The sequence below is a fragment of the Lygodium microphyllum genome, chromosome 5 (assembly GCF_053477565.2).
Source record: "Lygodium microphyllum isolate KBCC chromosome 5, Lygodium_microphyllum_v1.1.10, whole genome shotgun sequence".
Taxonomy (NCBI): Eukaryota; Viridiplantae; Streptophyta; class Polypodiopsida; order Schizaeales; family Lygodiaceae; genus Lygodium; species Lygodium microphyllum.
In genome coordinates, this window is record NC_141139.1 from 1,952,501 (window position 1) to 2,004,230 (window position 51,730).

Here is a 51,730-nt window from a genome sequence, read left to right on the forward strand (position 1 = left end):
ATAAAATAACAATCCAAAGGATGAGCATCTCAAGATTTATGCACTTTCTTAGAAGGAGATTTTAAGGCCATCCAAATCAAAGATATGTCAAAACTATGCACCTTATTTGAACAAGCTTCTAAGCCTATTGAGATACTTTTGAGTATTAGATTTGCCATTTGGGTACCACATAATTTCAAGGAATATTTCCATGCCAAAGGGACCCAAGAAATCCCACCTATCCACTTAGCCTACTTGGGAAAATCCCAAGTGCCTCTAAACATAAAACGTCCCAAATTGAGCCAAATCAACTCTTTATTTTTTACCATCTTAAACATTTGTTGATTCATTTACACCTAAGCATCCAATGTGCACCCAAAAATTTGTATTCAACAACTAAGTGACTCCATTACATATACTTGCCAATATTACCATTATGAGCCACACACAAAGTAAGTTACTTTAGAACTTGTCATAATCTTAAAAGACCTTAAGTCGAGCACTGACATTTTGAGGTGTAAAAAGCAACAAAAGGTCAATATTATTTTTAAATGATTAACACATCTTAATATTTACTGCACCAAGCCTTTAGAGCCAAAGCATAAGATCAACACATCAATTTTTCTGAAGCATGCACATCAAAGTATGACAAAGCACATGTTGATTGCAATCAAATAATTTTTTACCATCTAGTTCAAGACCTAGGTAATCAATCTCAAGTGCCTAAAGTAGATCTTTTCATTAGTTGCCATCTTTCCATGTTGTTTTTAATATCCATCTCTTGGATATGAGCCTCAACCTAAGTTATATGAGAACATTCAAATCTCTAATACTAGTCATGCCTTTCCATCCATGCTCAACAATGTTTGTCTCAACACATGAGATGGGGTAGATCCCTTCCATTGGGCACCTCATTATAGCTTAATATGTCGCCAAATCTACAATCTCCTTTGCAACTATCACATCATTTTTAGCAACATTTTACCCAAATGAATGCTTTTGTAAGTCTAACTTGCATTGAGTCCAAATCAACTTGCTTCCAACACTCATGCAAGGGATCAATCCTAGATTCATCCCAAGAAAATCCCATCACACACACACACACACACACACACACACTCTCTCTCTCTCTCTCTCTCTCTCTCTCTCTCTCTCTCTCTCTCTACATCTGCACTCATAGTTTCCTCCAAAAAACCATGTCAATTAGGACTTGTACCTCTCTCTCTCTCTCTCTCTCTCTCTCTCTCTCTCTCTCTCTCTCTCTCTCTCTTGATTGGACACTTAAATCAGCCTTAAAAACGCATTACAAAACCTACAATTGCTAGCATTGCAAATTCTATGTGATACCAAAGCAACCCTCCAAAATTTAGCTACAAAGGCTATACATATACAAATACATACATATATACATACATGTAAATGCTTTCTACCCCAATTGTTTAGAGTTTTCAACTAAATGACAATTACGTAAAATTAAGAACCTACCATGTACTTCCAAAAAGCATATTTGTTGCAATTCTCTATCATGCTATCTACAATTTAGCTACTCGAGTGCGTTTGGCTAGAGAGATTATGTGCATGTAGGAAGCACATTTGACACAAAAGATGTAGCTCTAATTGAATTCCAATGTGGAGTTGAGAACCTAAATTATCATTCCAAAAAAATCAATGTTTTGACCTACCACGTACTTCCAGAAAGCATCTTTGTTGCAATTCTCTACCATGCTATCTACAAAAGATGTAGCTCTAAATTGAATTCCAATGTGGAGTTGAGAACCTAAATTATCATTCCAAAAAAATCAATGTTTTGATTCTCTCCCATTTTGCCCATAATGTAGCTGCTTGTTTTGGAAGATTCAAAGGCAACCATTTGCTTGGAATACAGAGCTTTTGTGATAATGAGAAGCACATTCAACATCAAAGGTGTAGCTCTAAACATCCACTTATCAAACTCACTTGTCACGAGAGGGCCAAGATCCACAAATCACTAGAAAAGAAAATGCCATGTAACCAACAAGATTAGTGCTCATGTCTTACTTTGATATTGAAGCCCAACCCCATCACCATATCAACACTGTACTGCCAAGCCAATCATATTTGCCACTAGCATAAGCTCTACACCTTGCAAAAGGATTAAGGTGCAACAAACAATATATGGGCAACAACTAGAAAACATGTAATTAGAGAAGAATTTATTTGCAAACAATTGATACAAAGTCAACGAAGCTTAGATGACAATCTAACTCAACAAATTCTAAGTAAAGAGCTCTATCCACCCCTACTTCCATGAAAAAGCTTACATAGCAATCTCAACAAACTCTAAACAAAGAGTTTGTTTGAGGGACTCTGGCTAATGCTGCATGATGCAAAACAATTTAATGTGAGACTTCAGCTAGGTAAATGGATGAATCATAGTTCGAAGATGGCCTCCTTGTTATAGCCCATGATCGTGGAAGGTCAACACAACCAACATACCATATTATAAACATTCACCCGTCAACTAAAAAACATTCCAATGAACATTTTGTTCGCAATAGGAACAACAGCCCACACCCACGCCTTGAATTGCAAACTACTACATAAAACCTTAGGCTACACCCACATAGGTCACCTTTATTATGTGGTCACATAAACCTCACCTAACAAATGCTAAGATCCATCCATATGTTCAACAAGACAAAGCATGCAATACACATTTGAAGCCCATAAAATCCTTTCTTTCTACATGACGCTCTAAAGCCCTAGAGAATTTGTCTAATTATGATCCTTGCTTGATTAGACGCTCTAAAAGCCTAATTATGTTGAGTGGATAAAAGACCTACATCTTTTTTGCAAAGTTGTCACTCAATTGAGGTGAGAGATGTTTTGTTTTGGGAGGGAGTCACTTTACTGGCCAGTTAACCCGGTCACCCACTCAGCAATATGAAATTCTTATTGATTTTTCAACAATATAACCTACGGACCGACCAGTCCCAGGGTATTATTTTTAAAAAATATTAAGACACGAATGAGGAGTTAGGGCTGAGGAGTGTATTTCCACGCTCGGAGATGAAAGGATTGAGCGAGTGTCGATCATAATGCAAGTGTCAATCGGCACAATTCCACATTATGTTTATCAAGTACACATTAACCAATGAAAAAACTTGCACATGGCAAGCCTGTACTCAAAGTCCAATTATAAGATACCACAAGATAGCCTCATTGTCTATAAAGGAGTCACATCTCCAACCTCCTGCAGCATTTTTTCTCCTCTGAGGATCACTATGTACTCTTATCTTAATGGGGACAACCTAGCATGACACTATACCCGCCACCACTTTCCTGGCCACTTCAACACACTATCTCATTGGTTGATGAAGACCTCTCCAGAGACTATTAGAAATACAGGTGAAGCTGCACAGAAATACGGGTGAAGCCGCACTCCATCTTGATGACGACAACCTAGCCCTAGCTTCCCACTATTGACACCCTCTTTTGCTAGCCACTTCAGCATGCCATCTCATTGCTTGATAAACACCCAGGGTGCTTATCTTCTTTAGCCCTCTCCAGAGACTATTAGAAACACAGGTAAAACCTCTCCATGAGATTGACTACATATGTGCCTTTACACTCACTATGTAGACATTTAGGTTGTAATGCATAAGGCTATATTCTTATCCTGGTGTATGTATGCATGTGCATGCATTCAGTATAAGACCTCTGCTTTTTTTTTTTTTTGCGGGGGGTGGGGCGGGGCAAGAGAGAGAGCACGGGACCCCTCTGCACAAATGACAAATGTCATGTGCACTCACCTTAAATCAAGATAGCACAAATAGGCATAAAATTAAAATCGAGCTGGAGGAGACCTTTCAACAACCACCACACTTTCAGAAATACTGTAAGGGCTGGGTCTCACAGAACCAGAATCAACAGCCTGTCGTGGATTGGAATCTGCCTCTGGAACATAATTATGGGAACCATTCATATCACCATACATGGCATTTTCCATTCGTAAAGTACGCAATATCTCTTGAAGCCGTAATAAATTGCTCTGACCAGCTGGTTGTGCTCTTACATATCGTACACTTGATGTGGCACTGCTTGCACCTATCGCAGAAACTTGAGCAGCATCGCCCCCACCAAAATATATTCTTGCTACTCCATTCGATCGGCGGCTACCACCCAAAGCAGACAGGTCAAGGTTAGGGAAAACTGAACAACGGCATCGAGGACATTTGATATTCAGCCGCAGCCATTCATCAATGCAGGCAACATGGAAGTTATGAGCACATGGAAGCCCCCGGACCTGTTAAGTAAGAAAGAAAATGGGTTATGTTCAACATGTTATAACCTGCGGAGAACTTAAGCCATCAAAGAACTATAAAATTCATTACTTCAGAAGTCTGTAAGGCAAAAACTTTAAAGCAATCACCTCATTGCCAGCATGAAATTCTTCCAGGCATATTGGACAGTCACTACAGTCAGCTGGTACTGCCTTCAAACGGAATTTTGGGAGTTGTTGAATCAGCCCCTCAACTGCTTCCCTCTATACCCCATATCCCATCCCACACACACCCCCACCCCCAGAAAAAAAAGGCAAACAGAACAAGAGAAAAAATATTAATTGAGCAAGCCCATTCAAAAGATCACCACAACAAAAACAGAAAGCCTATTTGACAGCTGTGCTATACTGACTTCAACTATGCTAATGAATATATGGCCCAACCAGGCACAGCTTAAACAGATAAGAGTACAAGAGGGAAAGAATGCACTCCATCATAGTCATATCATAACATCTGAGCTGACATTTGGGAGGTTTTGCAAATCTTTGGTATATTGAATCAAACAGAGTCAATAGCAGATCATCAAAAGGAGAGGATGCCATCACAGCTACACAGACCCATTTACTTACTACCATAATAACATAGGAGTTAGTTCTGGACTGTATATTTCACAGGGAATTATTAAAACTTCAAATCATGATTTTGTATTACTTTGAGGACAGCTACTAAATAAGATTCCAAGGACGCAATTCAATGTCTATCTCAAGAAAAACGCCTGAAGTGGTTAGGCATTCTCCAAGTTCTCTCCAACGAGCTCTACTGCATAGAATCTACAGGCTGATTAACAGGTGAGTTGAAACATAATTCCACCAGCAAGAGAGATTTCGCATTACTTTGAGGACTTCATTATAAGCACAGTTTCCCATTATTCGATTAAGACTTTCAAGAATGTCCAAATTCAATGTCCATTGCAAGAAAAACGGCTGAAGTGTAGTGAGATTGGGCATTTCTCCAAGTTCTATCTAAGGACCTGTACTGCATGGAGTCAATATAGCCATGCAGAGCCTCTGTTTCTTTCTTTTAAGTTTTTCACAGGCTGGTTGACGTGCTAGGTGACTCATACTCCCACCATTGAGAGCCTACTTCATTAATGGATGCCTTCAACACTATCGATACAAAGTGTGGGCAATCATTCTTCGGTTGGCAGCCGCAGCTTTCAGCTTAAAAAGGAGCTGATCCCTTCAACTGCTGTAGCCAAGTTTTGAAGTTGGAACACTTCTGAATGCATTATGTTCACATAAAACATGGCTGATTGTACATTGTTTTGATAGTCGCAACTTTCAGCCACCAAGGAGAAGCCCATCTCACCCAAGCTGTCAATAATTGTAGGTAAGATTTGAAGACAATTTTTCATTCACACTACCGACTTGACCAGATAAGCAACAAGGTGATCGGCACACATGCATGTGTGCACAAGAAATACCTATTGCCCTTCCTCTTCCTCAGACTCCTTGACATGACACCTAACACAACACCCAGTGTTCATCTCACATGAGCTCGAGGCTATATCCAAGGCGCATAGATAAATATCCTCATATGCATACGCTTGCCGGGTTCTTCACGCTCCGGCATGAAGATGTAACATGGGCTTACCATCTATTTCAGTTTGAGCAGGAACAATTCTCCATTTTCCAGCTGAATTTGGCATCTCTGATTGTACCAACAACATGATGCAAACAAACAATCACCAGCCCAGTTCATTGGGCTTGTGTGTGAACTATGGGAGGTCAAAGGTTCAAAACCCACTATTGGGTGACTTTGTGGTACTACACCTTCAGGTGACAGATGGGTATTACCCACCAATAAATATTGCTTACTTCCTATAATGAAAATCATTGGAAGAACCTGGAGGAAAATCCTAATTTTGAAATAGAAGATCCGATTCTTGTTCTAGTTGAGATTTATGAGCATATTTGATCCCTCTACATTAGATTACTAGTCATGAAAACAAAGGATTGGAGTCACAAAAATCATGACCGTTGGTTTAATATTACTACAGGACTCCCTTATCCTGCTGAGCCATACTCAATAAAAATGAAGTCCTCTGATATGTACATTAGATACCCTTACACAATTGATATAGGCATACCAACCAAAAAAAGGGGATCTTAGCATTTTAACAGACAGACGTATATCAATCCTAATTATGAACACAGTAAACTGCCAGTATTTTAACAGACTGAGGTATATCGACCCTAATTATGAACACAGTAATTTGCCAGTATTTCTCCAGGGACAAGCAAACCAATCAATAATAACAGTATAAAGACTGTTGGTTTTGAATGTTCTTGGCTGAATGAATTTCTGCAAAGAGGCATGCATGGAAGAGCAGGTACAACAGGGCACTTGTACTCGTTGGTTTTAAGCTTCTCAAACCATCTTACCCATCATCTTAACTTCTTCACGACCTTCAAACGAATGTGGAACAAGCCGCAACACTGCTTTGTAGCAGAACCAATAAATCTAGTGTTTCTAAGGTAAATTGTCTGGCTTTAAATGGCCTGCAATCCACCCACTCGAACATCTGCACATTGCTTCTCTCATTCAACCTTAAGCTGATCTAAAGCATATGGTAAGAAAGAAACCTGTCATCAGTACTAGAAGCATGTCTGAATACAAGACATTTTGGCAGTTTTATTAGTTTCCTGTGTGATGGCACAGGTCATGCTCATTTCTTATAGAAAGATGTAAGCCTCGAGGACAAGTGAAGGCAACAATGTGGCATTTCGTTGAGTCTTCCTTTCCACATAAAACGTCTCTCTATGCCCCTTGCAGGCATTGCAAGAACATTTGACACACAAGCCCAAGCGTACACAAAATCGGTGATACTTCAAGAGATAAAGTTCATTTCATAAGTGACCAGTGGGATAATTAAATCAAAAGGTCCTATTGTCATGCCTTCCACAATGATTAGCTACCATGCACATCAGGCTGACCAGCCTGGGGTTTTAAAAAGGGCTCAACAAGAACCATTGACAAACTTTTCAACAAACACCATTGACAAACTTTTCAACAAGCACATTACTGCTCACTGGAAAAATCAAAGCATGACCTGAGCTGGGAATACTGTATACTCTAAGCACAAAAACTTAAGGACCAATCAAACAAGGAAAAGGTATCATACCCCAACTGGTACAAATGACAGACCTGGGATGGTGTCAAGAACAGACCAGGATGATAACTAGCTGTCTCATGCCCAACACCTCGCATTTCCAAACCAGCTGGAGCACCTTCATACGTCCAGTCTGGCACTTGAATGAGATCTACAAGGACCTGTTTATCAAGGCAACTCATTAGTTTTGTATCAAAAGGCCTCAAAACGTGTCCCTTTTCCCAAATGCACATAGGGCATTCCTCCAATATTACATATATCTTACAACCATCTAAAACCACATTAAAAAGGTTGCAAAATGTAGCAGTCTTATAAAGTGCATCTCTGAGACTATCAATCACAGTCTGAAAATTCAACTTGAAGTAGAACATGATTAATCAAGAAAACATACATTAACATTTTTCTACTTGGTCAACTTGCATATAAACACGATAAACAGTGCACAGACCTACAAGGATCTGTTTATCAAGCCAACTCCTGAGTTTTCTTTTTCCCTGAATGCACATCAGGTGTTTATACAACACTTTGCTAAATAGTACAGAAATCTTCAAGATCTGTTTAGCAACCTCACTCCCAAGTTATTTCCATTTTCCTAAATGCACATCAGGTGTTCAACCAACACTTTTATTACAAAATGTCTTAAAACATGATGCAAAACATGTGAACCATAGGATGCAAAATGCATGAAACACAACCACCTTGATCGAGATACATTTTGAAAGAATCAAATCAACTTGCAGAAAATATTTACAAAAAAGGACACCATTTTTCTACTGGATTGAACTGCAGCATGTGCAAGTTAACAGGGGTACACAGAGATATAAGGATCTGTATAGCAAGACAACTTACAATTTCTTTATGTTTTCCTAAATGCACATCAGCAGTCACTCATCCAACACCTAATCGCGTATGCCTTGAGACACTCTTAACACAAAATTTACGAATATTTTAACATTTTTCTACTGGATAGAATTGCAGCATGTGCATGTTACAGGGGTACACAGAGATCTATAAGGACCTGTATAGGAAGATAACTTACAATTTCTTTATGTTTTCCTAAATGCACATCAGCAGTCACTCATCCAACACCTTATCACATATGCCTTGAGACACTCTAAAACATAAAATTTATGAAAATTTATGAAAAGAGGACAGAACATTTTTCTACTGGATTGAAGTGCAGCATGTGCAAGTTCAGGGGTACACAGAGATTTATAAGGACCTGTATAGCAAGCCAACTCACAATTTCTTTATGTTTTCCTAAATGCACATCAGCAGTCACTCATCCAACCCTTAATCTTATATGTCTTGAGACCCTCTAAAACATAACATTTATGAAAGTTTTATGAAAAAAGTCATCTCAACACAACGTCCACTTCTACGAGTATCAAATCCAAGTCAAAATAATATTCAGCTTTGAAGTAAGAAATAAATTAATTGTAAAAATTTATACATGTTTCGACTGTATGAACTTACATCCTGTCTAATAAACTGTACAACAGGCATTATCTGAGTTGCCATACCTCCCACTCTGAAATAGACGTGCCTTGAGGAGCTCGCTGAAGATGAGCCCGGCGACGAACCAGCCACTGAGAAAACAACATTTCCAAAACGGTCTTATACACCTACTACTGTGACGGACTATATCTTAATAATTTTCAAAAAGTTCCTGAAACAATTACCAATAACAGTATCACAACTAACTCTGTAAGAAAACACACACATTGAAAATTGGAGTGCAGCACAACCAGCTTTATTAAAAATCTCCCCATAAAAGTTTCTCGCTCCCTCCCTCTCTCTATAACTTGTAAGCAAAAAAATAATCAAAAGAAACCAGAATCTAGCTACAAGCAATAAATTCAGCAAGTTTTCAAAACATACATGCCTGTCTCTGCCTCCCTTCCTTCCCATCTCCCTCCCTCAAGATAAGCAATCATGGAGGTTATGAACCAGTCATTGACAAAATATGAATGCCAGGAGGCTTCCATCAGATGATGTCAGCACCATTGGAAAAAAAACACAGAGGTCCATTAAGGGATGTCTGATGTATACAGATTTTATCTATCACTTAGCGGTATGCCTACACAGCAACAGTTAGATGCACTAAAATCTCAGTGAGACCAAGGCCATGCTCTTTAATTAATAATATAGAGTTGCTCTTATTTAAACGAGGACACAAAGGTTATCTGCCCTGTCTCATAGGAAAAACTCTTAATCTTTGCTATGAACATAACTTAGGGAACGCTTATATTATAACCCCATGTCCAAGGGTTTGGCCAGTTTAACTTTTCGGTGCTTCCCACAAGTTGGATGAGCTAAAGACAAGGAGGATAAGTATGAAAATCACTTGTCCCCAAGGTCAATCTGTGCATATTTCTTTCAAAGATTATTCAATATTCCATAATCCAAAATAAAATAGCTGAGTCATGGATAAAGTTAATGATCATCAGCCTCCCATGACTTGAAATTACTTCAATGCACTCTATACACTAGTTCCCTGAAGGATGAAGCTGTCAAGGAGTGGTACTGGTTAAAGCAGAGAGATAATAAGTATGCCATTCCTAGAGTTGGGGATGTGTCTTTGATTTCTGAGTATACAACATGGAGCAGACCATGGACAAGACTATTAAAAAGCCAAAGAACAGAAGAAATACAAGTGTGAACAGAGAGCCAAGAACTAGACTCTAGAGACTTTCAACAGTAAAGCACCTCTAAACAGGATGAATTCACAGCAGAGAACTAAAAGTGATGCACCTCTCAGATAAGTTTACTTCTTAACTCAGAGGAAGAAACGGTTCTACATACTGTTGAGAAAAAGGAAGCACTGGGTGCCAATACAACATGTGCAGTTTAATAACAATTGAATAGGTTCAACTCCTCCTTGGTTGTGGGTGGCGTGGACAGCATTGATAGAGAGACTTTAATGAGTGAAATAAATAAAACCAAGTCCCCAGAAAAATCAGTGACAAGTCAACTGACTACGTCTTTCAGCCAATAAACGACTTCACAATCCTAGCCACATCATTTCCATCGCAATGCAAGTTTCAGGAGGTTTATACCCTGAAATTTGAAATGCAGGAACTCACTTTGCACCCACCCCCTGAAACAATTGATACAATAAGGCTCTACAGAAAGCTTCTCAAGTACTTAACTTTCGCCGATAGTAACTATCACTCAGGTTATGAGAAAGGATGTCTAGCTTATACGAGCAATCGTTACACCACATAACCAGTCAAAACATTACCAAAAAGCCAATAGTGAGAACAGCGCATACCCAACCAACTTTTGGCAAGAATAAAACTATTAAAGTTCAATCTTTTACCTTTCCTGTGGCCAAGCAAGCAATGCACACTAGTCCACAATAGCTGAATAGAAGCCACACTAGGAAGCCATATTTCTGTCCCTCAGGTACCTGTTCCAAAGAGAATCTAGTTTAGCCTGCTTACAAGGGAGCTGAACATAAGACTAAAACAAACAAGATGTTTGCCAGCAACAGACAGACATGACAGCATCTCCTTACACATAAGCTAAAGTCGGCTTGAAAACTTACTCTTGACAATGATAATATATACAGCTAAGCAGTTCCCTAAGCATCTCTTTAAATATAAGCTGAGAGCCAGCTTGAATATCAGTCAAACTTACTCTTGCAGATAACAATCTATGCAGCCAAACAGTTCTCTAATCTTTCACCATTACCAACTTGAAGTGCATGAAGCTTGCATACAATCAGATAAATTTCTTGAGTTCTGGAACTCAAACTACTTGTACAACAGTGAATCACTTTTACAGGGCTCAGAAACATGAATATATAAAGTTCCACATATCTCTGAGTGTTTGCATGCTTGATGATTAGACCATCTTTTCCCAGGGACCAAAAGAGTCAAACTTACACAACTTCTTGCACTGGTGAACCATAAACTACCAATAACAGTCCAACCCCACAAGAATGGATAGAGAAGTGCTGCCAAGGAACATAGAACAAGAACCCTTCCATGAAACCTCAATGTCCTTTGTAGATCATCAGTGCCCCTGAAATAAACACATTTACATAGCACTGTTGTAAGGCTACAAATAAGAAGCATTGCTATACATTTCAAAGCACTGCTAGACATTTCAAGCATAATACAAGTGACCTGTATCCCTATGAAAAAAGGGTCAAGTTTTTAAGAAACACATTTCATACTAGAAAAGTTAATTAACATTTTGTAGGTTTCAAACTTGTATGGAACAGGTTTCTGTCGAAAGATGACATACCAGCGAGACAGCAAGGTTTGCAGGGAGGCACACAGAGTAAACTCTAATGAATGGAATGACAAAGTTCTGAATCATGGAGTGAATGTGATACAAGGGAACAAGGGTGCAATAGCAGAAGGAAGATGATGAAGACAGCCATGAACCACAAACCGCAATGTCCTTCGGAAGGGGTGTGAGGGTAGTGGAGAGGCTAGAGAGAAGAGGTGACGGACTGAATGAATCAGCCATGAAGAATGAGAGACAGAGGCAGCCTATAAATAGGCATAGTTAGTCTAGGATGGCACCCCTTTTTGGGGCTACAAACCCTAAACGCAAAACACAAAAACGCAAACTGTGGGTGAAGGGTTTCTCTTCAGTTTCTATGCAGCACAGTTAAATGGCAGATGGGTGGTCATGAAAATGCATAGTCCATTCCATGTTTTGGTAAGGCAAAATTGCCTATAAGAGAAATACATGGCTGCAAGAACTTCTTGACATAGTCACTTGGAATGGGGGAAGCAAAGGTTTCAACTGTTGGAACAGGCATTCCCCACTCTTGCCTCCTCTCTATTTGCTTTGCCAATCACTCCCACTCCTCTTCTACCAATCATTGCCTTCTCTTTTAAAGAGCCCCAAAACATGAAATTACCAAACTTTGCATCAGATTTCCAAACTTTCCTAGAGTGTTTGTGTCCAATGAGCCAAAATCCTAATTTTGGGAGGATCCATATCTATAAATAGAAAGGCTGGTCACCACCCAGCTTGCAAATTGTTGGCACCGTGTATACTGCTGTCTACACCCCTCTCCCAAGTGGATACCTCAGTTCATGCCACCGTCCATCAGCCAAGCATCTACATCAGCCTCCTCCACTGTTGCATTTGCTGTTCACAACCAGTTTTTCAGCCTGTCCAATGTAGCCCACTGCCAATAGCCCCAAGTGACAGGTGGGATGGACCCTTGGTGTTGAGCTAAAACACGCTTTTCAGCTTATTAGCATTTTTAAACAGCCCCAAAACACACTTAATTAATGAAAAAACCCTAAGATAGGGAGCGGTCCGAGAGAGTTTCAATGGTCCCCCAAAAACCCTAATTCTTTGGGGCACCCTTCAACATCCATAAATAGACACGCTGCCCCCATTCAGCCTTATTCCCGTCTATGCAAGCTTCACACCCTTGAGTGCAGATTTCAGCCCTCAGTCTACCTCTACATGGCTGTCCAACCTTCGAGACTACTACCACCACTCCACCAGCACTTGCAATGCCCTGCCGCCTTCCTCTAGACTATCGCCCACTGTTTGGCGCCTTCCTCCAGGCTGTGTTTGGCATCTTCCAGCCATCGCCAACATCTTCATCACCTTCTGCAACTATCACCTCCGTCTCCAGCAACCTCTGGTGTCAACGTTTTGCACATTCCTCTCTCTTAAAAATTCGACCGGTGGTCACAGACTTTGGATCCGTCTCATCACACAGCTCTGCCCTTGAGTATATGTACACTCTTACATTCATTTGCAATATTCATTCACTTCAGAGTTGTGTTCTTCTTTTCCTTCTTATGTTTGTGTTTGAGTTTTGAGTTTTGCTTTCTATGTCTATGCCTGTCTCTTTGTGTTTCCGTCATGGTCGTGCTACCACATTCACCCGGTTGGTGAGGCTGGCTACCTCTCCAATCATGGAGGACATACGGCATTTGGAGCGTCTGGCGATCCATCTTCATCATTTCAGCCAAGTCCAGTGTCAGGTTCGTACAATCCTTTTGAGTTGAATGAATCAAAACCCTCACCTATTTCTTCTTTTGAGGTGCAGGATCCAGATGGCTTTGCGTATGTGAACTTTAATAGAGAGGGCTCACGAAGCAGACGAAATTCAAGTACATCTACAGCTTCTGTTTCATTTGAGCATGTAACACATACTTCTCACTTCGCTCCCATCCCACCCTCTTCTACCTTCACCCTTGATCATCTCTCTTCATCCTTTCAAACTCTCAGATTACACTCCACATCCGCTTCACACACACACACTAGGGGTTGGATCTTCCATCTCCACTCCTAGCACCTTCTCCTTCTCTACCCCATTCTCTACCTCTTTGCACCATGGTACTTCGTTAGGGGGAATGCCACCCTTTAACACAGCGCCTCTCACCTTTTTGCAAATGAGCACACCCATAGCACGTGGGACGGCTGTGATAGGCATCCCCCTCACTACCTCCATATTCATCTCTCACATGACCACTCAAACGCAAGGGATTCCATCCTCGGCTTATGGTGCATCATCCCACTTACCTTGGGTTACACCTACACAAGGATTTCCATCTTCTGCTCTATGTGTTCCCATCCCACCTCCACCATGGGCTACTCATACGGCAACCATGCCCATGCCTAGTCAGCCCATCTCTACCTATGGATCCACCTTGCACACTACCCGTATGCTTGGTGGGCACTTTGGGACCCATTCCCAAGTGCACTCCACCCCCCCCCCCCATCTTACCCCTATTAAACTTTTTCACACTACCCATCTCCGAGCACTACCACCCCTATTGCAACGGCCAAGAATGCCTTCACGGATAAGACTCGTTTTAACGGGTCAAATTTCACCACTCGGTCGGATTTCATGCAACAAGTGCTTGAGTCTCAGGGTCTTTGGAACCTCGTCATTGATCTAGAGCCTATGCCAACCTTAGGAGACAGTCTCTTTCACTAATCCTAAGGGACAAGTTGATTGATCTATAGGTCCCAATCTTGTTGCATTTCATGCATCCATCTCACCTTCCTCTCCACCTCATCAGGCGTTCCCTTGGCAGAGCCCTACTACTGGACGTACACGATAGTAGACACCTTCTTAGACTAGTATGTCTCTAGATCCTTTAGAATACCCCAGGTCAGTCTAGCATCCATTTTTTGCACTCTTAGAGTCGGGCCCATAGGATTCATTGTCTTAGCTTTTCCATTCTTAAGTCTTCCACTGCATTTACTCACACACATACACATTCATTGCATTGTCTTTTCAGTTAGATTTTCTCTCTGTTATGTTTTGCTTTGGAGCATCACACCAGTGACCTCTGTGTTTGGAGATTCTCATCTCTCTTGCAAGGTTTTGTCTTTCAATGTAGGGCTAACTTGCAGATTGCTTTGGTCCTACCTGGGCTAGAGACGTGGGGATGCGCATTGTTCCTTTCATGGTTTCATCATCCTAGGAGTGCTTGCTCTTCTTCCAGCATGGAGGTTTCCCCTCCCGAGGCAGATCGTGCAGCATCTCTCTCGATGCTATCATGGCAGTGACTTCTACCTTGCTCTTCCAATGGGGTGCTTCATCCACTTCATCTTCATCATCTTCTTCCATTTTTTATGATTCTCGGCACCACATGTAGACCAACATCAGGCTCCTCTTCCTTCGGCATCTACATCCAGGTTGAGAGGGGGTTCCTATCCTTCTTGTTATTCTACAAGCTTCAGCACTTTGTCTTTGACATCCACTTATCCCCCCTGTTGTACTTTTCCCCTTTGCATTGCATGATTTCATCATCTTTGTACTAGGACGCTTGGACAAGTGAACAATTTCCCAACGAGGAACATTGTCCAAGTAGTACCTGTTGCATAAGCATTATTCAACATGTAGCATACTTTGCATCTCATTGTGCCAAGCACCACTTAAGCAGATCCTGAGTTCTTTCCACCGATGGCTGTTGACACCACGCCACCATACTCGTTCATCATATTTTCCCTCGTCATTGACACCCTTGAGTGGATGGGTAAGCTTGTATTGTTTTGTGATGTGTTGGATGTACCCTCCGTACTCTCATCTTCTAGGTCACTGTTACTCAATCGGCCGTATCCCGTAAAATTTAACTCTTACTTTTTTATTTAATTTTTTTAAAACAAGTTCAATGTGGTTCCATCCACCTTTGTACGGCTTGGTAGGCCACTGGGCAGCAGACATGCACCCCTTGTCTGATGCCCTATCCTCTTTGGGGTGACTACTTGGACTCCCTTGGTAAGATAACCATCGCCTTTGTAGTCTTGGTAGGCCACTGGGTAGCCGACGTGCACCCTTTGTCTAATGCCCTAGCTGCTTTGGGATGGGACGTTTTGGAGTAAGTACAAATCAATGTGGTTGGCCTAACCTTTCGGCTCAATTTTGAGCCTGAGAGGGGATGTTGAGCTAAAACACGCCTTTCACTTTATTAGCATTCTTAAACAGTCCCAAAACACACTTGATTAATAAAAAACCCTAAGACGGGGAGCAATCCGAGAGAGTTTCAATGGTTCCCCAAAAACCCTAATTCTTTGGGAAACCCTTCAACATCTATACATAGACATACTGCCCCCATTTAGCCTTATTCCCATCTGTGCAGGTTTCACACCCTTGAGTGCAAATTTCAGCCATCAATCTACCTCTATATGGCTGTCCAGCCTTCGAGACTGCTACCACCTCTCCATCAACCCTTGCAATGCCTTGGCGCCTTCCTCGAGGCTGTCGCCCACTGTTTGGCGCCTTCCTCCAAGCTGCATTTGCAATCTTCCAACCATCGCCAACATCTTCATCACCTTCTACAACTATTGCCTCTATCTCCAAGAGCCTCTGGTGTCAGCATTGCTTCACAATTCGACTAGTGGTCACAAACTTCGGATCCATCTCCAGTGGACGTCACTCTCCGACACACTGCTCTTCCCTTGAATATCTATACACTCTTACATTCATTTGTAATATTCATTCACTTCAGATTGTGGTGTTCTTTCTCTTCTTATGTTTGTGTTTGAGTTTTGAGTTTTGCATTTAGGGTTTGAGTTTTGAGTCTTGCATTTAGGGTCTGAGTTTTGCTTTCTATGTCAATGTCTATCTCTTTGTGTTTCTGTCGTGGTCATACACTCTGTGTTTCCTCAGTGCAAACCCTAGCAATTTTCTTTACACTTGGGACATTGGGATGTCGTCTCCATAATGAATCCGTGATGGGACGCATAATTTACAAAGTGACATCACTTTAGAATGTGTCACAAAGTGACAGAATGATGTCAGAGTGCAGCGGTGCGAGAGCGTAGGACTGAGAGAGAGAGAACGCAGAGAGAGAAGGGAGAGAAAGAGACAGTGGACAATGAAGATCTGCTGTATAAAGAATGCTGAATACAAAGATATACACGGACGCAGTGCACTGGACTGCGTGTCTCCACCTCGACGATGCGACCTGCTGTCCACCTCGAAGTCTGCTGCAGTCTGCACTGTCTGCTGTCTGAAATCTGTGAACAGAGACAGAAATCTGCACGGCACCGGTCTGTAATCTGCGACAGAGAAGAATGGCCAGACTGCTGGAGACGTCGACTATAAATAGTCGAAAACAGCCACGAACTGGGGCGCCAGAAATAGGGCGCAGCCTGGAATAAATCAGCTGCAGGCAGTCGGACTGCCATGTGGCAGTCCAACTGCACAGTCCGACTGTGCAGCAGCCTGCTGGTCCGACTGTGCAGCAGCCTGCCCTCCAATAGGCTATGATCTCTAACACCCCCTCTCAGAGCCTGGACAGGGCAGAAGCCTGAGGGATCTGGAACGTTGCCGAAGGAGAGCCTGAGGAAGCGCCTTCGTAAACAAATCCGCAAGATTGTCCTCTGTCTTGCAATACTCCACAGTGATGGTCTCATCCAAAAGCTTTTCTCGGATGAAGTGGTACTGGATCTCAATGTGCTTCGTCCGGGCATGAAAAACAGGGTTCCTCGCCAAGGCAATGCAACTCTCATTGTCACATCGCAGCAATGTAGGACGAGTCTGGGGGCACCCAAGCTCCTCCAACAATCTCCGAAGCCACACAACCTCGCATGTGGTGGAAGACACGGCCCGATACTCCGCCTCAGTAGACAAAAGGGCTACCGTGGGCTGCTTCTTGCTACTCCATGAAATAACACCTGCACCCAAACTAAAGCAGTAACCTGTTGTAGACCGCCTGTGGTCCACGTCACCGGCCCAATCCGAGTCGCTCCAACCTGCAAGTACAAGATCTGACCCATTTGTCCCTGCGGGGTAATGAATCCCCAAATCAGACGTCCCCCTCAGATACCGAAGTATCCTCTGAGCAGCCTGCCAATGCACCGTCTTAGGTTCACTCATGAACCCTGCCAAGAGCCCAACAACAAAACATAGATCAACCCTCGTGTTGAGAAGCCAAATCAAGGACCCTATCAACTGTCGATAGCGGGACGCATCCGCCAAAGGAGAAGCTGAATGGGAAGTGGCCTTCCAGTTCGGATCCATAGGAGTAGAGAGGGCCCGACAATCTTCCATCTCAAAAGACACCAAGAGCTCCTGTACATATCTCTGTTGGGAGAGAAAGATCCCCCTCTGAGACTGATAAATCTCATGGCCTAAAAAGAAATGGAGTAGCCCCAAATCCGTCATCTCGAACGTTCAATGTAAAGCTGACTTTGTCTCCTGGACCTGCTGTGCATCATCACCTGTGACAATCAAATCATCAACATATAATACAAACAGCACACAACCATCCTCGGAAGTGTGAACATACAGCTGCGGATCGGCCTTGGACCGCCGATATCCCAACTGAGTCTGGACGAACAAATCAATCTTCTCGTTCCAAGCTCGCGGGGCCTGCTTGAGACCATACAGGGCCTTCTTCAACCTGTAGACTTTCCCATCTGAAGAACCAAAGCCAAGAGGCTGCTCAACGTAGATCTCCTCCTTCAAATCACCATTCAGGAAGGCCGACTTCACATCCAACTGATAAACAGGCCATCTCCTATGGCCAGCCAAAGCAAGAACAGCTCTAATGGTTGCCATACGAGCTGTGGGGGCAAAGGTGTCATGAGAGTCAATCCCTGGGCGCTGGGCAAAACCCTTAGCAACAAGGCGAGCCTTGTGCTTATCCAAAGTACCATCACTGAGATATTTGGTCTTGAAGACCCACTTGACTCCAATCACCTTCTTCTTCGGGGGGCGTGGCACAAGTGACCAAGCGCCATTCCTCTCAATAGCCTCCAACTCAGCTTCCATAGCTTTCTTCCATGGGGCGGACTGTAAAGCCTCCTTCACGGAGATGGGCTCTCGATCCTGCATAACACGGGACATCAAACAATAATTGGAGCAAACAAGCTCCGAAGAATGCGCCTGGTGCCTCCGTGACCGCCGCGGACCATCCTGCGATCCCCACTCCTCAGGAATCCCCTCGATCCCTGAATCACGGAGTGTGTCACGGGCCCAGCGAGGAGGAGGCCGAACCTCCCCTCGTCGTTCTCCATCAGTAGAAGACTCTGGAATGTCCGCCGGTGGTAACTCCTCAGAAGGGTCCGGTGGAGCAGTAGACTCTGTGTCAGAAACAGAATCATAATCAAAAGGCACGGGCTCCAGTGGAACTGTAGAAGGAGCCCAACTCTCCCCTGGATCTCCAAGAACCGGGTGCTCCTCACCCGTTGAAGAAGCCGGAACCTCCACAAACCGCACATCACGGCTAGTATATACATCCCGCTTGACGGGATCATACAGTCGGTAACCTTGGGACTGGGAGCTGTAGCCAACAAATACATGTTTTCAAGAAGCCGCTTCAAATTTGTCACGGTGAGCCTTGGGAATGTGAACATAGGCATCACACCCAAAGACCCGAAAGTAAGAAACATCTGGCTTTGTTCCAAAATAAGCCTCAAATGGAGTCATCCCTTCCACTGCCGAAGTAGGGGATCGATTAAGGATGTGGACTGCAGTAGCCACAACCTCGGCCCACAGAACCCGAGGGGTCTGTCGGTGCTCCATCATGGTGCGCGCCATCTCGATCACACTGCGGTTCTTCCGTTCTAGAATACCATTTTCTTGAGGAGTATTGGTATTGGCAAACTCCTGGTGAATGCCTCTATCTGCACAAAACCGAGCAAATTCATTAGACACAAATTCACCTCCCTTGTCGGATCACAAGGTCTTCAACTTCCGGCCTGATCGGTTCTCCTCAAAGAGAAGCCAATCCTTGAAGTGCGAGAAAGCTTCTGACTTTAGTGCCAAAAAATAGGCCCATGTCATCCTGCTATAATCATCCACGATCAGCATGAAGTACGAGCTCCCACGCAGGGACTCATTCCGCATAGGGCCACATAGATCCGTAGATACTAACTCCATCGGTGAAGTAGACCACCGCGAAGCGGTGTGGGGAATGGCATCTCTATGCTGCTTCCCCCGTATGCAGGAGACACATGGCTGCTGGCTCACCACTATATCCGGCAACCCTCGAACAAGTTGTCCACGTGACGCCCTCCGAAGATAGTCATAGTTCAGGTGACCAAACCGAGCATGCCATAACTCAGACTGTGACTGTGAGTTAAGAAGAAGAGTAGAGAGGACAGTGGAAGACTTCAGTTTGTAAATGCCGTTCTCCTCATATCCAGATGATAGAACCTTCCTCGATTCACGATCAAGGACTCGCACTGTAGAACTATCAAACTCCACCAAAAGACCAAGGGAGCAAATCTTATGGACTGAAAGGAGATGGTACCCTAAACCTGGTACATGCAAAACCTCTGAGGTATGGGTGCCACCTCGTCCATCCGGAATAAGCTGCATCTTACCCCGACCTGCAATAGAAACTGAAGAGCTGTCTCCAATGAGAACCTGCCCACGCGAAGGTCGCAGCTGGGCAACACCATCTGATGAAGGAGTCATGTGCCGTGAGGCACCACTATCAACAATCCACTCTCGAGCTTGGGGAGCCGTCATCGCAGCATCAGAAGCATTCGGTGAAGCATCCTCAATGACAACTAAATGTAGAAATGCAGCTGATGAGGATGCAGCCACCGCTCCAGAATCCTTGGTTTCCTTTTTCTTGGTGTCCTTCGAGTCTTTGTCAGGGCAATCCTTCTTCCAATGGCCAGTCTTTCCACAAATATGACATGTGGAGTCTTTGTCCTTGTCCTTCTTGGACTTGTTATCCCCCTTCTTCTTCTTTTGGTCCTTCCCCTTCTTCTGAGAGGCTTGACCTATCAACGCCTCCGACTTGGAAGCATTCTGTCCCTTTAACTGTTCCTCTTGGTCCAAGACCATAGGAACCAACTCTTCCCAGCGAAGAGTAGACTCTCGCCCCGAAGCAATAAGGGCAGAGTAAAATGTACCGAATCGTGGCGGCAACTGGGACAATAGTGTGATCGCCATGTCTTCGTAGGAAATCGGCTTCCCCGCATTCTGAACCTGCATCTGTAGCTGCCTTAGCTTGTTAATGTGTTCCCTTAGCGAAGAAGACTTATTGACGGACAAGGTCCGCATCTGTACCTCCAAAGAAACCCTCTTCATCAGGGTCATCCGATTGTACATTTGATCAAGATCCAACCATATCTCACGAGCCACCGTCAAGTGCTCGATGTGAGCGATCACGGCTGTAGTGCATGATAGAAAGAGAAAGGATCGAATCCTGGCATTCAGTTTGTCCCAATGAGACTGGGCCCTGGCCAACTCTGCACGAGCATCGGAAGAGAGTTTGGACTCATCTCTTACCGAAGGCCGGTCAATATCCTCCTGTACCAACTCCGCCAAATCATAGGACTCAAGGATGGCCAACATCATAACACGCCATATGCGGTAGTTGTCGCCGTCGAGCTTCTGATCTGTAGGAAGAGCCGGTAAGACAGGCACCTTCCGGTCCATAATCGCCTGGAATTCCAAGTCCATCTCTGTAGACATCTTCACCTGCAATGCCTTCTCAAACACAAAAGCAGCCCCCTCTGACTGGGTAAACTCAGCCTGCTAAGGCTCTTCCGCGTCCTGAAGCTTCTTCACCCACCGGAGGCGATGAAAAAGCAAAACCTACACTTTTAGGTTGAAAACTCAAACTTCCTCCGCGTCAAACAGCAGCAAATTCACCACCTGTACTCCTTTCCTGTGCGCCCACACTCGTTTCAGCCTTGTTCCAAGGCGCAGCCCTCCTGTCTGCCCTTAAACGCAAAAAACGCAAATTTGTGTTGCGATGGAAACTCCACTTCAGGTTGATTCTGAGCTCAGTCAGCCCTCAAACACTGCTCTGATACCATGTCAAAGTGCAGCGGTGCGGAAGCGTAGGACTGAGAGAGAGAGAACGCAAAGAGAGAAAGGAGAGAAAGAGACAATGGACAATGAAGATCTGATGTATAAAGAATGCTGAATACAAAGATATACACGGGCGCAGTGCACTGGACTGCGTGTCTCCACCTCGACGATGCGACCTACTGTCCACCTCGAAGTCTGCTGCAATCTGCACTGTCTGCTGTCTGAAATCTGTGAACAGAGACAGAAATCTGCACGGCACTGGTCTGTAATCTGCGACAGAGAAGAATGGCCAGACTGCTGGAGACGTCGACTATAAATAGTCGAAAACAGCCACGAACTGGGGTGCCAGAAATAGGGCGCAGCCTGGAATAAATCAGCTGCAGGCAGTCGGACTGCCACGTGGCAGTCCAACTGCACAGTCCGACTGTGCAGCAGCCTGCTGGTCCGACTGTGCAGCAGCCTGCCCTCCAAACAGGCTATGATCTCTAACAAATGAGGATAGAAAATGTGATGGGATGCTTGTTTCTGATGGATCTGGGACGGCATTTGTGACAGACCCACCATCATCATCATCTTCCCCCTTCTCATTTCTATCATCATCTTCATAATCCTTATCCTCTTCCTCATTGTCTTGCTCTTCTTCCATAATCCCTCCCATGGTGACTCGTCCCTTTCAAGCTTAGTACCCCGAAATGGCGTTTCGAGGCTGCCGAAACAAACAGGCCATTTAGGACCGAAACGGAAACGGCAGACTAGCATTTCGGCATCCTCCAATCTGTTTCGGGACACTCCAACTGCCGTCATCGCCGCCGCCGCCACCTCCTCTTCTTCTTCTTTCCCTCATTAACCTTTACTTCTTACTCTTATTCCTCTTCCTCCTCTTCTTAGTCTTCCTCTTTCTCTTCCTCTTCCTCATCCTCCTCTTCTTCTTCTTCCTCTTCCTCTTCTTCCCCCCATTAGCCTTTACTTCTTCCTCTTCTTCTTCTTCCTCTTCCTCTTATTCTTCCTCTTCCTCTTCCTCCTCCTCCTCTTCTTCTTCTTCTTTTTTTTCTTTCCCCCATTACCTAAAGGCTAATCATAGCGTTGAATCCATATTGGAGACACGTCACTCCAATCAAGAGATACGAGGGCTCCGGCGGATCAAAGAAGTGGCGGTGCAACTATTGTGGATTGGAGAATTCAATGAGCATAACACACGTGAAAGACCAATTGGCATGTGTTTCCAACAAAGACATCGGGTCTTGTTGTCCAGACTACAGTTGCCAGTCATTCATTGATGTTGACACTTATTACTCAATAGTTACTAGAGTCTAGAGACTAATACACAGTGCTCAGTGCTCAGTGCTCAGTGCTCAGTGCTCAGTGCTCACTGGACTTTGGGGTTTTAACTCATTATTCACATGACATAGTTACATGTATCATTATATATTAATTTCACTTATTATGCATCTTGATTCTTGTTCCATTGTTCTTGATGTCAGTCTCCACTGTTCTTGATGTCAGTCTTCCATTCTCTTTAGATCATAGATGATTTAGGATTCATAAATTATAATTCATTTGTTGCCTTCAGTTTTGAAAATTGAGTCTTAATCGTGTTAAGCTATCTTAAGTTTCAACCATTGAGTCTTAACTCTTCAATCTTCACTCATGAGTCATGACGTGTAATGAATCATGATTTCAACCATATAACATGGACTCAAAAATTTTATATAAAATTTGGGTACATGTTATTGTAGGCATTGATATATTTACATACCTACATAATACTGTATTTATTTTAGTGTACAATCCGAAACGTTGTTTCCCCGTTTCCAAAATTTGGCCGAAACTCCGGTTTTTCCCGTTTCCATTTCCCCTGTTTCCGAAACTCCCCCATACTATGCTTTCAAGATTGGCAAGACCTTGTCTATTGAGACTGTTTTATAGCTATTTAAGAGGCAAACTAGGGCCTTGAAACATGGTCCCATTCAAGGATAGCAAGACCTTGTCTAATGAGATTATTTCAGAGCTGTTTGTAGTCTTGTCTATTGACACTGTTTCAAGCCCCTCTAACAGCTAGGCCCTTGTCTATTGAGATTGTTTCAAGGCCCTTTGAGAGGTTTTCTTTCAGTGTCTTTTGAGTATCATAGCCTAGTTCACTAGTTCTTGGACATAATTATTTGCATATTGCAAGAAGTTGGTTCCAAGCTTGGCTACAATTGTTGAAGTTGTGCTTTTGTGTGTTACTTTAACGATGCACAATCTGAATTTCAAAGTTAAGGTAAAACAATTGTTAATCTTTAAATTTATTTTGAATTTTTTAATACCCTTACAGTCCCCCATCCCCTATTTTTGGCTGTCCCCATCCCCCATCACTCGCGACTATGCTACTGCCTAGAAACTACTGCAAACCCTGCATTTTCAAAGCAGTTGCTACCATACAGCTGCCAAATTATCAACATTGCTGTCACGTATATCTCAACTGCTGTGTTTTCATACTGCACTTGCCGCCCTACTTCCTCACTACCCCCAAGAGCTGCTGCCTGTCTCGGAATTGCTGTAAACTTCGTCAAATAAGTCCCCATCAGGTGCAGCCCTGCATAATTGGGACAGAACAGGTTGCCCTGCTGTGATTCAGGATCCATTTAGTGTATGACACTCTCTAGCTCATCTCTGCCCTGGTCCTTTTCAGAGAGAGACGAGTTCAAAGGTTTTGTATTCACTCTACATAGTGTGGTTATTGCATGGAGCATCATAATATTCATTCTTCATTCTTCAATCTTCATTTTTCTCTGAGCTACTCTTTGCCTCTGAATTCTTTTGTTATCAATTTCTGTTTTGTCGTATACTTGTGTTTATCTTCATTGTTTGAGTATTTCTTTAAATGGTATCAAAGCTAGGTACTCTCTGACGAAACCTACACTTTGAACTGAAAGCTCCATGTCAAAAACAAGAACTCTCAAAGGGAAGATGACGTCCAACACATCTTCACCACTTTAATCTCCAAGACAGCCGTTGCCAAGAACTGAACAGGATTGGGTCACACAGCTTGCTTCTCTCAAGATTCTATCACAGGTGGAGAAAACATCTACGACCATGGTTCTTACTAACCGTTCGAGATCTCACAAATCGAATATGACTTGATTCTAATACATCGTGCCATGCACGCCATTTAAGGTAAATATGGCCCTTTCCCTTAAGATGATGCACATAAATCTGAATATATGGCTAGATTGTCAAAGCCACCAATTGATACGGGCCCCTTGTTGAGCTAAAAGTGCAGTCCAAACTTAATTAGCTCTTATTAACAGCCCCAAAACTAAAATTTACCAAACTTTTACTTAAAAACAATCCTAGAGACTTTGTGTCCCATAAGTCAAACCCTATTTTGGGAGGACCCATCCATCTATAAATAGATAGGCTGTCCATCACTCAGTGTTAATCTGATTTTTGCAGATTGCTGGTGCCAAAACTCTCCTCTCCACAACCCACACAAAGGATATCTCAATTTGAGGAGTTATCCATTGCAAAATACTGTTGCTACCTATTGTCCAGCCCTCCCCAAATGTTGGTAACTGTTATCTACTGTCCAGCCTGCATTTTCTGCGGTACAACCATCTGCTTCTGTCTCAGCCTATCACTAGCTGCCACATGGCAGTTTTTCTGTGTTTCCTACACCAGACTACCACCAGGAGTGCCATGTCATCAGCTTTACCTGTGTTTGCTGCTGCACCCTGTCACCCTGCTGCCATGTCATCAACAAATTCACAAAGAAACCCAGGCTTTTGATTGGAGAACTCATCCTCACAAACAAGTTCACAAAGAAAAATGGCTTCGAGCACACCCTCAACACTTCAGCCTCCAAAGCCTTCCTTGACGAGAAACGACCTGGAGTGCACTTCCTCACAACTTACCTTGCAAGGATCCGACTTGGATAGGGAGATATCAAACTACCATGGAATCCCCAAACCATGAGAGATTGCACAAGCCGAATGCAATGCCCATCTTCTCCTCTCCTTCATTTACTCCTATACCAGATATGCATACACTGTTGGGAATAAAGGTCCATCATGCCTTTCAATTTCATATATATCTATCTAAAACCTAAAGAGCTACACACTAAGTATTGTACCCAAGAACATTGTGCATCTTGTTGGGATGTAAAGGTCCTTTATTCACCTCCGTGTATTTTACACGTGTATTGTTATGTTGTACATGTGAATGCACCCTTACGGGCCCCAAGTATAAATACATTTTATTCTTTGTGTACCAACACATTGTTGGTACACCCAAATCAGTTTGTCACTCTTACTCTCACTCACCTGCTCACTTCCTCTGCTGCAAATCTTCACGCTCCTGCTACCCGCGCACTCCAACAACCGGTATCAGAGCTTCAATTAAGGTGCTCGCGCTCCTCGGAGTCCGGGTGAGACATCTCCAGTGTTTCGCTTGCGCGAAATCAACAGGTCGTTTTTGACAGGCAACAGCAGATTCAGTCAGGTGACAGGTCGTTTTTGACTTGGCAGGCAGGGACAGGTCGTTTTTTGACCTGGCGGCAGCAAGACAGGTCCTTTTTGACACGCGACAGCAGATTCAGTCAGGCGACAAGTCGTTTTTGACCTGGTAGGCAAGGACAGGTCGTTTTTTTATCAGGCGGCAGCAGGACATGTCGTTTTTCATCAGGCGGCAGCAAGACAGGTCGTGTTTGATCAGGCGACAGGCTGGCGACAATTCGAACTTTGCTAATGTTTATGATCAGCTTTGCAATGGCCAAAGGCATGGACACTTTGTGTAAGGGATGGATTTTTTATGACGCATGGATAACTATGTGTCACAAAGCAGTTTAAGGCTTGGAGTTATCACTGAAAGTCATGCTCCTTCGTATGCAGGACATAGAGGTATTGATGCCACAGTCAAGGCAGTGGAGCATTTCTTTTATTGGCGAGTTTGAGGTATGATGTAGAACAATTTGTTAAACTTCTTCCAATTCTGACATTAAAAGTTTGATGGAAATCAAGCAATTTGATGGTCAGGCCTTTGATCTTTGGAAAGATCGTATGCATGGCATACTGTTCTTAAAGGATTGTGAGAATGCTTTGCAAAAGGATAAACCTGCACAAATGTCTGAGGCGGATTGGGCCAAAGTCAATAAAAAGGTTGTGGCTTATATAAAGATGGGTGTCACTGATGACATTTTGACAGACATTAAGGGTTTAGACACTGGTCATGCAATATGGGAGAAGTTGAAAACTACCTATAAGATCACCACACCTGTTAATCAGGTGCATTTAATGCGCAAATTGGTGAATATGCCGTTGGATGAGTCCAAGCCTGCAGCTGAGCACTTGAGTGCATTTACTGGCATTTTAAATCAGCTCAAGGATGCAAGTTTGGATTTTGATGATAAGTTGAGGGCGATCTTTTTGATCATGACATTGCCTAACTCTTGGGAGACTTTGGTTGTTTCTCTCAGTAATAACCCCAATCTCACATATGATGGTGTGAGGGGTTCGATCTTGAATGAAGAAATTAGACGTAAGTCTAGTGGAGAAGGCAGCAACTCAGCTTATAATGTTAGAGACAGGGCTGAAAAGAAAAATGCAAATGCTGGATAGAGAAGCAAGAGCAAGAGCAAAGGAAAAGAAAAGAGTGATGTTACATGCTATCAGTGTGGTCGGAAGGGACACAAGAAGCCTGATTGCAGGTATTACAAGAAGGAACAAGAGAGAAAGAAGAATGCAAGAGACAAAAAGAAGAAAGAGAAAAAGACAGATGCATCTGAGGCAAGCAAAGGCAAGGAAAAGGCCAATGTGGCCTCCAGTGTTGTCATAGAGGAGCTCTCGAATGCAGAGACTGATGTATTATGTGCAGTGGATTATGATGCCCTTGTATGTCACATCCAGAATATGCAGATCACCAAGGCTGATGTGATTGATGCACTTTTGTCAATTGATGATGGTGTCACTCAGACTTGGATTGTAGACTCTGGTACCTCTTTCCATGTGACTCCATGCTTGGAGTGCTTTGCTACTTTTGATGCAGCCTGTTATGGCAAGGTTTACCTTGGAAATAATCATGCTTGCAGCATTGATGGGATTAGCACCATACACTTGTCTTTGGATAATGGCCAAGAACTTGTGTTAAAAGATGTCAGATATGTGCCTGGCATCAAGAAGAGTTTACTATCTGTTGGACAACTTGACTTGCATGGTTACACCACACTGTTTGGTGGTGGTTTGTGGAAATTAAAAAGGGATTCCATGCTGATTGCTAAAGGAACCAAGAAGGGCACTTTGTATTGTCTGCATTGTAAAGCTTTGAATAGCAAGTTTCTTGCAGTTGCTGAAATTGGCTGTCATTTGGAGTTATGGCATAAGAGATTAGGCCATATGAGCCAGAAAGGACTTGATGTCCTTACCTCTCTGAAGAGGGTTGATGGAAAAGGCTCTAAACTTGATTTTTGTAATGACTGTCAGTTTGGAAAGCAAATGAAAATTTCCTTTTACTCTGGTGTCTCCCGTAAGTCAAATGTCTTGGACTTAGTGCATTCTGATGTATGTAGCATGCCTTTGAAATCGTTGGGTGGTGCTGCATACTTTGCCTCTTTTATTGATGATTGTTCCAGGAATATTTGGGTTTATTTGTTGAAAAAGAAAAGTGAAGTGTTTACTGTTTTTAAAACTTTTCATGCATTCGTGACCACTCAAACAGGTAGAAAGTTGAAATGCTTGAGAACTGATAATGGGGGTGAGTTCACATCTAATGAATTTAAGTCCTTTTGTGACTTGCATGGGATCAAGAGGGAGCTTACAGCCCCTTACAGCCCTTCTTCAAATGGTGTGGCTGAAAGATACAATAAGACCCTATGTGAGAGAGTGCGGTGCATGCTGTCCACTGTTAATCTCCCTCATGAATTTTGGGGAGAGGCACTTAAAACCGCGGTTCACATTTGCAACCGTTCTCCAAACAAGTCCTTAAATAATGGCATCCCTGAGGAGGTTTGGTCTGGCAAACCGGCCTCATATGACCATTTACCAATATTTGGTTGTGATGCTTTTGTGCATGTTAGAGATGAGCTGAGGAATAAACTTGACCCAAAATCCACCAAAGGCATTTTCATGGGCTATGGTGATGAGGGTGAATTTGGCTATAGAGTGTGGCTACCTCAGTCCAAGAAAATTGTTCGTAGCCGTAATGTTGTGTTTAATGAGGCAAAGTTGCTGAAAAGTACTTTAGCCTCTGATGAAGACATAAAAAAGGTCAAATTTCAGAATTCACAGCCACTTATTACTTTAAATGATGAGCCTCATGGTGTTGTACCATAGGCTGAAACTGATGATCAGCCGGTTATCTTTGAGCCAGATGATGATGGACAGCAAACAGAAGCACAAGGAGGTCATGGACAGCAAGATAGACTTGCTGATTATGAAAATGTAGGTGCTGGAAATGAAAATGAAGGTGCCGTACAGCATAAACAGCATGCTGAAAATGGCTTACAGCAGCCAATAAATGCTGAAAATAACATGCCTCCACATGTAGATCTGATTCCTGAGAATGTAGATCATTGGGTACGCAGGTCTACACGCCTAAGAAGGCAGCCACATAGGTATGACCCCTCTTTGCATTATGTGATGCTTACTGATGAGGGTGAGCCTCTGACATATAAAGAGGCTAAGTCATGCAAATTCAGCAATAAGTGGAAGCTAGCTATGCAGGAAGAGATTAAATCTATGTATGCTAATGATACTTGGGATCTTGTGTCGTTGCCCAAAGGAAGAAAGCCTCTTCCAAACAAATGGGTTTACAAAGTAAAGACAGTTGATGGGAAACCCAAGTACAAGGCAAGATTGGTTGCCAAAGGGTATGCACAGAAGGAAGGGATTGACTTCCAGGAGGTCTTCTCACCTGTCGTGAAGATGACCACACTACGTGTGCTTTTTGCTCTCACTGCTGTATTGGATTTAGAGCTGTACCAAATGGATGTGAAAACAGCTTTTCTGCACGGTGACATTCATAAGGAGATCTACATGAAACAGCCCAAGGGTTTTGTAGTTCCTGGAAAAGAGCAGTTGGTATGTAAACTAAAACGCAGCTTATATGGGCTGAAACAAGCACCACAGCAGTGGTACAAAAAGTTTGACACTTTTATGCTCTCTCATGGGTTTACATGCAGCCATGCAGATCATTGTTTGTATATGAAAAAGGATACAAATGGCAGCCCTATCATACTTGTATTATATGTGGATGATATGTTGCTAGCTGGGAAGAGAAAGACTAGCTTGGATGCCCTCAAAGATCAGCTGAAATCAGCTTTTTCCATGAAAGATTTGGGGAATGCAAAGCATATATTGGGCATGAGGATTCGTAGGGATAGAACGCAGAAATTGCTGTTCTTATCTCAAGAAAAGTACATTGAAAAGGTACTGGACAGATTTAACATGGCTGAAGCTAAGCCTCTCGGAATACCCTTACCTCCATACCTTAAGCTTAGTAAAGCCAACAGCCCAAAAGATGACATGGAAGCCAATGCTATGAAGGGAGTCCCTTATGCATCAGCTTGTGGCTCTCTTATGTATGCTATGGTGGCTACTCGTCCAGACATTGCTCATGTAGTGGGAGTTGTCAGCAAGTTTATGTCAAATCCTGGCAAACCACATTGGGAGGCTGTCAAGTGCATTCTTAGATATTTGAAGGGTACACAAAGAAAGTGTATTTGCTATGGTCAGGGTGCACTTAATCTGCAGGGTTATTGTGATGCAGACATGACAGGTAACTTAGACACTCGCAGGTCCACTAGCGGGTATGTCTTTACAGTTGCTAGAGGGGCCGTCTCTTGGTGCTCCAGGTTGCAAAACATCGTAGCACTGAGTACTACTGAAGCTGAATACATATCAGCTATTGAAGCGTCTAAGGACGCTATATGGTTAAGCAGACTCGCAGAGGATCTCGGCATGTCTATGAGTACTCCAGTGTTGGGATGTAATAGCCAGAATGCTGTGTATCTGGCTAAGAATGCCATGTATCATTCACGCACAAAGCATATTGATGTGAGATATCACTTTATCAGACAAATTCTGAAAGATGGTTTAATCACATTGACCAAGATCAAAACATAGGACAACCCTGCAGATGTTCTCACTAAAAGTCTAGGCAAGGCTCAGCATGAGCATTGCATACGACTAGTGGGAGTTGGTTAAAGGTTCACTCTGGACCTTTAAGTGGGAGGTTGTTGGGATGTAAAGGTCCTTTATTCACCTCCGTGTATTTTACACGTGTATTGTTATGTTGTACATGTGAATGCACCCTTACGGGCCCTAAGTATAAATACATTTTATTCTTTGTGTACCAACACATTGTTGGTACACCCAAATCAGTTCGTCACTCTTACTCTCACTCACCTGCTCACTTCCTCTCCTGCAAATCTTCACGCTTCCGCTACCCGCGCACTCCAACACATCTCTCTCTTTGACTCTCACTCTCTACTCTTGCTCACGTTTTGCTCTCTACCTAACATTTTCATTACCGGACATTGCATCACCACTGTGCATCACTCACTTCAAACTGGTATCAAAGCACACAAGCTGTGCACGCTTTCCTAAGCCAGTGACGGGTGTCAGACGAGCAGGAGCTTCAAATCCCAGATATGGAACAGCAATTGGCAAGTCACAAGTTGCAGGAGACGTGTTTGACTCGACCAGGCTCAGGCCACACATTGCAGAGAAAACCCTGCAGACGACACGCTGCAAATGACTTGCGACTAGATGAACCAAGAATCTACGTGACCAACCAGGCGACACACAACCGGGTTCACCAACCAGGCAACACACAACCGGGTTCACCAACCAGCGAGACGGCAACTGACGACACAACCGCTAGGCTGACGAGGACCAACGGCCAGGATCAAACGCCATAAACATGGCACGCAAGGCGAGGCGACGACGAGCAGAGGCCAACATCCTTTTTTTTGGAAAAATCTTTTTTTTTCCTTCTTCATCGAGCGTTCACACACAGAGGCACAAAGCCAAATTTTCCCCAAGAAAATTGGGGCTTTTCTCGGATTTGGGAACTTTAACGCAAAAGTGGACAATCTAACTTAGAAATTGCGAAATCAATGCACAATTGCTTGTGAAATTTTGTGGTTTTTTCACATTTTAGTGAAATCTCTTCAATTTCAGTGAAATTTATGCACACCGGATCCGAAAAAATTTGGGGATTTGTCCACATTTGATACGAGCAAGACACAACACTGATATTTGTCTAAGAAATTGCAGAGATTTGTTACATTTGGCATTTGACATCGGGACTTTTCATGTACATGCAAGAAATTGGGCTGAAATGTACCCAATTTCTCGACATTGATGCACATTGAACACCGCACAAATTGGGGCTTTTCTTGTTTGGGCAAAATTTCTACACCATTTGATCATTTTATGTACATGTGGGTTTAATTCCATCCAATTTGGACATCTAGCACTTGGAATAATTTGGGGTTTTGCTAAAATTGCTCTATTTTGGCAAAATTAGCATATTCTATGCATGTCAGAGATAGTCCAGATGTATGGTTGATGCTTTCTAAGTTTCCCTTCATCTTTTCCTTCAAATTCAAATTTTTCTTCGGAAGGTCAATTTGAAGTCGATGATTCATCTCATTCGACTTTTCCATCTCGCTCCTCATTTCAATTTCAAACAGTTTATGCTCAAAAGGAATCGATTAATTTAAATGTATTCCTATCAACACCTAATTTTCCATTCCCACTCAAACTTTTCTTCCGCTGCATCTTCATTTCATACACCACTAGTAACATCTCACATCACATTAGCAAGTTCACCAAACATAGGCATATCTTTAGGACCTTTTCAAGTGGTGCAAATGCACTAACAAGGGAGACTCAACCTCCGTTTCACACACTTCCAAGCTTTACACGTGGAATACCCTCCCAAGCTTTCCCAAGTGTGGATCAATCAGTACCACAGTTCATGCAAATAGCATTACATAGTGGACCAACTAGTTATCTCCCTGTATCTAAGCCTATAGTTGGACAAGGTTATCAAGTCCCAATGCCTCCTCAAGTGGCACTTTTTGGTGCCATCACAGCATATTCATGCCTACCCATCACCTTACTACCCTTCTTATCCGCCACCTCATAGTTCTTCCTCATTAGTAAGCATGCATTTACTGACAAGACTTGTTTCAATGAATCAAACTACACTACTTGGCCACACCCGATGAGGCATGTCCTAGGCTCACAAAACTTGTAGGATATCGTCCAAGGGCTGAAACCCCAGTTGATGCAAGCATTACGCCTAGAGCTTCATTCACAACTACAACATTTGGACCTTGCATCAAAGTGGAGGGAACACTTGACTCACTACTATGCAGCTCGAGATAGGACCCATCGTATAAATTAGACCATGATCCCCAAGAGATTAGGATTATAGACTAAGACAACCTTAAGGTCAAGCTGGCTGAATATCAGCATTTACTTGCCAAGATCTCCACTACAAGGGCTCCTAAATCCCCTGATGACCAAGCCACATTGTTCCTTAACAAGATCCCTAAGAAATATTTCAATTTCATGCAACAAGTGATTGCATAGCCAACCACATCCAAGTTCTATGAGTTTGAATGTCAACTACTATGTTATGCTCGGCTCTTCGATCAATTCCATAGTATATCCTCCTTACACGACACATCTTCACCTGTTTGAATTGTGGATAGTGGAGCCACCTATCGCATGAATCCCATCCAAGACATTTTTGTCTCCCAAGCGCTTCCTAAGAATATTTGGTGTGCGAACAACTCCTCAATCAAGATCCATCATCTAGGTCACATTAAGTTTGATATTGGTAAGGGCCGAGAGCTCACTTTGCTGGACCATGCGTATCAAGTCCCCTCACTTGGGGTGAACCTTTTATCCGTTCAGTAAAGTTTTCTTTAATGCAACCACAATCGAGCTCATACACTCTCTGACTAGTTTAATAATTACTCACAATGAGACACAACCTAGTAGCCTCTATGTAATGACTTGATTCCTTTTCCAACTAACTGTCAAGAACTCTATTTTTCACCATTTCTAAGCTTCAACCACCACACAAGAGGCTACAAGCAATGAGCATATCTAACATTGCTTCATGCACCTTGGGTATGACTTGCTCTATGAGTTGTCACACTATTAGATGGTTGAGGGCCTTCCCTACTCGAACCTGTCCAAGGATGTCCATCACGCTTGTTCACTTGAAAAGCAACATTGCACACCATTCCCTCAACAAACCACACATAGAGCTAAGGAGCCCCTTAGATTGATTCACATTGATCTTTGTGGTCCAACATCCACTACCACCCTTAATGGCACATTGTACTTTTTTTTTTTTTTTGTGGATGAGTGTTTGAGATATATGTGGGTATACTTCTTAAAACTTAGATTTTGAAGGGAAGAGAGTACGCAATGGAGTGCGAGATAGAGGCACGAGCAACAGAGTTGAGAGTTAGAGAGAGTGAACGCAAAGATAGGTGTATCAAATTGTGATGGTACACAAAGAATGAAAGACTGTATTTATATGTTAGGGTACAATAAGAGTGTGTTCACACCCATATGACTATATACACGGAGACGAAGGGACTTTACACCCAACAACCTCCCACTTAAAGGCCTGAAGTGGTACCTTTAAGCTAACCAACTCCCACTAAACGAATGCAATGCTCATGTTGAGCCTTTGCAAAACACTTAGTGAGAACATTTGCAGGGTAATCTTGGGTTTTGACCTTACTCAGTGTGACAAGACCATCATCCAAGACCTGTCGAATGAAGCGGTACCGAACATCTATGTGTTTGGTACGTGCATGGAACATGGCATTCTTAGCCAGATATACTACACTCTACCTATCACAAACAAGCACTAAAGTACATGAAGAAAAACCAAAATCCTTGACCATACGGCTAAGCCAAATACCTTCCTTAGAGGCTTCTGTGGCTTAAATATATTCAGCTTCTGTAGTACTCAATGCCACAATTTTGAACACCAAGAGATAGCCCCACCAGTCAAAGTAAAAACATACCCACTAGTAGATTTCCTAGTGTCAAGATCTCTTGCCATGTCCGAACCACAAAATCCCTGCAACTCTAGTATACCCTTTCCATAGCATATACACTATTCTTGTGTACCTTTCAAGTATCTAAAGATACATTTCACTACTTCCCAATGTAGCTTGCCAAGGTTAGACATGAATCTACTAGCAACTCCCCACTGCATGAGCAATGTCAGAGCGAGCTACAACCATGGCATACATCAAAGATCTACAAGCTGATGCATAAGGTATACCCTTGATGGCACTAGCAGCTACATCATCCTTAGGGCAATCAGCTTTCCTAAGCTTTGTATGTGGACGTAAAGGCACACCAAGAGGCTTAGCATCAGCCATATTAAACCTATCAAGTACTTTGTTGATATACTTATCCTGTGAGAGAAACAACAAACACTGCCCTCTATCTCTTTTAATGCACATGCCCCAAATGTGTTCAACTACCCCCAAATCTTTCATGGAGAAGGCTGAACTCAGCTGCCTTTTTAGAGCATTCAAAGCACTCTTATGCTATCCTGCAATCAGCATGTCATCCACATATAAAACCAACACAATAAGGCTTCCATCATCAACCTTTTTAGTGTATAAGCAGTGATCTGCATGACTGCATTTAAATCCAAGGCTGAGCATAAAGGTATCAAATTTTTTGTACCATTGTCTAGGGGCTTGTTTCAGCCCATATAGGCTGCGTTTCAACTTACAAACCAAATGCTATTTTCCTGGAATAGCAAATCCTTCTGGATGCTTCTTGTACATCTCTTCATCCAAGCCACCATGAAGAAAAGCAATCTTCACATCCATCTGATCCAACTCTAAATCCAAAGATGCAGTGAGAGCAAACAAAGCACGGAACGTAGTCATCCACCACTGGTAAACAGACCTCCGGAAGTCTATGCCTTCCTTTTGTGTATAGCCCTTAGAAACCAATCATGCCTTGTACTTGGGCTTCCCATCAATACATTTCACTTTGTAGACCCATTTATTAGGAATAGCTTTCCTATCCTTGGGCAAAGGTACAAGCTCCCATGTGTTATTTGCATATAGAGACTTCATCTCTTCCTACATAGCAAGCTCCCACTTTCTCTTGTTTTCACATGACTGTGCCTCTTTAAATGTCTGAGGCTCACCCTCATCAATCAACAAAATGCAATCCAAAGATGGCTAAAACCTCTGTGGCTGCCTTCTGACACATGTAGACCTTCTTACCCAATGATCTGTATTATCAAGCAGTGGGTCTACATCCTGAGGAATGTGCACACCATCACTAGGTGGCTGATTTTCAGCATTATCTTGCTGCTGTAATCTGTTTTCAGCATGTTTTTCTTGCTGTCCTATTTCAACTTGTGCATCTGCGTGCTATCCATGATCTTCTGGTTGTAGCACAATAGGTTGCTGCTCATTTTCAGTATCAAAAGGGATAGAACTTTCAGCTAATGGCTGCTGAATGGCTAGCTGTTCATGCTGAAATTTGATCTTCTCTTGTCAAGATCACCATGTGTTGCATTTTTCAATAACTTTTTTTCATTAAATACTACATCTCGGCTGCGTGCTATCTTCTTGCCCTGAGGAAGCCAAACTCTATAACCCATCGCTCCCTCATCTCCATATCCCATGAAGATGTCCTTGATGGATTTCATGTCCAGTTTGGTCCTCTATTCTACAGGTACATGCACAAAGGCATCACAACCAAAGACACGCAAATGGTCATATGAAGCAGATTTACCAGACCAAACCTCTTCAGGAATGTCATTTTCCAATGCACGATTGGGAGAGTGATTGCATACATGACCTGCAGTTTTAAGAGCCTCTCCCCAAAACTGTTGCGGGAGATTAGCTGTGGACAGCATGCATCTGACTCTCTCACAAAGTGTGCAATTATATCTTTCAACCACACCATTTGATGCAGGATTATAAGGGGTTGTCAACTCTCTCTTAATGCCATGCATCTCACAAAACTTCTTAAATTCATTTGAGACATACTCACTGCCATTATCTGTTCTTATGGCTTTCCACTTAAGCCCTTTCAATGTGGTAACAAGAGCATGAAACTTTTTAAAAGCATCCCAACACTTCCTTTTTGCTCTTAAGTGTATACACCCATGACTTTCTACTGAAATCATCAATGAAAGCAACAAAGTATCGTACACCCCCATACGAATTTTGCTCTTAAGTGTATACACCCATGACTTTCTACTGAAATCATCAATGAAAGCAACAAAGTATCGTACACCCCCATACAAATTAACAAGCATAGTGCACACATCAAAGTGTACTAATTCAAGAGCATTAGACTTCTTAACGACACCAGAGTAATAAGGAGACTTCATGTGTTTTCCATATAAGCAATCATTACAAAATTCGAGACCATAGCCTTTCACATCAATCCTCCCTAAAGAGGAGAGAACTTGAAGACCTTTCTCGCTCATAAGACCAAGTCTTTTGTGCCAAAGCTCCATTTGTGAATGGACTTCAGCCACAGCAAGAACTTGCCAAGTAATGCTTTACAAAGCAAGTAATATAAAGTCCCCCTTTTGCTGCCTTTAACAATCAGCATAGAGCCCTTATAGACCTTCCAAGATCCACCACCAAATGTAGTAAAATACCCTCTAGCATCAAGCTCCCCAACTGATAGTAGACTTTTCTTTATGCCAGGTACAAATTTGGCATCTTGCAAAATCAGCTCTTGGCTTTTCAAGGGCCAAGCCAATGGTGCCAACACCCTCTATCTCACATGCATAATTATTACCCAAGTAAACCTTGCCTAGGCAACCTGCAGTGTATTCAGAAAATGACTCCAAAGAGAGGGTAACATGAAAAGAGACACCACTGTCCACTATCCATGATTGTGACAACCCATCATGAGCTGAAAGTAAAGCATCAATTACATCCTTTTTGGTAATGTGCATATCACCTTTTGCCGCATAACATTTACATTAGTGCATGAGGCTGCAACAAGTACCTCTTCAGTGTTAGGAAGCTCTTCAATAACCACACTAGATGCAACATTTGCCTTTGCAACTTCTTTTGAGGAAGAGTTGTCATCATCTTTCTTATCATCCTTCTTTTTCTACCCTGTTGTTTCTTTCCTTCTTGCTCTTTCTTGAAGTACCGGTGATCGGGCTTTTTATGCCCTTTATGCCCACACTAATAGCATGTGACATCCTACTGTTTGCCCTTGCTTTTGCTTCTACTTTTGCCTTCACTAGCTGCATTTCCCCTCTTTTCAAACCTGTCTCTTACATGGTAAGCTAAGCCACCGCTTTCACCACTAGACTTTCTTCTGATTTCTTCATTAAGAATTAAACTTCTAACACCATCAAAAGTCAAAGCGGAGTTGTTGCTAAGTGACGCAACCAAAGATTCCCAGCTGTCAAGCAAAGTCATCAATCAGAAAATAGCTTTCAATTTATCATCGAAAGCCGCCAAACCAAAGTCTTGCAATTGACTCAAAACCCCTATGAAAGCACTCAAATACTCAGATGCTGGCTTAGACTCATCCAACTCCATGTTCACAAGTTTACGCATAAGATGCACTTGATTCACATGAGTTGTATTTTCATAAGTGTCCTTAAGCTTTTTCCATATAGCACAACCTGTATCAAGACGCTTGATGTCTATAAGTACATCATCAGACACTGCCATCTTAATGTATGCAATGGCCTTCTTGTTAAGTCTAGCCCAATCCACATCTGTCATAGTTGCAGGCTTAGTCTCCAAAAGAGCATCTTCACAATCCTTGAGAAACAAAATGCCTTGCATCCTATCCTTCCACAAGTCAAAGCCAGTGCCATCAAGCCTCTTGATTTCAAAGAGGGATTTAGTGTCATTGCTACTAGAAGCATTTGCAGCCATTTTTCAGCAATACACCAGAAATTCAATACTGCAATTTATGATAGCAAAAATGAGCTGAATATTCAGCTGACTTCAGCCCTATTTTTCAGCAAATAATAGCAAGATTCTGTCCAAGTACATGTACAGCAGTAGAACGAACAACTTTCAATAGTATGACTGCAATTTCAGCATACATTAAATGCATACATCACTGCCAAGTAACTCCCAATTTAGCAATATCACCAAAAATACATCTGCAACAATCCCAGATCTGCAAATGATCACTAAGACTGCTGCAACATGAATAATCAGCAATACATCAACTCAATGGGAGCTGCCCAACATGTGTACACCATACATATGTGCTTGTGCCAACTTCTAATACACAAAACACCAAGAAATCTCTGCAATTTCTCCAAAATCGCACAAGCGAGAGCTAAAAATGCTCAAATTACTCTGCTCATGGCAACAAGATTGCTTCAACAATATTCCCAAAGTGCATTTCACGCATCAACTTTGCCAAAATCCATAGATTTCAGCAAAAGCCCCAAAATTTTCACTATCAAATCTGCCCCAATTGCATTAATACATGTTCCCGAGAGCATAAAACGGGCAAATTTAGCAAAATTTTCCAAAAGCCCCAAAATTTCCGAGTCCAAGTGTGCACGAATGTCAGCCAATCTAACTCAGCTGAACAAAATTTCACCAATACAGCAAAAGCCCCAAATTTTATGGATCCAATGTTGAGAAATTTTACTCAAATCAGTAAAATATCACTAAATATGACGAAATCCCCAATTTAAACCTGCACAATGTCTGCAATTTCTCACGCAGATGCCTGAATTATGCATGAGCAGCACTAAATTTGGAAAAGCCCCAAAATTTCTGGGCATAAATCTGCACAAATCTGAGCACCGTCAGTGAGCAAGGGGCCTGCTTGCAAAAATTAATGAAGAGTTGACGAAAATTGCTGATAATGTGACGAAACGCCAGCCGTTGACCAACCACCTGTCCCGCGTGCCTGTCGCCTGCCGAATCTGCCTACGCCTGTCCTCGTGAGCTGTCGCCTGCTGTTCATGACAGCGCCTGCTGTCGCTGACCTGCTGGAATTGGCGAAAACTGCTGCGCTGACCAGAATCAGCTGTCGCCTGCAAAAACGAGACTGTACGAGCTGTCGCCTGGCTGGGAACTGTTGACTGTCTGTCCTGGCAACACACATGTCAAAACAGTGACAACTTGACCTGTATTGGCCTGCAAAGGCTGTGCTCCCGCTGACCAGCAGAGATTGAGACTTGCTGATTTCTCGCGAGCAAAGCGCTGGCGATGTCTCGCATGGGCTCTGGGAAGCACGCACACCTTAGCTGCAGCTCCGATACCAATTCGAAGGGGGGAGAGTGCGCAATGGAGTGCGAGATAGGGGCGTGAGGAGCAGAGTTCAGAGTTAGAGAGAGTGAACGCAGAGATAGGTGTACCAGATTGTGATGGTACACAAAGAATGAAAGAATGTATTTATATGTTAGGGTGCAATAAGGGTGTGTTCACACCCGTATGACTATATACACGGAGACAAAGGGACTTTACACCCAACAGATTTGATGCCTTCACATACTTTTCTACTTGGGTGCACTTTGTACAAAATCAAACTAGTCATCATATAGAACCATGAGGAGAGATAACAATGGCGAATTTACCTCCCATGATTTTTTGAGTTCCTGCATGAGCACAGCATCTTTCATCAACTTATCCCTAGCAACTCCCCCTCTCAAAATGGAGTCGTAGGGCATAGGAGGCGGACTGTGATAAACATGGCACACTCTATGTTGTCCGCAACAATAATTTCATGGGCACATGGGCACCTATGGATTGAGATTGTTAACACATCAATTGTATATCCTCAATTGGTGCCCAACTGCAACTGTCCCTTAGAAGAGTCCTTCGAGGCATTCATTGGCACTTACCCTCTCATCTCCCACTTCAAAGTATTCACATGTCATGCTTACACACACGCTCCTAATGATAAGATAAAAAAACTCAATCCCCAAGCTAATCTTCTTTAGGTGTCATACTTGTGAGAGTGCACAGCGGAAAGCAAACACGAACACAAAGACAAAGGAACAAAGAGAGACTGCAAGAAAAAAAGAAAGAAAGGAACAAATGCTAAATACAAAAGGAGGACTAATCAATCCTTGCATGCAGCCCACAACATTAGTGAGGGCACCAAATCAAGTTGATGATGACGACAGCATTGAAGACAAAGGAGAGTCCGAAGTCGGAGTGTACACCTGCAAACCTGCAACAAGGGAAGGATGGGAGATGATCTACCAAGTGCGTGGAGGGTGGCTATATAAATAACCAAACACTCGTAAATCTCGCCAATCTGCTATCTCGGCCCTAAAAATGGGCTAACCAGCATTTAATGTTGGAAAAATGTCAAATATGCATGGAAAAATCCCAACAAATGTAGACAATGTCCGACAAGTGAAGGCAAATTGATGTATGCAAAAACTACCCAAGAAATGCACACAAAATCCCAACTGAAGGAGACAATGCACACTAAAAGGCAATTAACAATTCTGCTCTCTTGCCAACATGTTGCAATAACAATTCTGATAGAAGAATCCTCAATACAAACAGTCTACTCAATGAAGACAACTCGGGTACCAAGCTAAGGCCATAAACAAATAGGTGTGGCTCAAGTCCGGAGCATAAAGGGCCCATGTAAGGGAGTTGGATGCGTGGTCAAGAAATAAAGGCAAAGTGCCAACACAACTAACAGGCACCGAAACAATGTCACTGACGATGATGGAACCCTCAAAAGGACATAGATCCTACAACAAATCGCCTTGTGGAGTCATATGACTAGAAGCTCCACTATCAACCAAGCCAAGGTGTCATGACATGTATTTTTGAAACCTCACTTAACATGTGGATTAATTTTTTTATCACATGGTTAAGTAAATGTTGCACATGTGAGGTGTAATCGAGGTTAGGGTAAATTAACAAGCCCGTGACTCGTGAAAATCACGGCATGTCAAAGGCAAAAGTTGCTATAAGTTATGTTGCATAGATACTTGGTGGTATCTAGTACCAATTGTTGCCCTAGGTCATTCATTTGGCCATAAGTGCTTGTTGGGGACACTAGAGAGGTGGCGTTTAATAGTACCTAACGCCAATCTAACAATCAACGATGGTGCAAACACAACTAAGAATGAAAATTGCCTGGTCAATTTAATTATTGGCCAATCTTATTATTTTTTTGAGCACCAAAATAATTATTAGATTAATTTTCCGTATTTAAAGACTGAAAATCAATATTTAATAGATTGGATAATGCTGAAAATGAGATTAGAAGGCTGCCACTAGGCAAAACTTCCCCATGCAAGTGGAAAAAACGTTTTTAGGAGCTTGTAGAGTCTATTCCAACCATTGTGAGAGAGAAGGAGGCTATTGGAAAGCAAGGAGAGGTTGATGTGATTTGCAACCACCAAGGATCAGTCCTACAACATGTGACAAAAGTTTAGAGCCCCCCAAGAGAAAGTGACAACAGCCCAAGGTCCTTCTAGTACAGATGATAGCATATAGGATGGGGCAGTAGTCTGTTTAGTGGTCCTAAGCTGTAGGTGACAGCTTCCATGGCTATTTGACAAGGCAAAAGCAGTAAATATCTGGATTTCTTCAGTTCTTCGTGAAGAAAGTCTGAATTTTCTCTCTTCTCAGCATTCTCTCTCATCTCCCAACCTTTCTACAATCTTGCTCCTAAGATTACAACATTGAGATTACCAAAGGCTAAGAAATTTCAGATTCTCTGCTGTAAACCCTAATCTACAGCAGATATTAGGATTTAGCAACAGCCTTGGAAAGCATGCCAAATATTGGAAGCCCCAAGACTTGGATTCAACAGGGCTAGAGCTATCCTCCGTTAAATTCAAGTGGAGGGACTAGCAAATCAATGACTTTGGAGCATTTTCCATCTCCATCAAAGTGGGTGAATGCCAATTGACTATCCGAATCAAGGGGCAAATCAAATTGAAGACTTGCTCGTCATTTTTTACAAGAAGGGGAGTTGGAATACCGAAATGGATTGGAAAAATCCCATTGTACGGGCATTTTCCATCTCCATCAAAACAGATGAAGGCCAATTGACTACCCAAATCAAGAGTCAAATCAAATTGAAGACTTGCTCGCCATTTTTAATAGCAAGGGGAGTTGGAATACCAAAATGGATTGGGAAAATCCCATTGTACATCAACTTTTTCTTCAATTAAGTTTAAAAAGTACCATAAGGGGCACCAGTTTTGGAGCCAACAAGGTGTCCATTGTTCAAGATTGTGAATTAATTTGCATTTCTCAGTTTTATAATAAACATTGTTGTTGTAACTAAGTTGTAATCAAAGAATTACCACCCATCCACAGAAGGAAGGCTGGTTTCACCAAGGCATCTCAAAAGACAAAGCAACCACTGAAAAAGGCTCCTTCAAATCAGCAATATGAAGAAACACTGACTCATGGGTAACTACTAGAGTAAAGGTAGAAGGCTCGAATGTTTTAGCTCCATCCTTCATTTCCGAACAAAGGTGAGGGTACTTCTTTCAACATTTCTTCTCTAGCTGTGTCCGCTCCCCGAAATATGGGCATTTAGAATTCTCCAAGTTATTGGAGTCGAAGCCTAAAGAACTCTCTTGTCATTTAGTCTTTGACTTCCGTTTCTTCTTCTTCCCCCCTCCCGAACCTACAACAAAAGCTTTGGTGAAGGTGAATCCATTAGCAACCTCTTTGGCACGCTCGTCATACTTCAAAACAAGTTGGGCAAGCTCCTCCCATAAAAGCTTCTCTCGTGTCCTCGATGTAAGAAGGCTAGTGTAGAAGACATCAAACTAGGGAGATGACAACAAAGTCGAGAGAATCATCGCCATATCCTCAGAAGAGATCATCCTGCCAAGGGATGCAAGCTCATCCCTCAAATCCTCCGATTGTTTGATATGATCCTTCTTGGAAAGAGAATCATCGACAGTGAGCATGCGTAATTTCTTTCTAGAGAGTAATCCACTAGGCAAATGTCTTCTGATGGTACAAAGAAGCTAGCTTTGTCCACACTTTCGTTGCTTTCCACAATCTATGCACATGCACTACAACAAAATCTTGTAAGCTCATAAAGAGAAAAGATCGAGTTCTAGAGTTAGGCCAATCCCATTGGGCCATAGGATCCATCGATGATCCATCGGTGGGATCCTCCATTGGACAAGGAATAGGGTGGGTAACAAACTCCCAAAGATCAAAGCTATCAAGGATACACTCCACTTTGCACAACCAAAGCAAGTATTTTAAACCATCAAGTTGTTCTTCTTTGGGTAAAGAAGGGAGTACATGCACCTATATAGAGGGTGCCATGGATGGTACCCTCTATATAGAGGGTGCCATGGATGGTACCCTCTATATAGAGGGTGCCATGGATGGTACTTAGTGGTCACCAGAGCCTTCTAAGAAACATGGAGAGAACAGCAAGAAGAAGAATCCCATACAAACAGGCTACGTGTCCTCCGATCTTCACGATCTACATGATAATCTTCACAGTAATCTTGTTGTTGGTTGGAGGAGTATTGAGAATGCTCCTCATATGTCCAATATATTTCAAAAGGGGTTAGCTGCATCTTATTATATATTGAGGATTAACTTATCATTGGCTTAGATTTTGCTACCATGCCAAATATTAAGGCCCAACTTAGTTCTACCTTTGAGATGATTGATCTTGGTCAGATGTCTTACTTTTTTGGGGTGGAGCTAGTTGAATCTCAAGGTTCAATGTTTGTCTCTCAGAAAGAAGTATGCATTTCAACCAGTTGAATAATTTTGAACTGATCAAGCATGGCATGCGGCCATGCCTCTAGATCCCTTGTCAAACTAACTATGGATTCTCATGGTTAGCCTTTCAAGAGCACACCAATAGATCTATTGTAGGAAAATTACTCTCATTGATTCACACTAGGCCAGATTTAGCTTACACAATATCTTTGCTTAGTCTATATTTCAATGCACCTAAAATGCCACATTGGACTACTTGTTTGCATATGTTGAGATTTGTTCGGTATACCTATTCTTATAGACTAACTTATGGTCATGGTTTGGATATGCAAGATTATAACAATTTCGATTACATAGGAGATCTTCATACTCTAGATTCCCATGGTAGGTACATCTACTCTTCAAGGACGGCTCTCATTTCATGGTTAAGCCATAAACAAAAGACAATGGCTGCTTTTCTAATGCAAGGTATCGGAAACTCTATGATGGCACCACAAAGGCCGTACTTGAGAAGGTTGCTAGCAATACTTCATTTTCTATGTGCAACACCGACCGTCATCTTCTCTGCAATAAGAGTGCTATAGCACCAATAACCCTATCATCAATCAACGAACGAGGCACGTTGGCATACACTACCACTTCACTAAAGAGCAGGTTGAGTTAAACACCATCCACCTAGAGTTTGTAACATCATCAAATAATTTTTGTACATATTCAAACCAAGCCGGTCAACAAACCAATTCTACAATATCTTTTACTACAGATCAACATGGATGCTTCCTCCCCTTCTACTTCAAACTGATTGAAAAGAGGGAGGGATTCCCTCTAGCTTTCCCTTCCACGTTGAGTGGTGGTAGCCTTCTTCTCTTAGTAGTGATAGGATTTTGATTTTAAATTGCTTTATTGATACTATTATTCTTTGTACTATTATACCATCATCTGTATCATCAAGATGACTATGATTGTAAAAGGGCGATTGGGCAAGTGAACAATTCCCCTACAAGGACACTATTCGAGTTGCACCATTGCATAGCAATTTGTATGAGTACGATGATTTGCATTGCCCTTTGAATTACCCTATGCATTGGTACTCTATTCTTGTGAACATGCATCTATGCACATTTATCCCTTTTCAGTCAGAGAGTGGTATGCTCTAGATCCACCATATTCGCGACAACTTTCATGGAAATCTCCTTGCTTTTCTTACCACATACCTTTCTTTCTTCATCGGCACCCACAAATGGTTAAGATAGCTTTGTCCATTTTATAATATTTTGGGTCTAGCCGTTCTCTTTTGTTCTCTATAAAACAAAAACAATGATTTAAAATACTCAAAAACTTGTGTGTGTGTGTGTGTGTGTGTGTGTGTGTGTGTGTGTACCTTTGCAAGTCCCAATATGCCACTGACAACCGACAAGGAACCTTTGTCCGATACCTTGCCCTCTTTGGGTGATCATTTGGGCTCCCTTGGTAGCATAGCCATTGCCTCTATGGTCTTGGTAGGTCACTAGGCAACCAACAAGCACCCTTTGCCCGATGCCCTACCTACTTTGGGATGGGACTCCTTGGAGTTTAAAAAATTTTGGGCTTGAGGTATATTGGCAGTTCCTTCCTGGCTCTAATTTTGGGCTTGAGAGGGATGAGCTAAAAATGCAGTCAAAACATAATTACCTCTTAATCACAACCCCAAATACTAAACATTTATTTTAAAAAGGCGATCCTAGAGAGAGTTTGTGTCCCATAAGCCAAACACTAATTTGGGAGGACCCATCCATCTATAAATAGATAAATTGCCTACCACAGCCTTAATCTCGTCTTTGCATATTGTTGGTGCCAAAACTCCATTGTCCATACCTCGCACGAAGGATACTCAGTTTGAATTGCTGTCCATTACTGAATACAGTTGGCACCTGCTGTTTAGCCATTCCCAGATGTTGGCGACTGCTGTCAACTGCTGTCCCTCCTGCGTTTACTGCTGTCCGACCATTTGCTGCTGCTGCAGGGACTTCTCAGCCTGTCACCAGCTGCCAGGCGGCAGTTTTTTTTCTGTTTGCTGCACCAGACTGCCACCAAGAGTGACATGTCATCAGCCTTACTTGCATTTGCTGCTGTCACCCTGCTGCCACGTCATCAACAAGTCTGCATTTTGCTGATTCTGCCTGTCTGCCATGGATCCAGCCACACTTGAGCTATGTTTGCTCCTGCCAGACATTCAAGGAGGCTGTCTAATATGTTTCAAGATTTGTCAGAGCACAATGCACTCTCCAACTCATCCTCTCTAGTTGGTCCTAGAGACACGGGAGTTCAGGGGTCAGTATTTCACCTTTGCAGAGTGTGTTTGCTGCATTGAGCATCATACATATATTCGACATTCATCATTAATTCATTATCTTCTTCCATGTTCATTGTCTTTGAGTTACCCTAATTGTGTTCTTTATCGGTTTGTGCTTTGTTGTACGATTGTGTTCATTATCTATAGACAAGTATCAGTTTACACCCCCTATTAGAGAAAGAAACCCGATGTACATTCCATTCTTCCAATCTAATCCATCTACTTAGGTGGAACGTACTCAAGTTTCTACTTCCCTTCCTTCTTCTTTTGCTCCTACTTCTATGCAAGATTCTGGAATGGGTTGTGAAGAAGATAGATTTCAGTTTGTTGACTAAGGGATAAGTCTTGAAGAGGACCAATTTCTATATGTTAACACATATAGCGGTGGCAAGTAATTTTTTTTCTAGTTTTTCATCTTATTATTGGTTTGATGTTGGTGCATCTTCATCTTCACTTCCAAGTAAGTTCAATTTTTATCATTTAATTCACAAGATCAATCAAATGCATTCACTTTCATTCCATCTACACCACAATTTCACATTTGACACTTCGTACATAGACCATGTGATGCAAGTGGAGGCAACAACAAGCAATGTGTAGGCAATATGTTGAAGGCAATATCACTTCACCAAGAGCTTACTATTCTCCAAAGCTGGATGGCTTCCTCCTGATTCACAATCTCCCAACTTCCATGAGAGGTTGCCAATATGTGGCAATATATGGAGCGAAAGTTGAAGCAACTAGAACAATTGGTGGTTCCAACTCAACAAACAAGTTCTATACGAGGAGTTCACACTACAAGAAGGCAACTCCTTGAGAGAAGCAAAAGAAGCTCAAGGAAAAGAACAAGTGTTTCATGTGCAAGTAGATGGGATATATTGCTAAGAATTGCCATAAGAATCCGAACTCAAAGGACAACACTTCCAAGGCAAGAAACAAGACCATTAAACAGAGCCTCAACCTCTTCCATCGTGGTTACGACCCTTATGATAGGGTCCTTAAGAGACTCCTAAATGCTAAGGGAGGCTGCTCCAAGGGCAAGGCAATAGCCTACAGGAGAGGGATGATGATGGAGAACTTTGACACAATGTGAATGCTAGAATGAATGAACATGGGATAGTGAAGAATGGCCACGTCCTTATATAGGGGATTTTTGGGCATTTATCCTACTAGCAATGCCTTTTTATTGAAATAAATCTTTTTGGGGCTATTTTTGTGGTGCTATATTAGGACCAAATGCTTGACAATTTTGTATAATGATGTCATAAATGGCTCAAAGCCCCTAACATCTCAAATTCTACACTCCATTCCACTACAACATTTAGGAGAGAACTCTATCTTCTACCTCCATCCCACCCTCCCATTTTAAGTTTGGAACACTGGTGACTGATGTTATGGCTTCCTCTCCACAACGCTAGTGTGTGGCTTCATCTCCCCATGTTACAACACTAACCACTAGGTGCACCTATAGTAGCAAGCGAGGTCACTCTTACCACAACTTGTCATCAGCCTTCGCTCCCTAGACCACCAAAGCATATGCACCTTTGTGAAGAAACCCCTATGCCAATGTACCATTCTAGGTGATAGCATTCATTCTACGTTGGCCATTGGAGTACCATACTCAACACAATATGATGCCTATGCCACATGCTAAGTCCTTTCCAGCACATTGAAGCACTATCAGTAAGCCATTATCGCAGACATTTCCCACCTCTCTCTCTCTACACAAGGCAATAAGACACCTATGGTACACACTTAAGTCCTTTGAACAAATAGAGTCATTGAAAATAAGTCCGCATGGAGACCAGCACGAAACTACTATGGAGGTTTACCCACCTATTTTTTGATACAACAGCTTCCCTCACCGCAACCTCTAAATATGTAAATCCACTTCACCAAGAAAGTTCTTCTTGGATACTGTCAACTCTATAGGCCACTCCATTCATAGAAAGAAATCACCATAATTTGCTCCCCTACAAGACATTGCTATGGAGGTTCCCTCGCCTATCTTTTTAAAGTAAAATGGCTTCCCTCACCACGACCTTCAGATCTGTAGTCCTCTTCACTGAGAGACAATGACTATTGGATACCATTAGCTCTGTAGGCCACTCCATTCCACAATTTGCTCCCCTATGAGACAATGGTCATCGACTACTTAGCTCTACAAGAGATTCACATCCCTACTACCTTATATGACTCCACAAACATCAATTCAAACCCAAGCATCAAGGAGATCATTTGTGATACTCCTCCCTCCCAACTTGCTTCTACACAGCATCTAAAGGCCACCTTTGGTAGTTGCATGCACCCTGTTCAATAATTGTGCTAGCCATAGATACCTTCTTCGACTTTCTTGGTGAACAGACCTTCCCTCAACATCAACAAACATTTGTGCACCATGGTAAAGAGCCTTGGACTTAGTTCTCCTTCTTAGCATCAACCCCCAAGATCAATAGGTTCCACCTAGCCCAAAACCATGGGTTTTCAGCCATGCCTTGATGACAATGCCTACACATTTTCTCTGGCAAGGAGAAGGGGATAGCACCCTCCATTCCAAGTTCCAAGATAAGGCACACCTTTGTAGCTTTTCTTACTCAAAAAATCCACGCATCCCATCTTGGCAAGTTGGACAATCCACGCTTCATATGTCCCATCTACAAAAACCCACAGGTGTGTTCAACTTCATCATTGCAATAACAGCTCACTGCAACCTTAAAACTTGGAATATTTGGACAGCCCTGATTTTGTAGTCATTGATCATCGGCAATTGCTATTTGTTGACATTGTGTTTCAAACTTGGATTAACATCACCCATATTTGTCGTGACCACAAGGATAAGTTACGCATACCTTAGTTCACACTATAGAGCACAAGTGTTGTTTCTTGGTCGCATTATGAACCTTGGCCCTTTAAGTACCAAAATTGGCTTAGATATTTATTGTTACCATGTTGGATACTTTCTCCACCCCCCGTACATATTTGTATTTTAATGCTCTCACCACCCTACAAAAGGGGGCAGCCAAGGTATTCTACTGTCTTATCATTCTAAAAGGTACAACATTTATTTAACTAATAGGAGTCTTATCTTACCGAAAAAGTACATCATAAAAACAAAGCTCCAAGAAAAGCATCAATTGGGTGCTCATGTCCCAACTCAATAACATTGATATCTCTACCCAATGTAAGCTTAGCCTTTCTTTTTACATGCAAAAGCCTCCCTAGAAGTGCTACAATTGATTGAACATGCACAATGATATGGATTGGCAATGCCTTAAGTATAGTAGTACAAAACGGCTTTCATGTGAATTCCACGAGTCACTTGAAATTGTTCATATCCAAGTCCTATTATATATAGGTGAAGTAGCATTGGATATATAGATTATTGAGCTAGATACATTTAAACTCATCTTTGAACATGATTGACTAAATAAACATTTCAATTTGGGTATCAATATAGCTAAAGGTAAACATGTAATTACTGTGAAATTGCAATCACATACTCATATAAAGTAAAGCAATCAAACTTGGGAAAAATACGAAAAGTCATAATGTTGCCAGTAATCATCCAAATGCACCTGTGCCTCCTTAATGACTATGCTTGACTTGAGGATACTTTAGGAAAACCGTATGCTATGGTCTCACTTATGTGTTTAGACCTCGTATGTTTATAACTTAACAATGAACAAAACATTCACCAATACAAACAAAAATGCTGACCAGACGAAGAAAAATAGTACTTACGGCCCAAGTCCTGCTGCCAAACCATTGTCAACAAACATAAGAATACGAAAGAGAAAGATTGTCGCATAGTCAACCTGGATTGCAAGAACACATGCGGTAAGTCTTCTTGCAAATGCAAATATTACATGGCAGTTTGCATCGTTCAAAGTCAGACAAACATCTGATGGTTCTCACCACAATCCACATGCGAAGTGGATATGCACATGACTGGTATCGCTCCCAGTTGATGGAAACAACAATTCTGATCAATGGTTAAGGGACAACTATTTCTGAAATTTGAAAGAAAAAAAACGAAAGTACTTAACGATCAATAAGGTACTAATCACCAGTAAAAAGATGCTCGAAGTTCAAAGGCCAACTGTAGTGAACCAAAGATGCATGAAGCTGCCAGAGCTTGGTTTGCCTTCACCTATTAGCAATCATGTTTCACGAAACTACAAAGCACGTGGCAAAAGTAAACTCTAAGAAGAACACATCAAATTAAGAAGAAGGATACCCGCTGATGGCAAGCATGGAGAGAAAAAATGCATCGTACCTGCAAAAACCAACCATGAGCAGACCTAGTTATCGCACGGGCCTGAAAGCTAGAAACAACATTCGAAAGGAAAGCATGCATACCACTTGACATCGAATCTCATCAAACTCATGGTCAAAACTCAACCAAGCCACAATGCCAGGACATTATGGATGAAATCGACCAGGCGATGAGGTTGCGGCAGCTCCAATGCAGACGAAGATCATGCACCAAGAACCGAAACGGCGAAAGGTGAAATCTCTGCGCACCTTCCGACCTGTGAAACCCTAGCCAACAGCACTGTAGGAGAGCGATGGCAAATTTATGAGCGGGCGACCTGTAAGGACTTCACGTAAACTGCAAGCAAGTTGAAAAGGATCTTCGAATGGGAGATATGGCAGGAGCTGGCAAGGAAATGTCTCAAAAACCAAAAGCAGGACGTCTGGCCTGTGCCATGCTTTTACATTAGTTTAATCCAACCGGGGCCTGCTTCCACGGAGAATATAAGGCCGTGTGGGTAGCAACATGATTACAAAAACGGAGTAACCCTTGCAAAACGGGATGCTGGAAACCTCCCCTCACCTCCCCCACCAACCCAATATATGTATACTAGGCGCTCTGCGCCTAGGCTCGCAGACTCAATTTTTGCGTTCTTTGTGAGGGAGGTGGGGGGCTACCACGTGGCACCCGCCCCCACCTTTCCTTAACTAATAGTATAGATATATATATATATATACACACACACACACACACACACACACACAAACAAATAAACAAACAAACAAAAACTCTTTTTTACTTTTTAAAATGTAACTT

At 42.4% G+C, this 51,730-nt stretch overlaps 1 protein-coding gene across 4 annotated transcripts; it reads right to left on the reverse strand.

Moving 5' to 3' along the window:
• Nucleotides 1-3,052: 3,052 nt before the first annotated feature.
• SIS3 (SUGAR-INSENSITIVE 3) lies at nt 3,053-51,490 on the reverse strand. 4 transcript variants are annotated; one of them, XM_087677399.1, is made up of 11 exons: nt 51,019-51,490; nt 50,897-50,935; nt 50,727-50,809; nt 50,575-50,607; nt 50,401-50,474; nt 11,304-11,442; nt 10,736-10,825; nt 8,937-9,002; nt 7,449-7,574; nt 4,391-4,504; nt 3,053-4,264 (listed from the first exon to the last, which is right to left on the reverse strand). In XM_087677399.1, the coding sequence occupies exons 4-11, from the start codon at nt 50,584-50,586 to the stop codon at nt 3,803-3,805; spliced, it is 1,083 nt and encodes a 360-aa protein (XP_087533525.1). In that variant the 5' UTR covers nt 50,587-50,607; nt 50,727-50,809; nt 50,897-50,935; nt 51,019-51,490; the 3' UTR covers nt 3,053-3,802. The 4 variants fall into 4 exon arrangements, with proteins under 4 accessions (XP_087533525.1, XP_087533523.1, XP_087533524.1 ...); XM_087677397.1 differs by having other exon boundaries at nt 3,054-4,264; nt 50,575-50,641; nt 50,741-50,809; XM_087677398.1 differs by having other exon boundaries at nt 3,054-4,264; nt 50,575-50,641.
• Between the last annotated feature and the right edge of the window lie 240 nt (nt 51,491-51,730).

Coding starts and splice junctions, on each gene's coding strand:
- SIS3 (XM_087677396.1), bottom strand. CDS start 51,047: ATGAGTTTGATGAGATTCGATGTCAAGTG. Junction 50,642..50,896: donor TCCATGCTTGCCATCAGCGG/GTATCCTTCTTC, acceptor ACCATTGATCAG/AATTGTTGTTTCCATCAACT. Junction 10,826..11,303: donor TCACCAGTGCAAGAAGTTGT/GTAAGTTTGACT, acceptor TCTTTGGAACAG/GTACCTGAGGGACAGAAATA.